This window comes from Silurus aristotelis, assembly GCF_946808225.1.
Source record: "Silurus aristotelis genome assembly, chromosome: 25".
NCBI classification, from domain to species: Eukaryota; Metazoa; Chordata; class Actinopteri; order Siluriformes; family Siluridae; genus Silurus; species Silurus aristotelis.
In genome coordinates, this window is record NC_139598.1 from 6249360 (window position 1) to 6321448 (window position 72089).

The following is a 72089-nucleotide window of genomic DNA, read 5'->3' on the forward strand; positions in this document are numbered from 1 at the left end:
AATAATGGCTGTATGTTTAGTAATATTAGTTGCTATCAATGAATGAGTTCTTTGTTCTGTAAAATCCAATATATAAATACCTGTTTCAGTATTATATCCTTGCTGTATGCATGTAGCCTAAGTTTAAATATAGCCTTAAGAACATCTATCTTCAGTCTATTAAATCTGTTCTATACATCAGTATCTGGAGTAATACCATTAAGCATTTGGGTGCAAGAAATTAGGTGCATTTGTGGACAAAGTACACAAGCCATGTACTTTAGTTAAAGTAAAAATACACTCTGTAAAATATTACCTCAGTAAAAGTGCTCCCTTTAAACTTTCACTTGTCAAACTACAAAAGTATTTGCTTTCAAATGTACTTAAGTATCCAAAGTACTATTATTCATTATGACTATAATGTTCCAATTATCATTTTTGACACAATATTCTTTATGTTGCCCAAATCATCTCAGTTTATGTGAAAAGACTTGAATGTTACTCTTAGCACACTAAACTATTAAAATAATGATATTAATGAGTCAACCACTGATTGATATCTATTATATTAAGAAGGAGCCCAAAATCTTCTTTTCAACTACTTAAAATAAAATTAACAAATGAGGCTACATGTGCTGTGGCAAGTTAAAGTAAGGAGATTCTTCCATCATGTATTACTCTCAAAATTTTCCCAAATGGAAATACTTTAGTAAAGTACAGATACGCAAAAAAGCTGCGTAAGCACAGTAATTATTTACTTTATTTTTATACACCACTGCAAGTAAAATAACAAAGACTGGCTAATCTTCTGAACAGGTGAGTGATAAAAAACCCCAGCAAAATGACAACGTATGGCATTGTCGGCCAGGTACCAGAACACTGAGAATATTATGTAGCAGGAAACTAGTAGTCTCTGGTAGAAAACTAGAGTTTTTTAATGAACTGGGTGAATCTGTGAGTGTAACTGAATACATCGTTGCTCAATCAGTAGCTTTGTGACTAAAAATGCTGTAGTGTGTGTGAACTGTAGTCTATGGAGGCCATATTTAAAAGTCTGGGAAATAGAGTTGCTGGCTAGCTGTGACTTGACAGTAAGTACAGTTCTGAATAGTAAGATGAAGGTAAGGACATGGTCTTCTTACATTGATTACAACTTTATTTGTATCTAATATATCTCATTTGTCTTTCCTTGTCAGAATTCTGCCCCCAAGATAACATGTCTTGAGTTTTTTGGATTTTGTTGTTGTTTTTTACAAATTGAAAAGACAAATACAGGCAGTTTATCCCCAACAGACTCTTCCTTAGTCCACAAACAATGTTTCTCTCCAGCAGTTTTCTCTCCAAATTCAAAATGAAGCCCTGGCAAATATATGCATGGTGCACTATATTTACATCGATAAGATGTTCACCTGAGATTTGAAGATGTGCACTCACGCTCGAACTGCAATATGGGTATTCTGCTGGGAAAACGCTATTGAAATAAGTGAAGGTTTTGTCAGGTTTATAGCTGCTGTGTGTCTGCGAAGAAAAAAACACACTTGTCTAAAGGGACTGGGCTGATATGAAGATTAATATACAGTGACGGGTTCGTCCAACTGGATTGCCAAGTTGAGGCCAGAGAGTGAGGTCCTCTTTCCCATTAATATGAAAGACAACTAATTTGCTTAAGCTTATTAGAAGTGATACAAATATTGCATGAGAACCAGCATGAGAACCATACCCAAAAGGAAAGGTTTGTGGGTTAATTCTCACAAACTGAAAAGTAAGCAAAAGTACCTTAGCATGACCCTAAGCACTAGCAAGTACACATGCAGTATTTGTACAATCCTAAATTCTTTATGGCCTGCATACAGGATAGAATTGCTAGATATTGATATTCTGCTGGGAACATGCCATTTTAAACAGCAAAGCTGGTGCCATCTTCATAAAAGAATATCAAGAACACAGATGGATCATACTGGTAGCATTGCAACTCCTTGCAGTATAATATAGTAACCTAGCATTATCATATGACCAGTTTTCTTTCTGCTTCTCTGGTGCTTAAAGTTAGGAATAGTTTATGTTGGGTATTGTGGTGTTTTTATTTTCATTTATGAGTATATATTGATACTTTGTATTATATATTTACACTACAGTGATAACACTGTATTACATTTACGGTATTTGACAGATGCTTTTATCCAGAGCTACTTACAATTATCTCATTTATAAAAATGAGCAGTTGAGGGTTAATAGTCTTGCTCAAGGACCCAGCAGTTGCCCCATGTTACTGTCAGAATTTGAACTCTCAACCTTCTAAACAAAAATCTAACATCTAACCACAGAGCTGCCACCTCCCTAAAATCACATTGCACTTTTACACTATGTCTGAGTTTCACAGTATATAATACAAATTATACTTACCGCTTTGAATACGCCATTATCCAGAGTGACTGACAATTATCTCAAATTAGCAATTAATTGTCAAATGCCCAGTGGTGACAGCATAATGGTCCCAGTCAGCATAATGGTTCCAATCAAAAATCCAGCATTTAATCTAGTGAGCTACCACTTCCTGTTAGTAATGAGTTTGCTTGATGGATGTTCTGTTTAAACTGGCTAGTCAAAATTATTATTAGTGACTTTTAGTGATTAGTGAGGTCTTGGGGTAACAGGACTTAGAAAATACAATATTTCCCACAGCCATAAATAAATAACAGTTATTTATGTTACTCATTAGAATGTGATGAACATAACATGTGGGCACTTTATGGACATTTAAAAATGAGAAATGTCCCATTTTGGGTAGATTCTAAGGTTTAGGTAGATTCTGATAAACACAATTGCAACTGTATATAAAAAATGACTTATGATGTGTTTATACTAATCCGGATAAATGTAAAAACAGCATTCTCCTCTAAAAACGCTACGGGTCCACACGATATGTTTTTGTGTTCCTTATTCACACAGAAACATTTTAAAACCCCTTTTTTCATGTGTATTATGTCCCTTTGACCTGCATGATTTCTGCTTGGTGTTTTATTTACTTTACGGCTCTTTGAAACATTGTGGCAATGACTAAAAATGCGTCATCATTTTCGAAAGCCTTTGTTTTCACAGTCCATTCTGAGAAATGAGAATAGCATTTTCAAATGTATCCACTTTAGAGAACATTTTTAAAAAGCTATGTTTTTGTTGACTGACAATGCCATCTCTGTGCGTGTACGGACAGCCAAAACGTAGAGAAAAATGCGTTTTTAAACAAAAACATATTAGTGTGGACATGGCCTCAAGCTCAGGGTCAAATCAAGCAATCAACATGTTCCAGGCGAAGAATCATTTTGCCAGGCAGAGAGGATATTAAGAGCTAGACAATAATTGTGAATGTGAGATAAAAACAGATTAACATCAAAACAAGACCATACAAAAAGGCTCAGTAGCTTAAGCAGCTAGTGCAGCTGACTGTATACTTCACAAAGTTTTCAACCAAACAAAGTTATTTCAAACAGTGGCTCTAAATGTGCATGCATTTGTGTGCACGAGTGTGCCCATGTGTCTATTTTTGTCTGAGTAATTGCAAACAGGATTGCCTATTTAACAGGAATAGTGCTTGTGCCATCGTATGTGTGGAATTGGATTTTGTAATACCCAAAATAAAAGACAGTGATGTGTGTTGGGAAATGGAGTCTGAGTTATGCGATTGTTGCTTGTCAAAATGTACGCACATGATCCCCATGTCACACTATAGGATCACAGTTGTCATAATTTAGACTGTACGACTGTACGATGTAAAAAATATTTACATCATCAATTTGGGACTCTTTCAGAACCGCATTCTCTCGCTAATGATAATGATGATTGTTTCGACATTTTCCCTGAGATGGTTTAAAGTTGTCACGTTAATTGTGTCATCAGGTTGTGCACTCCTATTGGTTCTTGGATTGACGATCATTGTAGGAAAAGTCAGACTACAGGAAAGTGTCTGAAATCTTCTGAATTATATTGGAGGATAAAACTAATTACAGCGGCCATTATTTAGCTGTGGGTAAACATGTCAAACCAACAGTCAAACACTACAGATTTTCACCAAGGATTATAGGCATATTTTAGCATTTTCTAAATTTGTCATAGATAATCAAATTGTCAAATCAGCTAAACCTTTTCAACCATCATAGTGGCTATGTTGTGTGATAAAGTAGCAATGAGTAGTCTAGTTTTGAAACTACATCATTGTAATTAAAACATATAATGCCTCGGATTTTGTATACAAAAGGTAAGAAAATGACACTTTGCATCCAATTAGATTCTCAAAGGATTTAATCAGTTATAAAATTACTTAATGCAATAAACAATGTACTTATTAGTGATTTGTTTTCCACATAGCCGGTCCCCAATTAGAAAGAAAAAAAACCTTGATGAATGGGCTTTAATGAAAAAAAAAAGAATAAAATATTAGTTGTACTCTTTAAAACAATTTGTTACCTAACTAACAAATAGAAAATGTTGTCCTGAAAGTCTTGTGTTAGAGGATATTTTTTATAAAACCTTGAGCTGAAAATACTGATTTGGAGAATGTTGTCATTCATATTGTCAAGGTCCCCTGGTGGTCTAGTGGTTAAGATGCAGCGCTCCCACCGCTGCGACCCGGGTTCGATTCCCGGTCAGGGAACCATCCCCAGCCACTCTCAGTGCCAGTCCCAAGCCCGGATAAATTGGGGAGGGTTGCGTTAGGAAGGGCATCCAGCGTAAAACATGTGCCAAATCAAAACGTGCGGAGGATCCGCTGTGGCGACCCCTAACGGGAGAAGCCGAAAGAAAGTTTTTGTCATTCATATTGTCACAGCATTTTGTTAAGGTGTAACTACCCAATATCCTTATTACGATATAAAACCACATCAGATTGCGCACAACTCTCTAATAACTAAACTACACACTATAAAGTGATTAGATGATTCTTCTTCTTCAGTATTTCCATGCCAGGGAAGTGAAATGAATTGCTATGTGTTTCTCCTTTGCATTCTCTGACTTAGTTTATGTGAATTTTGTCTTTCCTGGATGGTTCATGCAACCTGATCGTTTACCATACCCTGAGGTCCATGTTGCATCGGTGTTAGTTCTATTCACCCTCAGGCTTACGTCTTCTGACAAGTCATCTCATAACTATGCCATGTTATCTGATCGGAAGGCTTGTAGACAGCTTGTCACCGCAAATGCAGCAGCTTTATGCTTAGTAGCTTGTTGCTCTCTTTTGTGATGTATGGTCTTTCACTTGTGCTCAAATCATAATCTCAGTTTCATATGATTTCGTTTTTGAATACTTGTACATTTTGGTGATATTCCAATTTGCTTTGGGAACCGTTTGCCCTCTTTACCACTGGCAATAACCCAGATATTATCCACCCAGTCATATTGTGTTTTCACTGGTTGGAGAATGGAGCCATTATGAAAGTGTAAAAATATGAATGGTGCTGGAAACAATAAACTACTTTATTTATCTACGTTTAGATACCATCACCTTCAAAACAAAAATTTCTTGCACAGCATTACAATTCTCCCAGCGTTTCTCTTCTGGAATGTGTCCTGAAAGTGTTCTTTTTAAAGCGTGTCAAACACCTTCTGTGATTCGCGCTGGATCTCCACAGTGATGTCAAAACTCTGACCTTTGAGAATGACCTTCATATTCAGGAAGAGAAGGAAATCTGCAGGAGCAGATTCTGGATTCTGGTGAATAGGGTGGTTGCAGAAGTGAGATCATGTGGATTGTTCTACGACGATCATCATGCGCAAGTTGCAGAATGGTTTTGACTTTTTCCAGGGTTGAATTCATTGAAGGTCCTCCTGACATCGCCGTATGTCAAACGTATGTCATGTCAAATGTTTCAGTGATTCAGTGGCAGATTCGCCCAGTTTCACTCACAATTTCCAGTTTACTTTTTGTTCTAACTTGCTGTTCATGATAAAAGACGGGGCAATGCATGTGGTCAGAGTAGCATCAATTAGCACCAAAACCTTTTGATAGCACCTTATATGTGAAATAGAATATCTCTGAATTCTGATCTTGGCTGACAGGGGTAAATATATATGTGGTCTTTTGCTCCTGATGCCCACTTGCTTCAAGGTTGTGTTCTTAAATTCTTTTCTTCTCACTATAGTTGTAAAGAAAGGTTACAGGAGCCCTTCTATCAGTTTGAACCAGTCTGGTTATTTGTCGCTGATCTTGCTCATCAACAAAGCATTTCTAGCTAAATAATCGTCAGTGAGTGGATGTTGGTTCATTTATTTATTTTTAGTAATAATACATAGGCATTGAAGAAATATTCGAATCAGCCTGTTTGGTCAAGTGGCTTTATTGTTACTTTACCCATATTCAGTACAGTACACAGTGAAATTAATTGGCATTGGGCTGCGGTGATACCTAAAACAGCACAAATTAACACAAGCTTACACAAGAAATAAGCTTTATACTGTACTTGACTTGTCACATGTACCTTACAGGGTGGTAAAATTCTTCTTCACAGATTCCAGCAATGTGCAGAAGCTGGGGCCAGACCTCAGAGTCGTCGATGATACAACCCCTTGAGCACAGAGGGTTAAGGGCCCCAAGAGTGGCAGCTTGGCAATACTGGGGCTTAAACCCCTGACCTTGCAATCAGTAACCCAGAGCCTTAACCACTGAGCTCTTACTAGAGCAAACAGCTCTATGATATGGACATTGGCCAAAGGTCTTGGCCTGTATCTCCATGAACCTCAGCATTGATCTAAAGCTACAGGATTGGCTGATAAAATAATTATATGAATACTGCATACAGTATAGGTGTACACATGTTTCTAATAAATTGGAAAGTGGGTGCATGTATGCATGCAAACGTTTATATGTCTTTCTGTCTGTCTGTGTGACTGGTAAAAAATAAAACAAAACATATAAACTGTGCCGTCTGCAGTGAGTGTGAGTGTATTTGTTAGGAGAAAAATTAAGGAAAAGAAAGAGACAGAAGACAGTTCACTCTATTCCGAGTTCCCTCTGCCATTTTGATCATCCTGGCCAATCTGTGATGTGGTGTTTTCATTTGACTGGAGTCATTTCCTGTGCTAGATTGGCCTTCTAAATTCTTTTCAAACCTCCGAAGCAGGACTTGATGTTTAATTACAAGTCAGACGCTGCAAAGTAGCTGCAACAGATAGCAACTTTAAAAGTTCACGGCTTGTTCAGATTGGCTGCGTGACAGGAATTTGACAGCTGACATTATTTTTGGATATTGTGAAATGAAGGTCGTCAGATAGCACTTACATGTTATTAACACTCCATCTACTTATCCACTTAAGAATAGAAACATCAGAGCACTTAAATACATAATTACAGGCTTCATAAATATTGTCTCTAGCATGAGACACTAAACTGTCATGATAAATTAAAGTAACACCCATTAAATTTGAAGATGAGCGATGTAGGATATCTAGGTGTATGTCAATGATGTCATAAAAAGTAACCTGTTCATGCTAATTAGAAAACAAATAGTTAATGTGATGCTTTTGGGTTTTTAGACACATGTGGGAGGACTTTGGCATTCTATCCCTGTTATGCAATGACTGAAATTCATGTTGTTCCTCAGTTAGCATGTGTTGCACATTCATTTAATTTTATACAGGAATACAATTACGACTAACAAGTATAAATAACAAGAGCAAGGATGGCGCCGTTGAGGTCAAAAAAATTTTTAAAGTAGATATTGTGTATTATGGAGTGGAAGCTTGGTGTAGCTGGGATTTAAATCCAAAATCCAAGGCCTTAATCATTTAGCTACAATTACAGCAGATCAGATCATTCTGATGATACAAATGCGCCAAATTTCACCATACAAACCATTCAAATCAGTGGTGCCCAAACCTTTTTCTGTATAGGGCCAAAAACTTGATTGAGGGCCATAGAGCAAATGTTGCAATTAACCAAACTGTATTATATTAAAATGATAGCATAATATAAATTAAGGTTCCACTCAATTATGATTTCAAAAGATAGATAGATGTAACTTATATTACAATAAAAACATTGCAAGATAGAATTTAATGCTTTTTTACAACTATTTAGGCTATTAGCAATATAGCCATATGCTTGTAATATATGTGACGATTATATTTACTTATTTATTTTTTTATTTTTTTCAAAATGTGATGCAGGTGACAATGCTTAGTTACAAAATTATTTACATAGCTGAAAGTCAGTAAAACATTCTGCTCACAAAAAGGTTTTGCAGCTTAGAAAATTAACTAATAATGTTATGTCCAATGTTAAAATTAGAATTAAAAATCTGTCACTGGCACAGGCCCTATTGTTCATTTCTGGTTAAGATAAACAGAAATAGACACGTTACCAAGCTAAAAAAAGTCAGCCTGTAAATAGATGTGGTTTAGGTTGTTACATCCATTACATGTCAGATTGGTTATTAACACTATAAAGTATACTATAAATATAAGTTAACAAAAATGTTTCTGCTTCTGTTTAAAAATAATAATAATTATGAAAGCTGTTTCCGAAGATTTTTGACTCAATTTGAAATAAAATATTATTTAAATATTTAAACATTTCTCATTTATAGTTTTCATGCAATCTAATTTTTGACTTGGCTTTGTAGTCTTAAACAACCCATATGTAAAATAACTGATCAACCATCAGCATATATTCCATCAGTACCTTCATCCAACATTATGGCTTTAGAAATTAAAATGGATTACTACATGCTTTGCAAAAGCAACAAGAGATTAACAGATTAACAGGAAGTCATGTTCTTTTCTTACAATGATGCTGTGCACAAAAACGTTTGACACATATAGCAGACCAACCCCTAACAACTATGAGAAACCCCACCCCAGTGGACACTTCTTTCTAAGAAAGGACAGTCAATGAAATTTAGGAGCCTTAATCATATTTATTACTGTCAGATTTTAATTATTACACTTTGTATAATTAAATGAATAGAGAAAATTAATGAATAAGTCATTTAATTTATTTATTTATATTTATGCTCTAAATCCATTTGCTTCTTTTTTTGATTTGAATATTAAATCAACTCATCATTATTATAAAACAGATACTTGGAAGAAAAAAAAAACTGTTTAGTAATTATACTTTGCAGTTTTGGTGCAACTCTAACTGTTGGTAGATTACTACTGGAACAAGATAATTTCTGTAAATAAACATTATAAATAAGGCTAAATTAGCACATATAGTAAATGTAAAAACCCCAAAAAATACTTCTGCTATCATGCTAAACATGGCCTTACATTCTAAAAAAAAAATTGACTCAATTTTTACTTACTCTAGTAAACCTCTTGAAAGAAATACACGCGGTGCTGCAAAAGACGTGCAGTGTGGAATCAATGATACTCAACAATTCCTCCAGCCTGCATCCATTATTAAAGGCTTTTTAATATCGTCATAAACATATTGCTATGATACCACCTCGAGCCAAAAGCCCAAAATCTTGACTGAAATGTTTATTAGCCGACTATGTTAGACTGTGTAATTGCTAGCTCTGGTGAAAATTAATTTCTGATCACTTTAAACCCATTAGCTGTCTGCCCCAGTGTTTTTGCGACGTGTCTTGTGTGTGCATGTATTTTTGTGTGTTTGTGTGTGTGTGTGTGTGTGTGTGTGTGTGTGTGAGGATCTTTGTTCAAGCCTGGATGAGTCAGAATTACAGCTGCAGCTCTCATCAGGGAGGCGTGCACAGATTAATGACTAACCGCCACCGACACCAGTGTTGGAACCCTGAAAAACCCGGCGTTAAAACCCCACACGTGCCATTAATATGCAATTTCAGCCACAGATTCGTGAAGCATTACAGCACTGTCTCGCTGTGAAGTCACAGGGAGGTGGATGATCCTGCTGAGAGAGAAAAAAAACCTGCCCGCTCAAATTAGCCCACGATGGGAGTTTAACAAGAGTATTGTCTTTCAGGAGAGTGAGAAAAAAAAAAAACACACACATTAATGCGGGAAGTGTTTCTTGGATGTTGCTCCTTTTTCATAATTAAAAACACACAGTATTCAGCCATCTGTGCACTCATAAAAGTGTCGTTGAGAACATAGATTTATGGCACCTATGTGGGTTTTTACGGTTCAGAGTTTTTTAATGGAGAGCACATAACTTCTTTTTGAACACAGCGCTGTTTTATGGCACAAACAATGCCACTAGAAGGGCTGGATCGTTTTTTAACTTAAACCCTTCATTACATTTAATACTTGCCATTTAATGTCAAGCAGTGATTTCCAGCTTATTCCTATTTTTTCCTTGGGTCTAAATGAAAAGATTCCCACTGCCGTTACAAATTCTAATGTTCATATTAGCCTCAGTACAACCTTTTAGATATACCTTGCAGGAAATCCCTATCAAATATAGCTAAATGCAGCAGGCTCTCTGTAAAGCTGTTGTGGTACTGTATTCATTGTTAAAAGCAGTACAGTGGAACCTCGGAGCTCGCGAGGGTTAGGGACCAAGACCGGTCGCGAGTTCTGAATTTTCGCGACTTTTTGATACGTCCCTTCCAACCCAGTAAAAACCCAAAGAACACTATACGAAATCGATTTAAATGAGTAAATAACACTATTTCACTCCATAACACTTAATTATTAGACAATTTTAATGAGATAAACCTTGATTAGAAATGTTAAAACTAGCGTTTTGAGCAGCTCGCGGTTGCTCACGAGCCGATCTGAATGAGAGTCGCCGGTCGGAATGAAAGTCGCGAGCATGCGAGGTCGCGAGCGCTGAGGCCGCGAGCTCCGAGGTTCCACTGTATACAAATAAAATTCAATTGAATACATTTGTTGAGACCTAATGCTGCAATCACAAAAACAAGCACACATATCGTGTCCGAGCTAATTTTTCTTAGCATGAATGCTAAGTTTGTGATCAGCTCTTAAAATCTCAAATCTTGAATTTTCATCAGCCTCCAAATCCGAACGGTCACCAATTAAAGATAGAATCTGAAGCTTGTGTGGAGAATTTTCCGATAGAGTTGTTCGGTTCAAATACACATTTTATTTTGTATTATATGCGGTTGTTCTCACATCTCCAGGGTTCCGAGTTCCTTCCTGGGCTCAGCTTGATCTGTGTATTAAGTTTTTCCTGTTCCCTATGTTCATCTTCTTTCCTCTGAAATCCCAAAAAACACATCGCTGGTTGTATTTGGTAATTTAATTTACCTCTTCTTGTGTGAGTCTATGTCCCGGGGTAGCTTTTGTATCCGCTATGCTGACCTTGGTCTTGACCTTGACCATGATAAATTACTTACTGAAGATTGATGATTAATAATGAATGAAGAATAAAGGAATATCCAGTATATTAAATTCACTAGAAGACTCTTCCGCCCTTATTATTGGAAACTTTTTATATTAAAACTGAAAAAACGAATGGAAATGTCTCATTGTTTAGGCTATATGTGTATGAAAGTATACATGGGCCATTACTTTTCGTAAATAATTTCCAATCATCAGTCATTCTAGCATTCTAAATTTGAACACAAACTTTAATATATAGGTAAATAATATTAATAAATAGCCCAATACTGTTAATCTGTGCAATGCTAATCCTTTGCCGGGATCAAATGCTTCAACAAAATAATGCTATTTTTCTATTAACTCTGTGTATATTACGTTAAATATCGTCCATTTGACTAATTAATGAATTGAAATGTAATTAAATACTCCTAATGGACACTCAAGAATACTCTGAATGCACTTGGAGTATTCAAAGCTTAACACCATCCAGAGGTCATCGATTAGGTTTAAACAAAGCAGCGATATATTGTCAAATAGTAATTAGGTATATAAATTGCATGCCAACACTGAGTATGACATAACATTGAAATTTAATGGTTATTTGCTTTATCAAAAATATAGCATAACATGATTGCTCTGTACAACCCCATGTAATGCCAGTGGATTTTCCAGCACAGAATAAAACGTGTTTTTGTGTAGAAAAACAGAGCTGAGCATTTTTTGGTAAAACTGGTTAACATCTGTCACCACAGTTTTTGTTTTTTTCACATTTCCAAGCACATTTTTTTAAACCTATTTGCTGCTTAACTGCTTTTATAAAATAAAGTGCTAATATACTGTACATTAGATGTGTCCCAGTTTCAGTTCTTACTCACTTACACTCTCACTCCTGGCTGATATGTTTTTCTTTCCTCCACGATTTGGCATAACGACACACATCCTTTTCACACTAATTTTTAATGACAGCATTTTGGCTGTTCACATGAGTATGTTTGCTCTTTGTGCTGCAGAAATCCTGTGATTACGTCAAGTGCCTTCGCACACACAGAGACATACACTCACACACACACACACACACACACACACACACACACACACACACACACACACACACACACACACAATAATTTTACTACCTGACAGCACACTATCCACCCTACAGAGCATCATCCACCCAACAGAGCACCATCCACTGACAAGAAAATAAGAGACAAAAATAAAACATAACGATGAAATAAAATAATCTTTTACATAAAACTAACCCTAATTGTAACCATAGTAAACTACAAAAAATTTAAGAAATAATAAACACATCTATAGGGAAATATATATTGATTAAATGTATCTCCAGAATGTATGTATTCCTATAAAACTGTTTTGTGGTCTTTTCTATTGTTAAAAAGCTCCATACAAATAAATCTGAATCGAATTGAAGTGAAAGAGAAAACATTTGGCACTTTTATTCATTTATTTAATTTTTTATAAATAATCAAACCCTCAAGTCTGTTAAAAATAAATAAAATCCTTAAATAAAACCCTAAAATCATCTGGACTTGCCTAATATTCCCACATTGTCAAAAGTGTCAAATATTCCTATCCTTGTAACGACAATTGGCCACAAAGATCTAAAAATCATGCTTTAATATGATTCCAAAACGTGCGGAAGAACACGTAGTGAGAAAGAAACACTCTCATGACTGAACCCATTTTACTTTTATGAAGCTAGGCATACCTCTAGCTGTAAACAACCTTAACAAGCTAGCTAGAAATATAACACGGTAATGTTAGCCAAAAAAAATTGAGAGCTTGTCAAGCTTTTTGAAATGAGCTTACTATGATTTGACTTTGTTTAGCATATTTTCAGTCATTATTATCATTTCATAGATCAAATTAGGCCCATCTCTAAAACGTAGCAAAACAATTCGGCTAGTTTTGGGTCAAATTGTGGGTCATGCAGTAACTATTAGTAATCAAGCTACTGTGTGTTATCTGTAACACAAAGAAGCAAACAAACAGAAAATACACTATAAAAATGATTTAGCAATAGCCACAGAACAGTTTTGTCCCAGGGTCCTCAGTCCTGGTCAGCTATCCAACACTGGGCTCCCTGTAGTGTCCCATCACTAATTTCTAACACACAACGGTGTAATAATGAACATATCTCAGTATCTTCGAGTCTTAGAGGTGAAATCACAAAAGGAGACCATATCCCTGTGACTAAAAACATAATTAAAATCATTATGGCTTTGAATTTTATGTGGTGGGGTTAGCGTCAACATTCATGACTAATGTATGATACGTTTTTTTTATATTTGAGCTGCGTCACATTTCTAGATGGTCACAGTTCAGTACATTGAACTGTGTTTCCTGTTTGCAAACCTTTCTCCATGCAGGAATGCTAAAATTTTACAGCCAATATATCAATCAATAGCTTCTAATCACTGCATTATCATTCTGATGATATGTCTTTAATGATGGATGATATTTGGCTCAGTGTGTCGTTAATAATAATAATACCAATAATAATAATTAGACTGAATAAATACACATACAATACAATATTTTATTAGGCGGGACATCAGAAAGGGTTTTGTTTTTCCACAATGCACATGTTTGTGAGCAGGATCACGGAACAGCAAATCAGTTAAAGTTAACGCAGATCTGGAATGTAAAACACACCATGTGAATAATATGTACTTTATAAATTGAGATAGACCTTCAGCTTTGAAGTTGTCTCCATTGGCTGGTTATATGATATTTATATATAGATATTTCTTTCTGTTTCTTTTTTTTACTCTTTTAATATTCACTGTATATTAGGCAGCCTATGTGTGGCATAATGTTGAATATGTTCAGCGTCCGAAGGAAACACCATGAACACCACAGACAAACAGGATCTTCCATTCGTGCAGAGACAGATTCACTTTAGTAATGCTTCACTCGAATCGGGAAGGTCCGCAGCTCCACAGTCAACCTCACAAACGATCTTTAAGGCTCTACGAACACAAACGAAAAGCTTTGTTTCGATATAAATAGACGCAGTCCGGGATCCCAGTTATTCTTTTTTTTTTTTTTTTTGTTTTTTTTTTTTTTTTTTGTATACATATATAGTTGTCCGCTTTCATTCTCAGGCGAAAAAGGTATTTTTTTCCCCCAACGATAAAATCCAAATGGGCTCCTCTTGCTCAGGGTTATATTAAGATTAATACACAAACTCCAGGGTCCATATTCAGCAATATTATCAATACCCCCAAGCTCTCTTAAAAAAAAAAAAAAAAAAAGTCAGTTTCAGTAATTAGAGAGGAAAAACTAAAAATCCAGAAAAGGTGGAGTATTTCCATCCGCCCATGAGATTCCCTCGCTCCAGTTTGAGATAAACCCGGTCCTCCCTTTCCACCATCAGTAACACTCCGTTACTCGCCGCCTCTCTCGTGACATCCTGGTCTCCGGCGAATGCAGATATGATGGGGTATTCGTTGTGCATCAGGTTCACCTGAACCGGAACAGAAAAAAAAACATTATGTAGATGTACAGAGCTCAGATATTTTGTAACAGACAATGACATGAAAGTATTCACACTGTTTAGATAAGCAAAAATGTATGTCTGAAGCTAACATTATAACATTATATAATATATATATATATATATATATATATATATATATATATATATATATATATATATATATATATATATATTCAGATCACATTGATATTCCATTCCTTTACACATCCAGACAAGGTTAAATATTGTTTGTGTTGTTTTTCGCTTTAATTTGACTGCACATAAATCTAATTAAAGGCAAGTTAATCCCTAAATAACAGTAAAACCTGCACATCTCTGGAATCGGAGTGTTAAAGGGCCCCTGGGGTAAAACAAAAAAACAAACAAGCTAAAAAAAAATAAAAATAAAAAAATTACTGTTGATGTTCTTGAGAAACCTCATTTTGCCACAAATAGACACCGGGGTTGTAAACAATCTCTCCTGCCCTTAATAACTTGCACTCTTTCCACATCATTTTCCTTAAGGGGGCATTTAGAGCCAGGGGTAGCCTACAAAGCAAAAACAAACCCTTGTAATATTCTAAGGACATTATAGAAATTGACTCCATGAGTGAAACTAAGATTTAATACGGCATTGGCTTTTCGTGTAGAAGATGCAGTCGCAAACTTGCTGTGCTCCTGTTCTGAATTATACATTAAAGGTGAATAAATAAATAAAAAACCTTCAAACCTAAAAAAAAAAACTCTCCTTCTCTACATGGATTAAACAAAGCAAATCATTTTTTAATTTTATTCACACCAGGCATACAAATCAGTCTAGGTTAATTAGTGCTTTTTGTAAGAAGAAGGTTTTTTTTACTTCACACACTTTCCTATACAGCTTGATTATATAACACACGCACGTTACTCTCTTTGCCAATTTAAAGCGCTCAAGATCGTCAAAGCATCTCTAGCACCGCACCACGTTCATACGTCCCTTCTTAAGATTCTCACCTGGATGGTTTGTCTGTTGTAGACTTTCACCACATGGAAGCTGAAACTATAGATTCCCCTTCGCGGTGCCGTGAACACGCTGGCCTTCAAGTCAAAATGGTTGCCGATGTTCACCAGAACCTGGCGAAAAGCAGCAGCACAGGTATTTTAAAACTCTAACACCATTTCAGTCTTCATTATAAATCGCTTTGATCTGACTGACTTCCATATCATGCTTTTAGTTACAATACTGATCAGTATAAAAAATAAACGTCTTTCTATGAATTTTACAGAATAGCCACCAAACTTCACACTTCATGTTTTTCTCATGTCAAATAATAAAAATAATAATTGTGCAGTTTGATTTTTCAGCATGTTTCAGCATTGTTTTTCATGTTATTATTTTTCATACGTTGGACCTTTGAATTTCACTCTCATTTTTTTTACATGCAACGATTGTTTGAGGATTTTTCCACACATCATCACATAGTATTATTGAAACAATGTCACGTGTGTTCATTTCAATTAAAGTGCCGTCCGCAAAAAAAGCAAGGTTTAACATGCTGAAATGGAGCTTCATCAGAAACGTACAGTATTTCATATGTAATCCAACTGCGCTCACATAATCTGATCAAAATGCATGTATTTTTGTAAAATACATTTGCCTGGGCTTTTTTAACATGCACACGAAATGAGGGTTTTGACTGTGCAATGCAGTGCAATAAAGATTTTATCGCACATGTGTTCATTTCCTTCCAAGAATGTGCCACAAGGGAATATAAAAAGTTTGACAGTGAAAAAAAAAAGATCTGTATATACATCCGTATAAACAAAAAAAACCGAGTTAATACTTTGTGTTGACACTGAATTAACTGCAAACGAATTGAATACTAATTCTATACAGTACACCATACAGTGTTCACGTGTTTATTCTCTAACAGGCATTCATTCCATTTAAATCTTAAATATACAAGTTGAGCTGATTAAAACAAGACATTCAACATTGTAAAAGATGGATTATGCTGTGGATTATCTGTAAGTAAGTGTGCCACGGGTGGATTTATTTTTAGCATTAAGATTTTCCACCCTTTTAAAATAATAATAATAAAAAAAGATAGATGCAACAATAATGTGCCCAAATCCACAAATCATAAAACACACTGTACTCTCTTTCTGTTCTCCTCGGATGCATACAAGCCTATCAATGTCCATTAATTAGTAGTGTATATATAATATATATCCATTTAAGCACATGGACAAATTCATCAACATCTGCATTCTTTCAATGCAAATATAAAATCTACATTTCACTATTGAAAAGCTGAGACTTTCTGACACTGGAATAAATTCATTCCACCTGAACCTGAACAGTCCATGTGTGTCAGAGCAAAATTTCATTGCTCACAATTAAACACAGATAGTAAGCTTAGTTAAGACCTACATCACATTTCTGTGCAGTCGGAGCCTATAAGTTATTTAGCATTGCAGGTGCAGTGTATAGTAACTCCCACAATTTCATAAGCAATAAATAAGTTGTGGACCTGGTCAAAGTAGATGGTGGTGGAGGTGTTGCTCATGTCAGACGGCTCGTGATTGGTGCCCCTGATGGCCGAGAACGCTACCCTGGCACTCCCCGAGCGCACCGAGATGCCAAGCGCTGACGTCACGCCGCCGTCCGACGACGGGTTCGAGTCACACACCACGAGGCATTTCCCTTCCAGGACCACAGGCTCGGTGTCATTCTGACCCAGAGACAGGCCGACCCCAAGCACCAGGAGGAGAGTGAGGACAAGCCGTGACATCTGTACCACGTAGCGTCCCATCATAATCACACAGGGCGAGGTTACAAATCGGGTAAAATCCGACTCCTTGGAGGAATTCTTATGGTACTAATCACCTTCCCCAAGCTCTCTCACTCTCTCTCTCTTTCTCTTTTTCTTATTTTTGTTTGTCTTTCTTTGTTTCTTTCCTTCTTTTGTTCACGAACTCCAACCAATGTTCACCTTTTTCCCTCCTTCCTCTTGGCTGATGTTGAGATCTTTAGAGGACTTGTTTGATATATTCTAAGGACAAAAAAATGATAGTACATATTAAGTTTAAAGGCACTATTGCTCAATTGCTCAAAATGACATGCAGTTTCCTCTTATAAAGTTTGCAATGCATCTCTGATGTACTAATTAAACTGTCATTCATGCAACTTTTTTTTTTAAAACTACTCATTTTTACATTTTGCTTCAAACGTTCACCACACCATCAATTGTCTCCATCACAGACCTAAATAAACTGTATACATTTGACTTGTAATATAATAATTTCATGCAAATTCTCCTGCTCAATTATATGCACAATTTCTTTTTTCTAATCATTCTTCATTTGTATATTTTTTTCATCTTATGACCATAAAATCCATCTTTTTTTTTTTACCTGGTAAATCCATTGCTGTGTGGGACATCTGCGTCCTTCTGAGGCAGAGAGCAGAATGGGGAGAAATCGTCCTCCCCTTCATTCCTTTATAAGGACAATTCCCGCCCAGTTTCAGAATTATTCACACACACACACACACACACACACACAAACACACACACACACTTACTCACTCACGCACAGTACCTGAACGCTAGATTCCCTTGGTTTTCTTCTGTATAAAATCAACCGGTCAACTGAATGAACAAATAAATAATTCTTCCTTTTCCCCTTCTTCTTTTGCATGACTGTATATACTGCATTACATGAACAGTATAAATATATATAATACAATCTAGAAATCTGCTGGTAAAAAAAAATAATTAAAACCTATTCTTCGTATGAAGAGCAAAAACGAACGTGGCCAGTATTGATGTATCTCATAATAATTTGAGAACAGAATGAGGAGGAAATCATATTCTGTATATGACAAGTGCGTTCCTATGCTTCAGTATTTTCAGGGGCGGACAATTAAAGGTGCTTTAGCTCCACCCAGTGGAGGGGAACATGGTGTTCAGCTTTAGTTGCTGGACCTACTCATCAGCTTTTCTCAGTCTTTTTTATTTATAATTTTATTTTTTTTTAATAAATTTTTATAATGTGGGCCTTAAAATAGGCAGAATAGGCAGAGATTAAAAATACTATTTTGTCTATTTTGTGCGCTCCACCTAGTACTAGACCAATAGTTTTCAAAGATAAAATAAAGAGTCTATAATAAGCTTTTTTCCAGAAATACTCAAAATAGATAAACAGCAGTGAAATGCAATTTTAGCATCTATGAGAAATGCAAATAGTAGCAATTGTGCAAAATGAAAATGCTGATAAATAAATAAATAAATATGCAAAAAACTAAATTTCTCTTTATATATATATATATACACACACACACACACAAAACTAAAAATTAACCTTATGTTTGTCTTGCTGGGAGAAACTTTAAATTATGCACTTTGAATCCCACAAAAGAGGCTCTCAAAAATTAATGAGGATTCTAAATGAAATCCCTACAGATTTAAAAAGACATAGAAGTTATCCAGTTATGATCTTAGAGGACCCTTCTGTGTTCAAACCCACACTAAATTAATTCTCTAAACCATTTTGAGACGCATAGAATTCTTCTTTTAGAATTATAGAAAAAAGCTTTTAAAAGCAACTTTTTAAACTAAATAATTACTAAACAGTTTTCGGAGAGAGAGTTTTAAACAAAACTAAGCTTTCTTTAGTTTGGCCCTCTGGGAAATTCCTTAAATGATCTTCTATAAGAAAAGGATCCGAGTAAAACTTGTTTTATTGAGCTAAGCTGCTTATTTGTAAATGGGATCTTTAGAAATCAAAGGACTTTATCTCATAGATAGATAGATAGATAGATAGATAGATAGATAGATAGATAGATAGATAGATAGATAGATAGATAGATAGATAGATAGATGGACGGACGGACGGACGGACGGACGGACGGACGGACGGACGGACGGACGGACGGACGGACGGACGGACGGACGGACGGACGGACGGACGGACGGACGGACGGACGGACGGACGGACGGACGGACGGACGGACGGACGGACGGACGGACGGACAGACAGACAGACAGATAGATAGATAGATAGACTCCTTGTCAGAGATCCCTGAAGAAGCATTTTTAAAGAGATAAACAGTTGCAGGTTTTAGAGGTCCGTGCTACAACAACTATGAAAAAAAAAAAAATAAAAAAATTTTACATTTAGACAAATGATTTTATGAGAAGCTGTATCTGTGTACTAGTAAATGCAGAAAAAGTAGGGACAGCATCCTGGGCAAGGAGAGTAAGTCTGTGACTGTGTCCGTCATGTGTGTTCACTGATGGTAAACTGTGTAATAGTATAACACAAGAAACTATAATTCTAGAATTGCATGGTTTATCCACGGAGGAGTGTTCATTTATTCGACCCATATGGAAATACTTGATCATCTAAGCTCACTAATTAAAGAGAGTTGACAAACTAGTTGTAAGCTTCTTGACCCCCTTGTGTTATATAATGACATTTTAAAAAGGCTGGGCCAAAAGTTTTCGAAGAATGTGATTTTCAGTTCGACAGAGTGTGTTAAGACTGCTGAACCGTCACTTAACCTCTTTAATTAACTGTCACTCTGAAGTTACTAATTGGCAATATTACATAACTTGTGTCATACCAGTACGACCCGTTCTAGCAAAATTGGGGGATTGGGGGGAAGGGAGGGATCCGAGAATCTTTATATGCTGAGTTGAAGTATTCATTTAATTACTGACCCACTCATGCTTTATAATATCTTTATCTGCCACTTAGTTGTGTATAAGTGAAAGTGTTTTTCAGCTTATTGTGTTCCTCAAAGAAGGTTCCAGAATTATTTGCAAAGAAGAATACCAGTTAATTGAAAGCAATAGTAAGACCAACATTGTATAATTCTCAACTTTCATGAGTAATCTTTTATATGATTTTGAAATTTGTTCTGATGACGTGCAAAATCTTGTGTTGATTAGACAAAACTTGTAGGAATACTAAAAATAGTTTTTGACAAACCCAAGATGATCACATCATCGATTGTTTAAGTTTGTCTCTACTTAAAAACGTAAACGTAAATATCAAATTATCAACTTTCCAACCTAGTCTTGGCATTTTCCTCTAAATGTCTGTCCATCTATCCATCCATTCATCCGTCCATCCGTCCGTCCGTCCGTCCGTCCCTCCGTCCATTTTCTATATTGGTTATTTTATGTCAGACCACCACACAAGAGCCTGGAGCCTACACTTAGGAAGTTAGTGCAGAAAACACCTTGGACTTGGTACAATCACACACACATTCTAGACAATGCATGTCTTTGGACTGGGGAAGAAAACCGGAGTACCCAAAGGAAACCCTCCAACTCACAGGGGTACACACAGGGCAGAGGCTGGATTTGAACCCCCATCACTAGTGGTACAAGACAAACGTGCTAATCACCAAGCAACTGTATACTGCTTGTATGTTAAGCAAGGGGTTAATGAACAAAATGAGGAAAAAAAACCAAACTAAAACATAGCAAATTCATCAACCTAATCAATTCAGTATGTAATCTGGTGGCAATATTTCAAATTATGAAATGACCCAATAAAAATACATCTCTACCAAGTAACTAAGCTGATAGGAGCAAACTAAGTTTTATTTATTTTTATTGCATTTGGTAGGCACCCTTATCCAGAGCGACTTACAGCTGAACAGTTAATGTCCTTACCCAAGCGCCTAAAGTGACAACTTGGTGGTGCTGGGATTTAAACTCCTAACTTTCAGATTAAAAGTCCAATGCCTTAACCACTGAGGAACCACCTCTAAAAGAATAGTGACTATTTTTTTTTTATTACATTTTATTACAGTAGTACAGTATATTTGCATAAGAGCCATGTTCAAGGGACCAGTGGCAGCTTAGTGGTGCTGGAATTTGAACTTATGACCTCCTGATCTAAAGTCCAATATCTTCACCATTCAGCTATTCATTTGCTTTTTTCAAATAAATCATCAAATATTTCCCCACCAATGATAATGATACAAAATGTGAAAGGTTTTCCAGGTCTGCCACACAAATACTAGTCTCTTAGCAGTGTTTGGAAAACCAGTTTTCGTATGTACAATATATTTATTATTCACTTGGATGTCATCTTTTTTTTTTTTTTACAAAATATTTTAACATTTGTAAATGAAGCTGAAGGAAATACAACAGCAACTCTGTCAGCTGTCACGTGTTTGAATATGATTATGGAGATACTACAGGCATCCAAAGTAAAATTAATGTCTCTATTATAGATACATGTAAGTATGTATGTAATGAAACATATTTGTAGTGCATTTGTTTTATAGTATACTTTTATGAAACCTTAGCTGGAACTCTGATCAGACAGTATGTACACTTGTAGTGTAATGTAGCATTTTACAAAGAGATGTCAATAAAGGATCCAATTACAAAAACTCTGTCATTTATTTTCTTCTTCCCTAAACTGTTACCACAAATTTGGAGGCACACAATTGTATATGATGTCTTTAAATTTGGTAGCATTATATTTTCCCTTCCACTTAACCTCTGAGACCCAAACTGGTTCCAGCCTGACAGTTCACTAAGCCAGCTTTTTTACGATATGGTTTACAGGCAGCCCTGCTGTACATGCATGCTATGATCTTTTCTCATATATCGTACTGCATGACAGCATGGGCTCAAGCCACTCCTACTGCAACTGTATACAACAGAGCAATAAATATTATGGACAAAAAACCAATTCGACACCATCACTGTACCATTTTTAAGAAATATAATTTAATGAATTTTGAGAGTTTTAGCAATTTTTGCTTTCTTAAATTAATTTACAAGTGCATTAATCATTTAGTACCTGAGCCATTTAGTTCATTTATTGAGAGACAGAGCAGCATTCGAGTCACTAGGAGTTTTACAAATCATGACTGTAAAATCCCATACTGTAGGACCAGTTTTGGTCAAACTACCTTCTCTGTAAAGAGCTCCAAACTCTGGAACTCATTACCATCTGACATTAAGACTATACTGGACTTTAATGTGTTTACTTCCAGGCTAAAAAACTGGTTAAAGACAAACCAAAGGTGCACTCATTTTTAACTAGTAGGTAAGAGTTGTATATGATATATGTGTGTATGTAAACTTTATGGGTAAATCTCATGGGTAAATTTTATTGTGTATGACTAGGGACGGGAATTGTCCATATCATGTTATTTGTTTAAATTGAAGTAGTTTAGTATGTAAATTTTACTGTGTTTAGAGCCCAACCAGGGACAGGAGTTGAAAATTAGCATTTGCTATAAACTTTTTATGTAGCATTTCAGTGACAAGCTTGCTTTGACACTATGTATGTTGCATTGTCCCTGTCAAATAAATAAAATGAAATGAAATGAAACATAGGATGGAGTGGAAGATCTTGACTTGCCTGTTGCAGACCTCAACCCCAGTGAACACATTTGAGATTAATTGGAATACTGGCTGTACCACATACCTCCTCACCCTACATCAGCACCTGACGTTACTAATACCATTGACTTTACTAATGCCCCTGTGGCTGAATGAGCACAAATCTTCAAAACCACACTTGAAAATTTAGTGGAACATCTTCCCAGAAGAATGAAGGTTATGATAACGACAGAGCACTGCAGTGTCTATAGCAAAAACCTGCTGCAGCCAATCACATGCATTTATGTGACTTATTTAGCAAAATACAGATTATCAAGAAGAAAAAGAGATTTGTTATGAAAACTAAATTACTTCCAGTTTTCCTTTTCTATTTCTGCTTTTGCCACGCCCCTTTCCATTGTTAGCACCCTTGTCAGGTGTTATTAGCATGCGGTTTACTTTGGACTATAGATTTGCCTATGAACGATTTAGGGTTTGTTATTATCATGAATATTATGGAGGCTTATTTTTTCCATATCTTCAAGATATTGTTAATAATTAAAAACCTATATATATATATATTTTTTTTTTTTCCTTAACCTGAAAGTCTTACCATGTTTTTGCCTAATCTTACACAATATTCAGTTGTGTCATGCCCATGAAGTATTAATATTTATACCATTTTGGTCTAGGTAATGTAAGCCTATATGTCAAGCATCTTTTTAAAATGGCACACACGTCATATCTGTGGTTAGACAACTTCTTTGGTCTGGCCTATAAACAGATAAATTTTTCACTTGTGGAACTGAAGCAGTTGTCTCTACGGGCCTTGGCTACCTTTCTGACAGCCATCACGCAGCGTGTAGTGACAAGCGATGCAGAAACTGACATTAAAGCCCCGAGAGCACTCATTCACCCACGGTTAGGAGAAAGCAGAGAAAACATCAGAGAACATGAAAATGTCACGCTGAGAGGGCACAGGGACTCGTATTCACAAACCTCAGGGCATCTTACTGCATCGCAGATTGTCAGCCATGTGAAATTAAAGTCATGCGCTACTGTCTGTAACTATTCCCTCCAACAAGCAGAATTGTTGCTAACCTTCACAGTGTCTCTACCTGTTTATTCCGTTGCAGTCTGGAGAATGCCACAAGGCCTTTGCATAAAACACAAAGTGAATTATTGGATAATTGGTTGACTTAGCAGTCGGAAGAAGAGTTGAGTATTGGTGTTTATTCTGACAAGAACGTTGGTCACCTTCACAGTTCCAGAAATCCAAAGCTTGGGTTTCGTCTAATCTCCCATGCCAGATTGTGGATTGGCTAGACTAAATGCTCAGTCCACTGGTAATTGCCCCTGTCTGTGCAAATGTGTTCGTGAAGGAGTATTTGAATGGGGGTACATCTGTGCATGGTGGTCTTTAATGGACTGCCATCCAGGATTTATTACCTCACACTCAGCATTCTGGGAATAGGCTCTGGATCCTCCACAACCATAACAAAGGTGAAGCTGTTAATGACGATAAATCAACAAAAGAAAACATGCTGTTGATAAAGAAATCTCACAAAAGTGAGCACACAACTCTTCAGCAGCCATTTTATTAAATGTTTTTAAGGGACTATACTATAGAAATGAAACTTGGAAGTAGTTTAGAGTAGTCAATGTGCAGCTTGTACAGCTGTACACACTTACTGTCCACTAACAAAAACTTAACACCATTTTTATCTAAATAGCTGGCAACAAAAGCGAGTGAGCCCCAAACGATAACAGCTGTACGTTGTTTAACCATGCAAAGCCACATGTCCTATTCATCATGTTCATTTTTTTATCTGCTTGACAGAACCATACAAATTTGACTGAAGCTTGAGTGATATTAGAAACATTATGGCCACCAATTAGGCATAACGTTATGATCACCTGCCTAATATTGTGTTGGTCCCCATTTTTTTTTCGCTGCCAAAACAGTCCTGATCGTCGAGCATTAACAGCATTAACTTTTTCAGCAATTGGAGCTACAGGATTTTGTCTGTTGGATCGAACTACATGGACCGCTTCCCACGTGCATCAGAGAGCCTTGGCTATTAATAAACCCTGTCACCGGTTTACCACTGTTTTTTCCTTGGACCAATTTTTTTTATGGATAGATACTGAACACTGCAGACCAGTAACATCCCACAAGAGCTACAGTTTTGGAGATGCTCTGACCCAGTTGTCCAGCTATCACAATTTGGCCCTCGTCAAACTCGCTAAAATTCTTTCGCTAATTTTATGTTAAGTGGTAAAGTTATGATTAATATGATTAATAATTAATAGAGAAGGGGATGCAAGTGCCCATAATTTAATTGATCTGCAAAAACAGAGTATGGAAGCGTGTTTCCGCCACATAAAAAAAAAAATCTTGAATAATTTCCAATTTCTTTTTTGCATGTGTGACTTTATTTCTTGCAATTGCGATTTCATTTCTTTTAATAAAAAAAAAAGTCGGAATTAGGCAACCTTTTTAGTATGTAGTAAACAGGCTTCCATACGTACATCAGAGATAAACCTATAGGAACTAACTCCAAATGTATATTCGCAATATATTAATTTTTTTGTAAAGCTGCTTTTGGGACAGTTTTATTTGGTAAAAGTGGTACAGAAATAAAAATGTCTCGGATTGAACATTTTAATATGAACATGAACATAAATTGAACATAAAAGAATGTTACTTCGGGTATATTTGTACCATTGACGTGCGTTGGTTGAGAGTGGACCTCTTCAAAATGGCGGAAGTAAGCGCCTGCCTGTAAAGCTGCGTCTGTTGAATTTAGACCTCTCCAATATGGCGGGGGCGCTGACGTCAAATAGTATCTCTCACTAGCAATGGCGTCCTCGCGTTGCTATAGTTACCGGGCTGTTTATATTTCAGTGTCCGTTTATGGTGCAGGAGAAGGCCGGATTGAACTCGCAGAGGTACGTTTTGGAGAAATTAAGCTATTTATTAATATTTTTAATAGCATTTATGTGAACCAATATCATTTAACTTACAGTTAAACCGTAAACCTATAAAACATACTGTTTTAAAGCTAATATAGTGTTAATGTAAACGTTTTTAATATAACATGAATCTATATAGTCTTTAGTTAGACCTTAAAATATTCCATGCAGTTTTAAATTAAAGCCCTAAAGTGTTTCAAAACCCCAGTGTTCAAGTAACCTATGCAGTGTTACATTAACACAATCACTGTTACAGAATTCCATGCAGTGCTCAATTATCTCTGCGTTACAGAATCCGATGCAGTGTTCAATTATCTCTGTGTTACAGAACCCCATACAGTGGTAAATTAACCAATAATGTGTTACAGAATCTCATGCAGTGTTAAATTAGCCCCTCAAGTGTTACAGAACCCCATGCAATGTTACATTTCCCCATGCAGTGTCCCATAAATCCTATGCAGTGTTAAATTAACCCACTTAGTGTTACAGGAATCCATGCAGTGTTAAAATACCCCCCAAAAAATTGTAAATCAGCCAGTGTAAAGTCAAATTAATTCTAACCACAGTTAACACAGTGTATGTTGTATTGCATGTTACAGTTTTGGTCAAAGATTAAATTAAAATGGCAGATTATTGTTCAGCATAACGCATATAGGCCATCCAGTCAACACTTGTATAAAGAGTTAATGCTAATTGAACACATTGTTTATATCTAAAAAACATTGTATATCTGTTTTGTTTTGGTCCCACGACCATCTAATAAAGAAATAGATAAGTAGGTAAACAAACACACAAATTAATGAACGAACATACATGCAAAATTTTTTTTTACTTGAATTAAACTATGAAAAATTTGATTCCGTTTGAAATGAACCAATTTGGTGTTACAGACACACATGTATTGTTCAGATCGCAAATGCTGAGCTATTTTATGAGTTGCTCAGTAGCTCCTAGTTTTATAACCACAATGACTGCATAAGACTGTAGAAAGAACATTACTTATAATCTTACATCCCAGTGCTCATGTTAGTTCTCACTCTCCAGTGTTCTGTATTGCTTAAAGACTATGATCACACTCTTGGTTTTCCTCGCCACAGCTGCTTATCAGGGATAAATGCACACCATTCACCTTTAATGATGATTTTTGTAAAGCTGCTTTGAGACAACGTTTGTTGTGAAAAGTGCTATAAAAATAAACTTGACTTGACTTGCGTTAACCCTATTCAATGTTACAGAATCCCATGCAGTGTTTAAATAACCTATGTAATGTTACAAAAAGCCATGCAGTGTTCAATTAACCCATTCATTGTTAGAGAATCCGTATTGGCCACTTTTCAAAAAGAGTTAATGCTAATTTAACACATTGTATATCTTTCAAATATGAGGTATGTATTTTTATTTTTTTTTCCAGACTGAAATGCATTATGGCCCAACTATCATCCAAATGTCCCAGACGTCCACCTAAATCAGTCAGAGGCATTAACTACATAGAGAGGCAAGTCACAAGTGTATGCTAACACTGGCTGATGTATTGTGTGTAAAAATGGGTTTAGTCTTTTCTAGGTCATTTTAAAACATATAAAGCTGTAGAGCAACAGAATAAAAAAGTACATAAACTAATTAAAATGTAACATAGTATGTAAAAATTTCTGTGCCAGTGTTTTCAAATATGACTGGAAAGTGTTAATTTAGTTAGCATTAAGTACGTTTTGTTCCCCATTAGTCATTTTTTTAACAAATCAGATTTCAGTCATCGAATATGTCTTAGCAGATGAGCTACACAAGGTAAATAAATAGTTGAAGTAAAGTTAATCAGTATATGTCTTTTCTGTTTTAACTTGACTGGGATTAGGATGCCACCAGAGATCACTGAGATGATTTTTTCCTATTTGGATGAAGGATCTCTTTTTTGCCTTAGCTTCGTCAACAAGCATTTCCATGAACTGGCTGAAAACAGGTAAGTTGGAGTTTTTTCTGGGGAAAAAAAACATTTTGTTTCTGCATCAAGGCTCATATCCTGTGCTTATTTAAAAAATGTGCATTACAGTTCAACTTAGCATGCGAAAGGTATGCAAGGTAGATTAATAAGACCAAGAAACTTAATGCAAATTAGGTAAATTATGTAAGGATGACGTGACATATCCAAATATCGGGCTTCAGTGAATTACTCAGATCAGTCCTACAGCACAGATTGTCTGTTCTCCCCAAGACACATATGATCACATCTTCATTTCAGTTTCCACCTGCGCTTAGTCTATATTTAATCTCTGTTTGTGTGCAAACATGGAATTTTCTTGTCACTGTTGTTCCCTAGATTTAGCTAGTATATTAACCACGTTTTAATAAACGCTTTTCAATAGAACGTTAGCTAAATTTATAAATGCTGTGTAAACTGGTAGGAGCATTTGTTCTGCTCCCTTATGTGTTGCGTACTGCTTTTTAAAAATATATGAGCAACAGCTTTGTTATACTTTATATTTTCTTTCTTGAATATGTGATTTTGTAAGTGAGCAGCAATAGTTCACATTAAGTCACTGTTTAATGGCCTGGGAAGTCCTATATGTTTAGTAAAAAAAAATAAAAAACAGACATTTCTTTTACTTAAATAGGTTTCTCTTTTGCCCTGTAAAACAAAATTTCATTTGAGCTGCAGCTCAGGAACATAAAATACATCTTCACAGTTCGAATCTTACAAACTGAGTTTATTAAATTTGAGGCTTTTTCACTATGATATATACAACATGATCAAAGTGTAACATTTACTATCTAACCAGGCTGAGAATAATTTTTTTTTCTGCTAAATAGATTTTCTAAAACTGATCATCTGTGCCACATTGGAAATTCAATCACATTATATATATATATATAATGTAGCAGTTTTGAAAATGTTCACAAAGCAATGTAACAGAAATAAACCAATTGAAAATATACATTCTAAATCAATAAATGATCAATATAAAAAAAAAAAATTACATATCCTTAATATTTTTGTGAAATGTATTTTAACTTTAAACTTTAGTAGATGATGCAGAGGAGGAGATGGAAAGATACCAAACACAGCTAAAGAAGTGATTCCAGTTATTTAAGAAGGCTGCCTTCATAACGCTCATACTGTATCAAAACCTTACTAAAAAATCTAATACAGTTTGAAGCAGATACAATAGGAAAAAATGTAGACTGAGCCACTTGCACTCAGTCTTGCAGTTCTAGAACTAAAGAGGCGAATATCTGATACTAAACCATTGTTTTTCCCTTACTGACTCTATTTGGACCGAAGTGACCATTATTTAAATGTGATCCCCTCCAACCATTCACTTAGTATAGGCATGAAATCATTAAGTAAATGCATGCCAATTTTAGACACACAAAGGAGCTTTTAAATCAAATTATTTACCACTTTTAATTATGAACTGTCAATCCCCAGTGTCATGTGGTATCACTTTTACACCTGGTACCAAGCAAAATCGAAGACATCCAGGCTAATAAAGGAAGTGACAGATGGAATGGACATGGGCAGCATTCAGGAAATGCCAAATGGATACTGGAGGAGACTTTTCTTTAAAGAACTGATTGGTCATGACGGAAGTTGGAAATGGAAGAAAAAACTAAGATCCATTAATTTTTACACCGGACTGCCAAGTCGAACAGCTAAAGTTATCAGGTGAGCAACAAAAAAATGGACCTAAATTATGCGCTAATACGTGATTTGTTCCCTGTTTAAACATTATGTCTAGGTTAAATCAGAGCTAAGTGTACAGTGCAGTAGCTCATTATTTATACAATATTCCAGAGGTCATGTAAGAGAGTAAGGTAAAATAAAAGTCTGCAAGTAGTGTGTAAAATCTCACTCTCTCTGTCTTTCTCTTTTGCTCCCACTTTTGGAGATCACCAAACACGCAAAGAGACTCTAGAGCTTTTTGTCAATCATGATCATTCACTAGGTTAGCACTCACTGAGAAATATAGGTGCATTTCAAGGAAGATTTTCTGCTAAATCTTTAAATGAAAAGACGCCTAGAGGCGATCCCAGAAGGCATTGCTAAGTAGTAAACGCTGAAGGTTTGAGATATTAGCCAAACATGCCAGAGCCATCCAGCACATTTTGCTAATTGGGCTCAGTCTAATTAGGATAAATCTCAGGAGCGATCATGTGGCTCACACATGGCCGACTCTGTTTTGTTTTCTGACAGCAAAAATGCAGCCGCTCCAAAAGCCAGAGTCATGTTAAAAGTCTCTGAGGTTCAGCCTGTGGTTTCAACTCTCTGCTAATTAGTCTGAGATTTGTGTGTTTGTGAAGTATCAGAAGTATCATTCTGACAGTGGTTACAACTGGCTTTTCTGTCCTGTCTTTGTTTTAGTAAAGAGAATCCTAGCTGTAAAGCATAGTGAGATAGGTATAAGGAAAGGCAGTCATACTTGGACAGATAAACAAATATAGACAAATATGCTGACTATATAAGCGGTTATAAAATTGGTAATCCATGGCTAGGTGTGCATTACACAATTTTAATGCATGATACGGAACCTCGTAGAACCAGTTACCTCTACGGAGTGCATTAAAAGCGGTGCAACACACATCTAGCCATAGATTATTAGCATTGACAAGCAACGAAAATTGGGCTGAATGGATAAAAATAACGGGCGATCGTTAATTTATTTTTAGTTCATTAGTTCTTTTACTTACGTGTTATTAGAGTTAGAATTATTCCTGTTGCAGTTAAAACACAGAGATAAATAAAATCCTAAAACATATAAACATCCAGTAGTTGTATATACAAAATACAACTTTGTGCAATAAATAAATCTTAACAAAATATTCAGATAGACCATGGTATAAATATAGTATAGCTGTGAAATATATATATATATATATATATATATATATATATATATATATATATATATATATATATATATATATATATATATATATGACCAGTGTTAGGCAGTAACTAATACTGTAACGTGTTTTTTAAATAAAGTAACTCCGTTACCGTTACCGTGTGATGTGTTACCCGTTACTTTTTTTAAATGAATGAATTTCGGCTGAAGTGTAGCCTACAGTCTAACCTGTTTACAGCAGTGACGCATTGTAGGATTGGTGGATGAACCACTGTAAACACGAAGAAGACGCACTGTGGGCGTGTCTCCGTTTATTCAGGTCTGTGCGGCAGTAATGGCGAGTCGAGGCGAGAGCAAGACGAGTTTCTCAAAGTGGAAATATGCTCATTATTTCACTTTAGTTGAGCATTAAGACAAAAATGTTTTAGTCAAATGTAAGCTGTGTCTTTCTGGTTTGAAGATCGTATCTACTGCGATAAACAGCACCTCCAATCTGTCGAAGCTCCTCCAGAAGCTCCATGCCTCGACGAAGCTAGAAGCTAAAAGCTAACCCAGTGTTCTGTTGTACATTGTTGATAGTTTTCATACTTCAGCTGTGAAAGGAACATTTTTAAATGCTCAACACAACAGCTTTTATGATGCAGAAGCCACTTTAGTTTTTGATTGTGAATATATTATTTAACTTGTTTTGTTATTTATTTCAGAAATCCTTGTGATATATTCAGTTTGTGTTGGTCTGACTTAAATAAAATAGTGTTTAAAAATTACTTTGTGTTTAAGTCAGTTTGGTGTTTGTAGACCATAACACATAAAGGGGCATTAATGGGAACATTAAAGAACGTTCTTTAAAAAAGTAACTAAAAAGTTACTTTTAACTGTAACGCATTACTTTTTGATGTTAGTAATCAACAAAGTGACAGTTACTTTTTGAATGAAGTAACGAGTAACTGTAACTAGTTACTATTTTTTAGTAACGAGCACAACACTATCTGACAGATATATAACACAGTAATAGTAAAATAATCAAGGTCCATCCGACTCTAAATGTACTTGTGTTTTTATTAAAGTTTCATGAATGAGGCCCAATGCCTCAGACTCTTTTAAGGTTTTATTGAAGGCCACGTCTCGGATCCTCTCAACACTCGTTTGGGGAAACGAGGAACCCAAGCGCACCTGACTATCCTTGTTGCCGTTTTAACCTCTGATTAGTGCTGCTGAGTCACTCGATTTCTCAACCCCGAGGTCTTGTGCAGTGAAAGTAATTGTTCTACCGCTCTGAAGGTTTTGCCAAATCGTGGAAATAAATTGCTTGGCTCTGTCCTCGTGCCCAGACAAATCCCCGTCGACTCTTCGGGTTTACAGAGGCACAGAAGGATGAGATTTACCTCCGTAATAATAGTCTCCACACTCTCCGAGACACAAACAACAGCTATTAAACCTCGATGGGATTTCAGCACTTCTGCCTTGATTTTCTTTCACTCTGATTGATGTCACAGGGTGCCGCCGCATCGTGTTAGCTATTTCCTTAACTGTATGCTTCGATTCAGATCTCAAGTGGCTTTCTTCAGAGGTGGCTTTAATCTGTTAAATATATTATAAACATATAAATGGTCAGATTATTCAAAGGATATTTCAGACAACAATTAAATGTGCAGAGTTCTACCTTTAATTCAGCCAGAAAAATATAATATTACAAAAATCACATTTCTTTTTGTGTTGTCCTGGGTTGTCTTTCTTGTCACCAGGGATCTTGAGCTCATGTGGGAGATCACAGTGAGGGATGCGAGAGGACGTGAGAACAGAATTAAGCACAGTCACGTGTACTTCAACCGAGCTTCTCTGACTGTTGTCTGGAATTCAGGAAATTGGCCGATCCTGGATAAACCCACTCCACTAGAGATACATGGAGTGAGGCTTTTGCCTATTTACTGTCCATCCACATGGCGGTAAGGCCTTATTTTTTTCTTTTTTTTTTTTCGCAAAGCTCATTTTAATAATAACTAGGCAAAGCTTATAATTACATCTTATTCAAAGAGCATTGAGCAGATTGCATTTCTTTACTGCATTGCATTGAGTAGATTAATATCATGATCCTTATATCAAGCCAATAGTTTTTTATTTTTTTTATCACATACTTTATTATCCCAGCACATTGAAGGTATAAATAAATGGGATGATATTATAGCTCCACTTTTATTTTTACATGTGTTATCCATGATAGATAGATCACAAATTTGGTCATGTGATATAGGGGATCGAGGGAGCAGATTGGTCAGAAATGTTTCATTTTCATGAGCGCTCAAATATAGGTGGCTATAAATTATATAGAAGTCACTCTCCTTCCGGTTCATAAAGGGAATTTGATATCCTCTTATTTCCTTTTTAATTTATAAACCTTTTTGTACAAATTATGTTTAGTAAGCCAGTGTCTTTTAAGACTTCTCTAGTGATGTAGTCGAGCATGATAACTTGAATGCTTCAATGTTTGATTCATGTTTATATATTTTTTATTACTGTAGACCAGGGTGCAGATCCCTCTTAAAAACAGTGGTGGTGAAGAAGGAAGGTGGGAAAGTGCTTGCTTCAGACAGGATCATCTCTCTACTGTACATAGAGAAAGGTGTAACTATTGGAGTTTGGCAGGTATGTGCACACTTTACCTCTGACATCAGCTTACAGAGTTTATTGTTTTTTTTTTGCATTTCTAACACCAACACAGTAATATAAACTCAACTAGGCTTTATCAGGGACGGTTAGTTTCATATTTGTAAGATTTGCTCTCTTAAAATTAAAAGGGAATGTCATTTAAATGATTCCCACTAATGTTCCCAAAACCCCACCCCCAAGGATTGCAAAACACGTTTTCTGTTTAATGAGAAACCTTTAAGGTTATCACTTATTGTTTATTTATTCGTTTGTTTGTTTGAAACTTGAATTTTCTGTCAATTACAACCATGTAAAGAAAAAAACACACTACAAACACACACTACTATAAACTCCAGTCAATCTGAAGCAATCTGTGTATTTTTAATCAGATTAATTTAATTATTTTAAATAGTATGGAATGGAATCAGGAACACACTTTATTTCTCAGGTGACTCACTTTTCCCTTGTAAAAAAAAGAGAGATAATAAAAAGATAATAATTACAGTAGGTTTGATATAACCTACATATAGATAAGCCAAATACATGTAAATTTAAATTCTATGTTTATTATATGTGTATTTCTGTAAAGCTGCTTTGGACAATGTCCAATGTCCATTGTCAAGTCAAGTCAATAGGCTTTTATTGTCATTTCTACCATTAACAGTGGTGCACAGTATACACACACACACACACACACACACACACACACACACACACACACACACACACACACACACACACACACACACACACACACACACACACACACATATATATATATAGATAGATAGATAGATAGATAGATAGATAGATAGATAGATAGATAGATAGATAGATAGATAGATAGATAGATAGATAGATAGATAGATAGATAGATAGATAGATAGGCTCTGTCTAATGTGCCTATATAATTGACTCTTTTATTAATTAAATAGACGAATGTATGCACCATACTGGCAACCTACTTCATCCAGGACACCACAGGGCCGATCTCGCCAGAGATATCTCTTAAACCTCTCAGTGACTTAATTTTATTTCTGGCATGATAAAATCTAACAGATATTCTATTAAAGAACAATGTTAAATTCTGTGCTCTGTAAGAGTTTGGATATTTATTCTTTCTTTTTTATGCCAAGTACATGATTTTCACATAGTTTGTACAAGGACAAATAACCAGCTAACTTGCATGTTTGCACTGATGTGTTTATTTGTGTTTGCATGTACAGTATTGTGACTGAGAATGGATTTTAAACCAAAAAATATTCAGCCTTGGCTTGTTGACTTACTTTCTTGTGTCCATTAACTGGCTTTTTCATTTCCAGTGTATTATACTCTCTGGTAGCAAATACAATATTTGGAAATATTTATGTTGTGGAATTATCTTAGACATGATATAAGCACCATCTGTCACTTTTTGCCTAAAGTGATCTCTCTGAGCTTGTATCTAATACTAATTTAATAAAGTTTTACAGTTACATAAGTTCATGCACTTTTTTTATTGGTATTGGTTTCTATGTTTATTATTATTTTTTAGAAGGATCAGGAAATTGCATTTGTCCTAGTGAACCTACATTATCACAAACTTGTGGAAAGACATTTCCGGGGGTCATCCACCATGTATGTATTGTTTTATTATTATTATTATTATTATTATTATGTATGTATTATTATTATTATTATTATTATTATTATTATTATTATTATTATTATTATTATTATTATTTATTCTCACTGAGTGGAGCCTGAGTAGATTAGTTGCATGACACCTCCATCTTCTGGTGATTCAGAATATTCTCACTGCTCACACACACACACACACACACACACACACACACACACACACACACACACACATTCTAAATGAATAATTTTTCTTATAGAGTTTACCCAGATTATTGAATCCAAATGTTGGTTTTAGATTGTAATTTGATTTAAGATTGTAATTTGCCACAAATATAATTTTGTATTATTCCTTAAATTTAACCCAGTTTTGTATTTTGGATTGTCCCTATAATTTCCTACAGATATAATCTTTGGATTATGCCTCTTATTAAATTCAGATATAGTTTGGGGGTATAGTTACCCCTCTAATTTTCCAACAAATGTAATTTAACCCACATGGGGCTTCTGGGCTGTCCCTTGAATTGAACCCAATTGGAGTTTCAGATTATAAATTTTTTAATCTAGATGTAGTTTTAAATTGTCCCGCTAATTCGGGTTAAATTACACAGACAATCCAAAACCACATCTGTTTTAGAGTGTCTGTCTAATTTAACCTGGATTGAGTTTTTTAATTATTTCTCAAATTTTAGTCTTTATGTAGTTGTCCATAACTCGCATTTAATCCAGATGTGGGTTTTGGGTTAATATCAAATTTAATTTAAATTTAGGTTTTTGATTACCCTAACAATTTAAAGATTTGGATAATGTTATTTACGATAATGGAAAACCCATATCACGATTCAATTTGAGATTAAACCCCAAATTAATAATAATCTAGACAGATCATCCTAAACCCCCATTTGGATTACAATTTACATTTTGTATTATTGCATTCTTATTCAATACAGATTTAAGTTTGAATTATCCTAATTTAACAGGCCTGGGTTTAAAATAGTGAATGAATGCACTAATATATTAGATTAACACATTACTAAATGTAAATGTAAATATATGCATTGTTGTTTAGATTTAACCTTTTACCCCTAATTCTTCTCCCTTTCCCATTTTTGCTCTTTCCCAGTCCGTATGAGCCAATAGAAAGGCAAGCCAGTTACAATGACATTGATCCTGAATATGGCTTGCATGGATACACTTTGCACTTTGAGCTGCACAACGGAGAGGAAAGCATTGCATCAACGAAATTTGCTCAGCTATACTGCAGGAAAGGTGCTGTTGGAACTATTTAAATGATAAGGCTAAAATTAGTTTTTTATTTATTTATTTTTTTTGCAATACAGTTATATGGACTAATTTTGTGGACACCTGACCATAGAAATCAAATATGATTTTGTACACCCACATTTAGTCCCTATATGCTATTATATTGAGCCCAACTCTTCTGGAAAGATGTTTCTCTAGATTTTGGAAAGTGGTTGTGGACATTTGTGCTCATTCAACAACAAAGGCATGAATTCAACAAAAAAGTGCATTCCAATTCATCCAAAATGTGTTCAGTTGGGTTGTCAGAGCTCTATAGCAGGCCACTCAAGATGTTCCACTTCAAACCATGCAAACCATATTCATGGCACTGGCTTTGTATACATGGGATTTGTTATCCTGGAACTGGTTTGGGTCTCATAGTAATGTGAAGGGAAAATTTACAGTGCACCTGGAAGGTTTTAACAGCGCTTCTCTTCCAATTACAATGTGAAAAAAGGATTTTTGAATCATGTGTACATAAGTATTCACAGCCTTTGCTCAATACTTTGTTGAAACACCTTTGGTACCAATTACAGCTCCAAGTCTTTTTGAGTATGATGCTACAAGCTTGGCACACCTATTTTGGCGCTGTTCTCCCATTCTTCTTTGAATAACTGCTCAAGCTTCATCAGGTTGGATGAGAAGCATCAGTGCACAGCCATTTTCAGATCCCTCCAGAGATGTTCAGGTTCAAGCCTGGGCTCTGGCTGGGTCACTCATGGACATTTACAGAGTTGTCCAGTAGCCACTCCTTTGTTATTTTGGCTGTGTGCTTAGGGTCCTTGTCCTGTTGGAAGAGGAACCGTTGCCTCAGTCTGACATCTAGAGCTTTCTGGAACAGGTTTTTATAAAGGATGTCTCTGCATTCATTTTTTCCTGTATCCTGAGTAGTCTTTTAGTTCCTGCCACTGAAAAACATCCCCACAGCATGATGCTGCCACCACCATGCTTTACTGTAGAGATGGTATTGGCCAGGTGATGAGTGGTGCCTGGTTATCTCCAGACATGACGCTTGGCATTCAGGGAAAAGAGTTCAATCTTTGTGTCTCATGGCCTGAGAGTCCTTCAGGTGCCTTTTGGCAAACTCCAGGTGGGTTGTCATGTTCCTTTTACTGATGAGTGACTTCTTACTACCCACTCTACTATGCAGGGCTGATTGGTGGAGTGGTGCAGAGATAGTTGATCTTATGGAAGGTTCTCCTCACTCCACAGAAACATGACTTAGTCAGGGTCTTACAGAGTAACAATCGGGTTCTTGGTCACCTCCCTGACTAAGGCCCTTCTCCCCCGATCGCTCAGTTTGACGGGATGGCCAGCTCTAGGAAGAGTTCAAACCTTTTCCATTTACGGATGATGGAGGCCACTTAACTTTCCCCAGATCTGTGACTTGATACAAGCCTGTCTTGGAGGGCTACAGACAATTTCTGGGAATTCATAGTTGGTTTGTGCTCTGAAATACACTGATAACTGTGGGACCTTATAGACAGGTGTGTGCATTTCCAAATCATGTCCAATCAACTGAATTTACCACAGGTGGACTTCAATCAAGTTGTAGAAACATCTCAAGGATGATCAGTGGAAACAGGATTACACCTGAGCTCAATTTTGAATGTCATGGCAAAGGCTTTGAATACTTGTGAAAATGTGATTTTTTTTTTTTTTTTTAGTTTTTTTTAATAAATTTGCAAACATTTCAATCTTTTTTCATTATGGGGTGCTTGTAGAATTTTGAGAAAAATAATGAATTTAATTCATTTTGGAAAAAGGCTGTAACAAAACAAAATGTAAAACATCCAAAGACGTCCTATACAATTGTGTGCCTCCAGCTTTGTGGTAACAAATTAGTGAAAAACCACAAATGGCTGGAAAAACTAAGGTGTTCCAATATTTCTGTCCATATAGTGTATATTATAACTGCTGACCTACTTTGATACAGGATCAGTAGAGTGTGCTACAGAGCTATATTTTGCAAAACCCAAAGAACAACCCGAACATACTGTTTGATTAGTGATGCAAAATAATTGGAGGGGTATTCTTATTTCGTCAGCATTGCATGTAGGTTTTAAAGAGATGACAATAACGGACATTGTAGAGATTAAATTAATTATTCAGATTTACAAACATTTTTTATAGGGAGATTTCCCAAATGACTGATCATTTGGTTTACTTTTAAAAATAATGGATTCTCTTAAAAGAAATGGAACCTGGGTATTTTTTTTTTTATTTTTATGAAAACCGATTGAATTAAATCAGCTCTTAGGTTTGAGCATAGATTTTTGGACTTTACACTGTAACTTCTGAAGCCATATGTGAGTGTGTTACCCGCCCAAGTTCATTTTTAAATGTTTTAATTCTCAAACATGGCTCAGAGGAAAGAATGCATAAGAGGCAGGCTGCCATAATATATATTTTATTTTCATTTCTTTTTTCAGATAAGATTTATGGTGAATTCATCCGTTTGCATGTTATCAGTGCAGAAAACAGTTCAGGACATACCCCTCTGTGTGAAAAAATCCGCCTGCCTTGGCAGACCGAATCACTACAGGGACACATTGAGGTATCATATTAATTTAAACCTGTATTTTATTTATTTATTTATTTATTTGGATAATTATATAATTTTATCTAAATGTATTGTCAGATTACCTCCTTAGTTCTAAACAAATTTGGGATTAGATTGCAGTCACTTACATTTATCCATTATCTAGCCACATTTATTTTATCCAGATGCAAATTATACACATGCACATGACTATCAATCAGATCTGATGCAAACTTCATTATCTTAATCCAGATTTCTGTTTAAATTATTCTCAAACTGAATCTGTAATTCAGATGGGGCTATTTACACAAAATCCTTTTCAGATATACCAAAATGTTGAATTTTGTCTCCAATGTAAAATTGTATTTTGTTTTATTTTTCTCTCCTCAGCAATGTTGCATGTTCACTCTCACTGTTCTTACTGAAGCCCAAAAACCATTCTGGTGCGTTACTGCTCCTGTAGCCATTACTAAATCAAACCGCCAGGATGTATCATTTGACTATGATGCTGAGAGCTTCTTTATGGAATATCAGGACTCTGATGGAAAGCTAGAGATCCAGTTGGAGTGGATAGAGAACCAGAAACAGTTTGTCATGGTTAATATGCTTGTCTTTCTTTCCTTAAGAAAAGTTAACAGCCACTTTCGATGTAATTACATTCCCAGGGACATTTAAAATAAATGCAAAATAATACATACATGAGGTGCCTGCATATTTTTATATACAAAACTGTCTGGGAACCTTAATCATATTGACTGTGTTTTGAATTTTGAAAACAGTACGCCATTTTCTATTAGGGTTTGCCTGTTTCTAAATTCCCACAAGAAACCAGTTTGCGTTACGGCATTACTGTCGTTTAGCATTATCAGCATTCCACTTAGACGCTGATGTCTTAAGACAGTTGTTTAATGTAATAGCTCTCGGCTGGAGGAGGATTTTATCGCTGACGCCACGGCATGCACACACCGTTAAAACAACATTTGGCTGCGATTAGTGATGGAAAGCTGTTTTGAGGCATAAACAATCCCTCCGGTTTGGGGCGTAATGGGATTGCGTTTAGTCCTTAGAGGTCACTTCAACCCTAAAACCCCGGCTCTTTATCAAAGCATGCTGACATTTCCATTTTTTTCAGCACATTGTTAGGAGGTGTGCAGTCGTAAAAACAGCTTCTGTCGCAAACGTTAGGGCCAAAAAGAAAAAAACCCTAGTAATTAGATTGCTGCTCGTGAGAAAGTCGTACCTGAAGGTTAACTATCCTTTATCTTCGAAATGTATTTTTATTGAACCGTCGGACAGTTTATTAAACTTTTCTGCTAGATCATGATAATCCAAGGCCTCTTTCTAAAAATAAACAAACAAACAAGCACTCTCTGCTAGGGTTTTTACTTGCTATTAGTCACCCGGAGACCTCGAGTAATTTTTCATAGCCGCATATGAGTTATTTGGTCCTTCCGGCCTCTGTAATGCTGAACTACATAGAAAAAGAAGGTATAAAATACATGTGCTTTGGGATAGGTAACACAAAGTCACTTGATAAACAAACATCATTAGTATTGCATTAACATGTTGCATGTTCCTAGCTTATACAATAGCTAGCAAACAGCCTGCTGGATAATAGAGTAATTAGTGGTTGAAAACATAATAGAGCATTTTATGAAAAGCTAAGGAAAGGCTAAGTGTATACTAATACATAAGTAATAAATAAAATACGAAAGGGCGATGTCAGCGATTTCAATTGTTTAACTTGTTAACGAACCCCAGGTCATGCATTTCATCTGATTTGAATCCAAATGTATTGGAATGTCAATGAAATAAGATCGTTTCTGTTTGAAATTATGCTGTCATGGCTAAAAGCAGTTATGCTCTTATGGCTATAAGCAGTCTTTCCTTCTCCAGACTCCATATTTATAAGATAGAGGGAAAAAAACAAAGCTGCTTGTTTTACAGAACCCGAAAAGTGCACTTCACTCTCCTGAAGTCCCATGTTTTCCCCAAGTCCCAAAAGAAAATGTTACGATAAACATCTCCTTACAGAAAACCTCACCTCGGTTTTATTTGTTAAATAACAATAGGCTTTTAAATATGTCTATGATTAGACTTATACTATAGCACAAAATGTACTGTATGTGGACACCTGGTCAGGTATACCCAACATGTGCTTATTGCTTGTTCAGATTAAAATCCTTTTTGATGTTATAATAACCTCCACTTATCTGGGAAGATGTTACACATAGTCCACATACTTGTGTCTATTGTGGGCATATAGGGCAGCTTAACCTCCATAAATGTTTCTGTGAAACAGTTGGCAATAGAAAAAGAGCTGCTGTTCTTGAAAATGAAATAACTCCTGACAAGGCACATTTTTTTATATATAAAAATCTGGTTTAGGGCATCATGTTTTTTTTGTAGTAACATCTGAAGTCTAAATACCTATGTAGTAAATTTCAGTACTTCAGTAGTGAACATCATGTTGGTAGAGTGACATAGTGTTAAATGTGTTCAAGTGTTAAACCCGCACATTTTTGAGTCATAATTAATAATGTTGCATAAAGACACTGTAAATTGTAATCAACAGCTGTTTTTAACAGCTTTCATGAAGTCATGTTAAACAATGTTCTGAAAGTTCATAGTGTTTTTTTCTCGGTGCACTGCTGCTTGTAACTTCTGTTTACATTGGCGTTTCTATCCAATTAGATTTCATTCGTCACATCACAAGTTGTGATGTGACGAAGTTAAAATACATAATAATAAAGCTGTTGCTTTAACCAATCAGATTTCAAGTTCTAGCAGGCGTCCAAACATGTCGGTATTTCACCTCGAAATTAATTTGGTTGCAGATATATAAGGACATGAAATCAGCTTGAAATCTGATTGGTTAAAGCATTTCACTGCATGTCGTACTCATTATGAATGTGTACGTGATAAATAATATTTGTTTTGATCTGATTTCATTTGATGTTATTAGAAGGACATTTACAAGATGGACTTTTTAAGATAAGCTTGACATTGTTAAGAAAGATCAGCTAAAACAGTTCTAAACAGTTTATGTATGTGGGAGGTGCAGCTGTGGCTGCAGTGAAAGGAGACTCCTTTAGTCTTTAGGTTTCTTGAATTTTTAATGTTAAATAATTATTGTCATTTATGTTAAGTTACCTGTCTGTGATGCAGTGCTCTATTATACTGCGTTTCTGTATTATATTGATGTTTTCTATAACTGTGATGTCATTATGATGGTATTAGGAGGTTGATTGATTCAAGCAGGACACCTCTGAAGGCCAAGGTGTGAAATGTGGCTCGCCACTGTGTTTTACAGTATTCTGAAGTCTGTTAGACCCAGCAGCTACACAGCAATTTACATTCTTCATTTTGTCTCAATAAAAAATGTTCGTAAAATCATTTGTGAAAGCAAGAATGCGGTTCATTATTAGTTCCTTTCCTTTCCTTTCCTCTGGCTTTCCAGCAGACTCATTTAGGACAAGAATTGCGGCCATTATGCCATTTATATCATCTAATGCCATTTGTAATGACAGGCCAGCTCAGGTCTAACCTTGAAAAAAAAACATTGCTTATATTCTATTTAATGCTAATTGGTGTCAAAATATGCAGACATGGGTCAGTTAATGAATACACAATTTGGCCAGAATATGATTTTAATTATGCCATTTTCTCAGTATGTCCACACTGTTATTTCGGTCACTGTTTGTCTATGTTAAATTAAAAGTTAACTCCTATCTAGCAGGGCAGAAGCAAAGTAATTCATTCTCTGTTATTATAAATGGGAATTTAACACACTTGTAGCTGGGGGGGGGGGGTGTATTGCAAAAGATCTATTATAAATAAATAATAATAAAAAAAAAAACAATTGCAGCCTAATACTATTATTATGCATAGGATAATAAGCTAGGGATGTTTTTTTTAAAAAAATGATAAATAAAATATTATATACATACAATGTGTTTTACATATTTGTTGCACAAAATAAAATGAAGCAAATGGTAAAGAAAAGTGCAGTTTGTATTACACATTGTAATCAAACAAGGATGTTTTAATTTAAAGATACTTGTATATAAAGATAGACTTGTACAATATTACTTACAAAATGTCGAATTTAGAAGTTATTAGAATATAAACACACACCCAAGCATCTAGCCAATCAAGACTAACCACCTGATACAAGTGTACTCCTGCATACTTTATATATCATGGTCTGCTTAATATTATTAAATGTCAATCAAGTATGCTGTTTTCATAGTTACATAAAGTGTAAGCACCCTCAGAACCACCAATGGTATTGTACAGATACTGTACCTTCTTGTACCTCTGTAACTCTGTAACACAGCAGTTCTTCCTTCTTGTCCTTTTGCATATATGAACAGGATTTAACCAGTTTTGACCACAGATGAAACTACCAGAGGTGGGAAGTAACGGAGTACAAATAGGGAGTCAGTGATGTAAACATGACTGAGAACAGACACATTCCTGATCATCTGATCTTTTCTCTGCTTGTGTTCTATATGTGGATTTTCAGCCTGAATACATTCATTAGGTAACAACATTTTAAATTCGTTTTGTATTAATATATATATATATATATATATATATATATATATATATATATATATATATATATATATATATATATATATATATATATATATATATATATATATATATTTGTCTGTCAAAATTACAATTATCGTAAACGGCACTAGATGTTATCAATTCAGCGCACATTTCTGTTTTTACCATTTTTATGAAAAGTATAAATACATAAATAAATAACTAAATATAAAAGAGGCAAAATTAAAACCTCCAGCAAAACATACACTTATTCACGACATCCCTTCTTTACTTAGATATACAATAAATGAATAAACTCCACCGAAAAATAATTTTAATCAGTAAACATTTCTTTTATTTTTGCACAAAGTCTCAAATCAAACACCAAATCCGCCATGTTTTACACAATTAACCCTCTGGGTGGCGTTTTGTCGGTTTTTCCCTTATAATGGCGACACAAACATAAATTACTGTCTTTATTGATCGACAGATAAAAACAAAACATTATTCAAATCTGTAAAATGTCTATGATTATATATATATATATATATATATATATATATATATATATATATATATATATATATATATATATATATATATATATATATATATATATAAAAGCTTCTTGACTTGAAGAGGTGCACTTTCTCCGGTATCACCTCATAGCAAAGGCTCTTAATGATGTCCACACGTCTCTGCACTGTTATAGCCTTTATATTTAATCACTGTACATATGCTTACATATATATATATATATATATATATATATATATATATATATATATATATATATATATATCACATGCTGTACATATGATACATATTAATCTGCACTATTTGCACGATTGCTACTTTTTGCACTTCTGGTAGAAGTGCAGCTAAAACGGGTAGAAGTAATAACTACTTTTTACTTAAGTACATGTCAGAGCCAAGACTTCCTCACTTTCACTTAAGTAAAAAGGTATAATCAGTACTTCAACTTTTACCCGAGTATTTTAAAACATGAGTATCTGTACTTCTACTTAAGTAATGGATGTGTGTACTTTTGCCACCTCTGGAAACTACCAAAGCTGTCTTTCTGTTCTAAGTTTGAGAGTGTATTTTCTTCTTAATTTCTTCTTAACCTTATTGCTAACATTTTTAATGGGGGACTTAATATGTGTTTCAGCTCATGATGCTGCCTGTTCTGACTATCAACGCATTTGTTGTTACTGTCCGATTTGTGCTTAGGTACAGATGCTGTACTGTATGAAATAGTCTTACGATGTGGCAGTTTTGGCTTTTGTATATAGCTTAGAGTGCAGTCCCTAGATGATGACTCCTTTATAAGGTAACTAATTTATAAAGCAACATTCATTAACAAAATAGGTAAGAAATCAGTCTATCAAGCTGCCATCACTTCCACTTTGTTTCTGGGTTAAGGCACCACAATATTCATTGATTACTCCTTGATCTGGTACTCTGCACCCAATCTTCTATTACTGCTGCTTGGAACACAGCACCTAATAACATTCACAATAAAATTCACTTGTGACTTATTTAATGATATTACTTTCAAATTAAAAAAAAAATTTATACGCATGTATTTTGTGAACATTTATTCTAATTCAGTTTTCTCAGTTACAGCACATGACCATTTATTTAGGTACTTAATTGTAGTTATTCTGTCTTAGGTAATATAAACCATAATGCTTATTACTTCAGAAATGGTGGAATAAATGCACAGCCAGAAGTGATCCTTTTCCTCTGCGTTAGATCTTATTATTAGATTTCTTAAAGGTGTGTTTCTTACGCTGACTTGCTGATCTCCTGCTGTGATTGCTCTGAGATCAGCAGTAACATGGTTCTCTCCATGAGGCTGATAGATTGAATATCTGTTGCTTAGTTGCCCCGTCTATTTGTGTGTCTGCATCTCTTTGTGTGTGTGTGTGTGTGTGTGTGTGTGTGTGTGTGTGTGTGTGTGTGTGTGTGTGTGTGTGTGTGTGTGTGTGTGTGTGTGTGTGTGTTTTCCCCATTATTCAGTATGGTGTAGGATCTGTGTCATAAAGTGCTCTTTTTCCTTCCCAGTGCATTGAATCGTGTTAATACACATGGCATTATGGACTCCATGAAGTCAGAGAGAATATAAACAATGTGAAATAAATTAGACTACCACTGTCAGGAGGCAACACCTGGGTCATGGTTTGATCCGTCAACGGAATGGTTCAATAGTTCGAAAATGGTTTGGTGAACACAGAACCAAGCTTCTGGAAGGACCGTAGTAGAAGACCAAGAACCGTGAAGGAAATTCTATCTTGGGGAGTGCTCAAAGCTTCAGATTCAATTGTTGGCCAGCTTTTGAATAGGCAGAAAAATCAGTTTATAAAATACTCAAACCCTTAAAAGCGCATCAACCACCATGTCACAGTCAATTTCTATTTTTGATCCTATTTTTATCCAGTTCTTGATCTCTGTCTTCTACATTTTCTGCATCACAATGGTGCCATGTAATTGGCTCTACAGGTAATTGCATGAATGAACAAATATACAGGTTTGTTCTCAATTGTTCGGGTACATCACCACTGTGCAGCACCTGTTATTTTGCACTGTGTGACTATAGGACTGCAAGTGAGTCTCTACTGTGCTTTTAGAAATGACAAAAGAAAGAGATGAAGTCACATTGCAAACTGTATATTGTATAAGTACAAGGCATTTGTTTGATTACCAAAAAGAAACTGATTCAGATTTTGCAAGACTCGCTTTCAAAAAGAGCAAATGAAAATATTGTTTTGGTGCCTTCAGCAAAGCTTCACTGATCTGAGGGAATGCTAGGACAAAGCAAGGAGCTTGAAACACACACATACTCTTTCTCTCTATCTCTTTTTTTTCCCCCTCTCTCATTATCCCTGTTTTTCTGTGCAAAAGGGAACATCCTGAGCTTGTGGCGGATTCAGAGCTCTTTTCCAATAGTGGTGGGAAGCTTAATGGCTTGTTTGCAGTAGAAGTCTGACTTTATTGATGCTGAAAGGCTTCAAAATGCTCCTGTTGTGGCTTTATTCTCTTTACTGTGCCCTCTAAGGTTGTGTTTTATTCATGTCTATTTATTCTCACTGAGCCTATTTTGCTTATTCTTATTCTGGTCAAGCACTACAACATGTCCAGTACTTAAAACTGGTTTATAAGCAAAAGCTTGTCCTGTAAGTGGTAAGATCTTATTATTGGAATTGATTATTTAAGTTCATGTTTTCCCCAAAATCTGATATAATAATGAAATGGCATCTATGTAAATTGTCATGTTCTGGAAGGATAATTAAACCTAAACCAAAATGAAATTAATGACAACCCCAATTCCATGGTGGTGCTGGAATTTAAACGTATGACCTTTCTAGCAGAAATCTAACATCTTTACCTCTGAGCAAGTATTTCCAAAAGTTCAGAGCCCTAAACACTAGGAGTAACATTTACATGTATGGCATTTGGCAGAGTGACTTACAATTTATCTCATTCATACAACTGAGCAGCTATAGGGTTAAGGGCCTGGCTCAGGAGCCCAGAATTGGTAGCTTGGTGTGGCTAGGATTTTAACCTTTGGATTCAAAGTCCAATGCCTCAACCACTAACTTAGAACCTCCCCATAGCCAAGGTGTAGCACACTAATGACAATGTCTAATCTAAGATTTAAATAGGACTAACCAAAAATATGAACCCAAATACATAAACTAACCTAAATTCACATAGAGACATAAATTGGAGTACTTTTTCTAGAGATTCAATTAACTGTAAAATTAATCAAAAGTCAGAGCCAAAAACAATATGAGTAACAATTATTCAAAGCCCTAAACCGATGGTTAACTCAGCTGCCTAATGGTTTATGCACAGAAACGAATTTCACTCTTATGTAATGCATATGTGACAAATAAATGTTTTTTTTTATTATTAACTTAGACAAACAAAGACAAAGTCTTAAGAGTCTCAGTGGTTAACATGGCAATTGTTATTAATTGAAATTTCAAAGGCACTAACCTTGTTCACTGATACTTATTTTACCCATAAACTGGGTTAAGGCTTGTAAATTTATTCTGTGTCTTGACATATGTCCCTTTCAAACAGGAGATTAGGTCTGTTTCAAGATGCTTCATTTTCACACCAACCAACAGCATTCAAAATATGCCCCAACCTCACTAAACTCATACAAGATTGGATGACAAGGATAAAATCCTTAATGCCACTTTGGGGTGAAGCACACATAAATTTTTTTTTCTTTTTTTCACTGCTGAGCTGTGATTTTCTCAAGCACCCTGTGCATAATGAGGACTCATGCAAGATATGACAGTGATTTATACGAGGGCCGATGATAAGTGGGCGTTTAGATTAGCATGATAAACGACTCACACTCATTCTGCTCTAGTGCGACTCACACTCATTCCTCTTCTCTCCAGTCGTTTTAACCTTTTCACAGTTGCCATGCGCCGCAATTTAACGACTGTCACTGTGTATGGATCAGATTACAAAGCAGGTGAAAAGGTCATGATAAAACACTATGAAAAGTGTACAAAATAGTAATGATATAATGAAACACACTTAATGAGGAAGTGTGTGTTGTCACAATGGCAGCTGCATTGCATTTTATCTGTGCAATGTTGTCTTATCTCATTTAATTCAGTCCCCCAACTGGAAAAGGTGAGTAGGAAAAGTTAAATAAAAAAAAAGTTTATAAAAATGGCCACAGGTCGGCACTGTTTCATATTGAGTATTTTGTGTGTGTGTGTGTGTGTGTGTGTGTGTGTGTGTGTGTGTGTGTGTGTGTGTGTGCGCATGTGCGCGTGTGTACAGCATGTATACCAAAAGCGGGCCGTCAGAGCCGGCAAGGCCTTCTCTGCTGGCCTAAACCCTATTAAAATCGTCTTACAGTTTAATATATTTTTGTCCAAGAATATGTATTAAATTATTCCCTAAAGTCTATATTATTGATTTAACAGCGTTCCTCTCAGGTGTGCTGCTAAGTGTAATTTTTGGTTCAGATTTCAGCCATCACATTATGTTTTTTTTTATTAAGCTGTTGCCTTAATAATCAGACTGCAATTTTTCCACTCCAAGTCCTCCTTGTAGATGTCTAGTCACGTCGGGATTTTATAGTTTCTTTCCCATAGAATTTGCAAAAAACACACAATCTGCCTTAATTTGAAATGTACAGAAGAACATGGGGTCATTATTGATAATAATTAATATTGATGCGTAGAGATGATGTATGCGGGCGGTGAAGTATATGTATATACCCTCAAGAAAGTAGGAGTTCTTCAGGCCCTTCCTTCCTGGAGTTTACTTCAGGCCTGGCCAGTGCCTTTCTCTACCCTAGATTAGGGTATGTTCCTAAAGTACCTTTGGTCCCAGACCAACAGAAGCTTACTGACTGTGTCCAGTGCTTGCACTGGACATATACGTCCACAGATCAGAACTGTGGAGGAAGTCGGAGCAGCTGTTTGTCTGCTATGGCCTTCCAAAGAGAGCAGACGCTCAGCAGATGGATTGTGGATGCTATTTTCTCCTCTTATGAGTCCTCTTGTCTCCCAACTCCAATTCCACTTGAAGTGTGTCTGCTTCTAAGGCCTTGTCCTCTGGAGTTTTTCTCTACAACATTTGCAACGCTGCGGACTGGTCCACCACGCTGACCTTTGTCAGGTTCTATAGCCTTGACCTCAGTGCCACTCCTGGCACCTCAGTCCTTTACCCTATCTGTGCTATTCACACTAGGCAGGGATTGGTCAGTCTGGCTTGATTGGACTCTCGTTCCCAAAGCATTCCGAAGCAGCTCGAGTTCCTGAAGGGGAACGTCTCCAACTTATGTATGTAACCATGATTCCCAGAGGCAATGAGACACTGTGTCTCTATGCCACACTGGCTGCATCCCTGCAGCACTTTCTTCTCCTTTCAGAAGCTGCTACTGGTTTCACTCCATGTGCTTTTAAGCTTCATGGTCTGCGCTTTACATTTGGAATGATTATACATGTGATTTGGAGCGTGGACAACGCAGAGGCATTCCCAAAGCGTTCCAATGCAGCGTCTTGTTCCCCTTAGAAGAACCATGGTTACATACGTAACTTGGAGACATTAGGTTAGGCAATTTTTTATTATGGCAGGTGGAAGTCAAGATTTACTTTTACAACCTTAATATCAGTCTTCAGCACATTTATTGCTACAGCTAAGCCGCACTCCTGCTTTACACTCTAATGATTATATACTTCATCCCCAGGGTATCTGCACTCAAAATTTCCTCAACCTTAGAGAATGAGGCCCGGTCAGTCAAATATTTTCTTGGTCTTCCTTTGTATGTGAGATAGCTGTAGGCTATAAAGCTACCACAAGATTTGCAATTCAACAAATTATTGTATAGCCACTAACATCTTTTGCACTTGGCCTTCTAATCTGCTTTCCGAAGCAAGAAACGTTCCCACTCTCTTCAGTAAACAAGTACAGGAAGAAAGCTTCACATTTTCTTTACAGCATGGTCTGATGCTTGCATCATGCCTCATTGCACCAGCACAGGTGATAAACAGCAATATGCTGCTGTGCAGTATCTTTAATTGCCGGTCCGAAATTCTGCTTAATTCCCAAATGATTGAACTCCTTAACGACAACAACAACTCATCCTGATTTTTAAATATGCACATGGTTGGGTAAGGTGACAAAGTTTATACAATCCATTTGAGTCCTGACTTTATCAATAAATAGACAAATTGTTATTGTCATTGCGTAGTACAGGTAGACAGCAGCGAAATGCAGTTTTAGCATCTATCAGAAGTGCAAATAGTAGCAATTGTGCAACTGAAAATGCTGATAAATATGCAAATATATGTACTGCATGCACTATATCTTTATATATATATATATAGTGCCTGCTGCGGTTGCAGGGAGAAGAGGTGGTGAAGTTTGAGGAGTACCTAGGGTCAACTGTGCAAAGTAATTGAGAGTGTGTTCGAGAAGTGAAGAAAAGCGTGCAGGCAGGGTGGAGTGGGTGGAAAAGAGTGGCAGAAGTGATTTGTGATAGTAGGGTATCAGCAAGAGTGAAAGGGAAAGTTTATAGGACTGTGGTGAGACCTGGGATGTTGTCTAGTTTAGAGACAGTATATATTATTATATATTGTATACTATTATTATTATTAGAGAAACCGCACACTTTGGACGTATTGGAGACAAAGTGAGAGAGGCCCGATTGAGATGGTTTGGACATGTGCAGAGGAGGGACATGGGGTATACTAGAAAGAGAATATTGAGGATGGAGCCACCAGGAAGGAGGAAAAGAGGAAGGCTAAGGAGGAGGTTTATAGAGGTTTATGTGAGAGAAGACATGCAGGTAGTTGGTTTGAAAGAGGCAGATGTAGAGGACAGGGCAGAGTGGAGATGGTTGATCCGCTGTGGCGAACCCCTAACTGGAGCAATCGAAAGTAAAAGAAATTAAATTAAATAAATGGAATATTTACATGAAATAGTTTCCATTTGTTAGACCCTATTTAATAATACAGATGTGTATGTGTGTGTTTTACAATAAATGGTTATTTTTTTTAAAGATATAATCTACTTTAACAAATGTCTTCATTCCTTACACCCTTCATTCATTCACTCCCTCGATATGTGGACTTGTCATTCTTCAACTTTTGTTACAATTTATAGATAACCCTTATAGTTATAACAACTTATAGATAACTTTTCTGTAAAAAAGTAAGCACCATGTACTGTTTGTTGGCATAGTAAATCATGGTGGAAATAGTAATAAGTTAATAAGAATATTAAAACTGTGCATCAGTTTTAATAGTCCAAAAATCTAAGCATGCTCAGCAACTTTGATCCGTTTACTTAACTATAAGCAAGGAAACACATACAGTACACCGCTTAGACTTTCTACAAAGCATCAAGTGACGACTTTGCTATTGTTACTTGGAAATGAGCAAACTGTAATGATCCAATAATTTATTTTATAGTGGCAGGGCCACAGACTGGCTTTAGGTGAAATACGCTAACTTCATACAACAAGTTCCTTAAACGAACAGCTTTCTATTTCTCTAGATCTCACTTTTTCCAGTTTACAAAGGGCTCCAGAAAGGCCAAGGCACCACCAGACTTACAAAATTATTCCCTGCTATGGCTCTAATGCCCTTTTTACTATAAAGAAGCCTCCAGCATGAATTCACAAAAATGTTCTATTTCTCTTTCTCTTCCTCTCTCATAATGTATTGCCTTCTTTGTCTTAGACTTAACGTCTTCCTCACTATTTTGTTTCTTTTTAAAATTTGCAAAACACCACAAAATCAAAAACCAAAGAAAAAGTCATTTAATTCATAATCTGGGGTTATTTGAGGGTTGTTGTTCAGCCCTGGCAAGACTTTATTTATCAAATTTCACTTCAATTTCAGCTTTGCTTTCTGACATGTGAGCTATCAAGGATATTACATCATAATATTACATTTCACTACTTTTAGACTCATCTACAAACCAAAGATCACAAGTCATACTTTTTAATGTATATTGTACTTTCTTGTACATGAATCTCATGAAAACCATTGTCTTTTAATGTCTCTTTTTTGGTTTTCAAGAAGAACGACATTTCATGCCTTAGGGCAATGCAGTGGCAGTGCTATTCAATGACTAACACTGCTAAAGCAATTTTCTAAAGTCATATAAGTCTAAACGAACAATGGTGAACACTTTACAATCTCCATGGCTTTGAAAAACCTTATGCAGCCTTTAAATGCATTTGGCGATGTCCTTGAATAACGATGAGATTACTGTTATATACTGCACAGCCCAAAGTGAAAGTATTTTTAAATCCTGCAGAGCAAAAGGGCGTCCAGAACATCATTACTGTACACCTGTACACCGCTCTTGTTACGCTTGCACTGTATATCTAAACCCTGACCTTTAATGACACTGAACACACTAAATATAGGTGTCAGCAGCATACACACCATCAGACCCTGTACAACTAGAGCTATCTAATGAATATGAGCCTTAAGCAAAAAAACTGCATGGTAGTTACTTCTTTTAATTCTGAAACTGTAAATGTGACTGCACTTTATATGGTGCTATAAAAATACCAATTCTCAAGTGTTTAATTGTACTGTTTCCAATTTCTAAAGAAAGCTATTAAGCTAGTAATTGCCCGTCAGGTTAATGATGATATCTTAGGAATCGTGATACAGAGAAGTCATTATATAATTTATGTTTTACTTAATCCTATAAACTTCTCTGTGGAGACAGGGCTTAAACACATTAACAAATTTAACATTACTAATATCACAAAAGTGGTACTTTTCTGATAAGAGTCATTTATTTGCATTAAATTTTAACTAAGTTACTAAGGAAGCACCTAAACACCGTAAGAAAATACAGAATGTATATGGTTTATATACACCGTTCATGCATTACATTATGACCACCTGCTTAATATTGTGTAGGCCCCCTTTTGTTTTCAAAACAGTCCTGACCCATCGAGCATTAACAGCATTAACTTGGACACGTGCAGAGGAGGGACATGGGGTATATCGGTAGGAGAATGCTGAGGATGGAGACACCAGAAAGGAGGAAAAGAGAAAGGCCAAGAAGGAGGTTTATGGATGTGGTGAGGGAAGACATTTAGGTAGTTGGATTGAAAGAGGTAGATGTAGAGGACAGAGGGGTATGGAGACGGATGATCTGCTGTGGCGACCCCTAATGGGAGAGGCCGATAGAAAAAGAAGAAGAAGAAGAAGCTCTATGTTGAGTATGGTTTCACTATAAAGATACATTTGCATAAAGCATCCATATTTGTTTATGCCCATGTTGATTAGAGTATTAAACAACTTGTAAAATATTTATGGTAAATTTTTTTAAAAAGTGTGACTAAGTTGCGATTAATCATGAGTTAGCAGTACACATATCCATCCATCCATCCATTTTCTCCCGCCTATCCGTAATTCGGGTCGCGGGGGCAGCAGTCTAAGCAGGCCCCCGCCTTCGACTGCTGCCCAATCCTCACAGCACCGTCCCTCACGGTCCCTCCTGCAGGTGGTGAGCCCACGGGAAGGCGGCCCCACGTCACTCCGACGTCACGGACCTTGATATTTCCCTCGTAAGGGCAGTACACATATTTACTATGGTATTATCTGTTCAGTGTGGGTTTTTTTTTTCAGTCCTATTAGTGCATGATGAGCCAGTACTAAGATGTAGCAATAAGACAGACATCATGATAGATTCAGTGTAGTAAAACAATTGACTGTCAAGTAAAAATCCACACACAACTTGTTCTTCTTTTTGTTTTCCTTTCAACTAATAGAAGCTAAAACATAAGGCTTTGTTATTTACTCCTTTACACACATCAATTCATGGTTAACCAATTAAAATGATATCTACTCTGTTTTTTAGTACCTCAAAGAATATGCTTATGGTTTAACATTTTAACAAGGACCCAATTCAGTGCTGTTTAACTGAACAGGGTTACTTGTGAAACGTGTAAATGTTGCATGGGCTTTTTATGCCATTTCAATTCAAATTTTCTGACAGAAGTCCGAGAAACTCCACAAAAAAAGTTGAAAGGATGTTTATTATGAGCAAATTGAAAGTGAGGGTGCTGCCTTTTGATTACAGCAGCAGCTCTTGTGTACAAATCTATGGTGACCAGGTGTACATACTAAAACAAGGATAAGCTTAAGCAAAAATAAAGTTTAGGAAGTGAAAGGCTTTAAGGTATTAATGTTGGGCCATGTATAAAATGGCAGGTCTTGTTGCATTTTTCTGGTGTTCCCATTTACTCACCAGAAATTGTTCAAAGAAGGAAAACTGCTGAACTGGCAATAACAAGGCTGCTCAAGACTTTTTGATGAATGTAGTGAGTAAAGGGTAGCCCATCTGTCCTGATCCCACAGAAGCATTAACAGTAGCAAAAACTGCTGAAAAGGTTAAAACTGGTTATGATAGAAAGATATCAGAACAGAAAGTGCTTCTGCCAAAAGCACCTACAATAACCACCTGTGCAATATAATTATCCCATGAAGCCCTAAGAGGAGGTGGCCTGATCTGTTGAATCACATTTTTTGTCAACAGTCCAGTGTATATGTATAACTTGACTGGGAAGGAGATGGCACCAGGATGAAATATTTGAAGAAAGCAAGCCAGCAGCGGCATTGTTATGCTCGGGGCAATGTTCTGCTGGGAAACCTTGCACCCTAGCCTTCATATGAAAGAAACTTTGACACATTCCACCTACCTAAACCTTCATGGCAACATTATTCCCTAGTGGCATTTTTAGCGGGATAATGCACCACACTCACTGTTTTCAAAATAACTATCCCTAATTAAAAGGTATTACCCAAAAAAGGTATATTAAATTATTTTCAAAATACTAACCAAAAGTAAAGATTTTAAATGTATAAGGGCACAAAAAAAGACATTGCAGTGTGGCTACAGAAGTATTTTAAATTCCTGCAGGAAAGTGTGAATTACTTTTTGTATGTGTCAACAATATCTTATATGCTTTACGTACACAGGGATAGGTTGGCTAGACACAAGTGGAATAACATTGAACATGTACTAATCCATTTTATGCCAAACCATGTGGCAAAATGTGTTATTATGTGCAATTTAGAAATTTGTATGATAATTATTTTTTTGCAACAAAAGTATAAGTATTTGGTCACCTGAAAAAAGGAAGATTTCTGGCTCTCACAGACCTGTAACTTCTTCTTTAAAAGGCTCCTCTGTCCTTTACTTGTTACCTGTATTAATGGCACCTGTTTGAACTCGTTATCAGTATAAAAGACACCTGTCCACAACCTCAAACAGTCAGACTCCAAACTCCACTATGGCCAAGACCAAAGAGCTGTCAAAGGACACCAGAAGCAAAATTGTAGACCTTCACCAGGCTGGGAAGGCTGAATCTTTAATAGATAAGCAGCTTGGTGTGAAGAAATCAACTGTGGGAGCAATTATTAGAAAATGGAAGACATACAAGACCACTGATAATCTCCCTCGAACTGGGGCTCCACGCAAGATCTCACCCCGTGGGGTCAAAATGATCACAAGAACGGTGAGCAAAAATCCCAGAACCACATGGACCCAGTGAATGACCGGCAGAGAGCTGGGACCAAAGTAACAAATGCTACCATCAATAACACACTACGCCGCCAGGGACTCAAATCCTGCAGTGCCAGACGTGTCCCCCTGTTTAAGCCAGTACATGTCCAGGCCTATCTGAAGTTTGCTAGAGAGCATTTGGATGATCCAGAAGAGGATTGGGAGAATGTCATATGGTCAGATGAAACCAAAAAAGAACTTTTTGGTAATAACTGAACCTGCATGGAGGAATGAGCCAAACTACCAGCAACAGTGTGTATAAACCTTGTGGAGACTTACAGAAAACGTTTGATCTCTGTCATTGCCAACAAAGGGTATATAACAAAGTATTCAGATGAACTTTTGTTATTGACCAAATACTTATTTTCCACCATAATTTGCAAATAAGTTCTTTAAAAATCAATGTGATGAGGGATTTTTTTTTTCTCCCATAGTTGAAGTGTACCTATGATGAAAATTACAGGCATCTTTTTAAGTGGGAGAACTTGCACAATTGGTGGCTGACTAAATACTTTTTTACCCCACTGTATGTCTTTCTCTGGCTTTTAACAAGGTGGAAAAAGAGAAATGGTGTAGGGGGAAATCCTAAAGGAAGAGTAGAGTGATAGTGTATTGGAGGTGAAAAGAGTTTCTGAGTTATGGCCTTAAGGAGAGGAATGTGGAAGGTCAGATGGTGGTAGATTTTGCTAAAAGGATGAAATGCAGGAGTACAAGGAGATGCAGGTGAAGAAGGATGTGGTAAAAGCTAAGGAAAAGTCATATGAGGAGCTGTATGAGAACTTCTCTGTGGTAACCCCTAATTGGAGAAGCTAAAAAAAGAACTAGAAGAAGAATTTCATAATGATGGTAGAAATCATTATATTATAACATGATTAATATTATATTATATTATATTATATTATATTATATTATATTATATTATATTATATTATATTATATTATATTATATTATATTATATTATAACACGATTTACCTTTTACAACAAATTCAGACGTGTATAGATTTTTTGTACATCTTTATATGTCAATATATATAGTTTATGGTATTTAATGAAATGATAGTGTAGCCGTTATGAGCAGCAATACAATTCATTACCCAATTTCTTTCTGAAAATTTAGAACATTTAGAATTAAAGAAAATCAGTCTTTTACTGCCAAGTTTTTGTGTGTGTATGCTTGTGTTTTTTGTTATTGAATTGACAGCATTGGTTCCTATGTGATTGTCTTCTTTTACAGCCTGTCCACCAGAATTTAGATGTGTTGCAAATTCTGAGATTCTGAGTGCTTATTTGAGTTACTATAGACTTCCTGTCATCTCAGACCATTCTGGTCATTCTCTAATAATATTTCTTATCAACGAGGTGTTTGAGACTGCAAATTCTTTTTACACTCTTTTTTTTACACTATTGTGTGCAAACTCTAGAGAAGGTTGTTTATAAAAATCCCTAGCATTTTTTTAAAATACTCAAACTAACAAATAAGTCCATAACAGTTGCACTCTTTACCTTTACCTTTTCTTTCTTTACCTTTCTGGCTGACTGGTAACTGTATAAATGAACAGATGTTCCTATAGGTGTTTTTATTAATGATGTTTATATGTGCCTATAGTGACCATGTGAGATTATGGAGAACATGAGCCACATGTGGTTTAGCTTTGCAGGGCCCAGAGCAGTTTTGTGCTTTGAGGGCCATATGTTGCCTTTCTAGGGGTCTAACGAACAGTGGGAAAGCCCATGCAGGCCCCCTGTGGCATAGTCCAGTTAGGGTCTCACAGCAGTTTTGGGCCAAATTAGGGTTTTCTGAGGGCAAACTATCTTTGAACAAAACCCACAGAATGTCCATGGTGGGCCCTTGTGGCCTAGGACACTTAGGGCTCTCAGCAGTTTTGCATTTTCTGGGGGACTTATAAGGGTTTCATGTGGGCAATTCAACAATGAGCATGCCCACAAAAATTCCACATGGGTTCCAATGCCCCTGCCCCACTACTTACTGTCTCTTGGTGAGGTCATATTCTTAAATGGATTGCCATACCATTGTTATTGCTATGGAGACACTCAACTAATTTACCTGGACTACCTGGACTCAAATCTGGACTACTGCCCATCTCACCCCTGGCAGGTTTTTCCCTGAAAGACATGTTATTGTACTTTGCAGCTGATACAGTATGCAACGGCCCAACTTATCTTCAACCTTCCTACATTCGTCTACACCTCCCCATTGCTATGTTCCCTGCACTGACTTACTGGCTTCCAAAATGTGTGTGTAAGGTAATATCTAGCTCAGTGGTTAAGGCATTAGGCTTTTGAGTAGAAGGTTATGAGTTTAACTCCAGGCACCACTGCTCGCGTGCATAAATTGTATACTTTTAAGTTGCTCTGGGTAAGGATGTCTGCCAAAATGCTGTAAATGTGTGGGCTGGCCACACATTTTTAAAGTAGACAGGGACCCACTGCAAACACAAAAACCTGTGCATCAAATTAAATGTCTCTGATGCTGAGCATGACACTAATACTGTGTTTGATTTGATGTTTTATTTACTGTTTTCTTTCTGTTATCTTCCCTTAACATTTGGTCTGTGTCGAGCTGTGTTGAAAATGCTTTGGTAACACGCTCAAGTGTTCATCCTCTGAAATAATGTGTGTAATCATTAAAAAATTGGACGCTGGCCATCACCGGCGGAGTGACGTCACGAAAAGGAAGTATAAAACGCACATGTAGTGAAGCCGGTGCCTGCTTCTGTTTGTTCACAAATGGCTCTGTGGGTATGCGTTGTACTGTCCATCGTTTGTTTAAAAAAAAAAAAAAGAAGAAACAAGAAGGTTAAGCACACTTTCCGGCTTTGAGGTGGTCCCTTCATCAGAATGAGAGTTGGGGTTCTACAGCCGGTACTTCATAGTTTCCAAAAAGGACGGAGGGTTGCGTCCTATCTTGGATCTATGTAAGCTGAACCGCTCTCTCAAGCAGATCGTGTTTCAAATCAGATCCGAGGACTGGTTTGTCACGGTAAATCTAAAGTATGCATACTTCCATGTATTCAACCTGCCTTCTCACAGTAAAGTTTCTTAGGATTGCTTTCGGGGCCGAAGCTTAACAGTTTCGGGTTCTTCCGTTTGGCCTTGCCCTCTCGCCCCGTACCTTAAAAAAATGTGTGGATGCGGCTCTGGTTTCCCTGAGGTCTCACAGCATTCGCATCATTAAAGAATGCCTGATTTAACAAAGAAGAAACTTCAAGCAATGACACCATGGCAATAAGAGCTGATTCAATTCCCTTGATCTACTGTTGATATAGACTATATGGAGTTTTGTGGACACCTTGACATAAGATTTGTCTGTGCTTTCTGAACATCTTTATTTCCTGTTATAATTTGTGTAGGTAGTAATACCAGAAAGCAACCCCCCAGACCTTGACTTACATAAAGTGAATAAAATGGCATTTTTATGTTGGTTTGTCTTAGTTATGACCTGTGGTTGCATGCTTATGGTTATGCCAATAATCACTTTCTCTCCCTGTGCTCTGACTGCCACTGTGAAATCTGAGTTTTTCCGATTGCACCCAGATCATCAACATTCTCTCTACGCTGCATGTTTAAAGCAGACAAACAAGGTGATACACATAGTTTCAATAATGAAAAAAAGGTGTGAAGGACATCAAACACCAGGCACTGAGTCACTTCCTCCTAGTCAGATATAAAAATACCAAAGTGCTCTTACCTGGGAGGCAAGGGGGCTTTCTTTTTCTATCATAATGTATAAAGCCTAGCTCATTTGATGCTCCCTGAGAAAATATCATTAGGGTGGCTTTTATAGGTTTAAGAAACATGGCTGGAGCTAAGAAATATAAAGTTATGTTGAAATGTAATTGGGGAAAAAAATTTATATTCTGGACTACCCCTGTGTCCTGTCTTCTGAATGTATTATTAGTTGCCTAAACAACAGAACTGAAATGCTTTAACCATATTGCACCTTATTTTACTGATATTTCTTTGCCTACCAGTTAAAGTCTACATTTGTTATTAAATAATACTGTTGGGCTTAAAAGAAAATATAATCTCACCCATAAACAGGTGCTTTAACATGCTTGTTTTGATGTCCAGAGACAGTATTTCCTGCTAACATTTACAACTTAGTCACAGTCTTAATTTTTATGTCTAACTAAACAAATTATTTGCTTAGTCAGGTATTCCCCTATAAAGGTGCAAACATAGGGATTAATGTAGTGTATAAAGATTTGGTAGGCCCTAGCTCAGTTATATGTTCACTCAGGCTTGTTGCTCCTCTGGACCCAGGCTGCTCTCATGCCTGTGTTACATCCTGGCTCTCTGACACTTTTTAAAGCTTCTATCAAACAGTACCTAGCCATTCTGTCAACCTCCCTTTAAAGAACTCGAGCTGTGTCAACAACGCTTTGGGAACGCTTCTGCGAAACATGGAGGGTATACACATAGCTTGTATACACGTAGCTTGCTTAGGGGTGGAGCATGCTTGGTCAGCTCTTGAGAGAGCCGGTTGCCTGCATTGCGAGAATATGTTTATGTGGACCATGTCTTCAAGGAGAGCCTAGGCGAAGCGCCAATTCATGTCTTGGGGCTAGCAATTGGATTTGACAAAGGGTTTGGAGATGGGCCTGTCCCTTTCTTCTACCTCACCTGCCAGATCCAGCTCTTTCTCTCAGGGTTTAGATATATATAATATATAATATATAGATGGGCTATTAACCTGTCTATGTCTGCCCTGGTATCTACACAAATACACTTCTGGTTTGTCATGATAGATCTAAAGGACTTATTTTCTCCTATCCATTCTTCATTTACACAGGAAGTTCCTAAGGATTGCTTTTGGGGCCTAAGCTTATCAATATAGGGTCCTTTTGTTTGGCGTTGCACTCTCACCCCACACCATCACAAAGTGTGTGGATGCGGCTCTGGCTCCTCTGAGACTCTGGGGCATCCACATACTGAACTTTATCGACGAATGGTTGATATTAGCTTGATTGTTCTCGCCCATATGAAGGAATTGGGGTTAAGACTAAACGCCAAGAAAAGTGTTCTTTCTCTGGTACAGAGAACCACCTATCTAGGCATTGTGTGCGATTCGACCATTATGCAAGCACATCTGTCTTCTGCATGAGTCGAGTCTATCTTTACAGCCATCAAAAGAGTGAGAGAAGGCCAGCTACTCACTGTGAAGCAGTGTCCAAAGACTGCCGGGTCTGATGGCAGCTGCATCCAATGTGGTGCCACTTGGAATCCTATACATTCAACCCCTACAGTGGTGGCTCAGGGACAGAGGGTTTTCCCAAAAAAGGCAACCTACTACGCACAATGAAGGTCACTCAGCAAACCTTATGGGATTCAGACATGTAAAGAGATCTCGGGTTCCTGTAACAGGGCCCCGTGTTGGGGGCTCCTTGTCGACGATTACACACGTGATTCAGAGCACGTGATTCAAAGCGCGGAAACTTTCCCAAAGCATTGTTGATGCAGCGTCTCGTTCCCTCAGGGAAACAGAATTACATGCGTAGCCTAGAGACGGTACTCCTTTGGTCTGATATGATGCTGGTGCAAAGTCTTGATTGATTTATCCTACATTGGTTCCTTTTCCCCTCCAGACCTGCCTGCTACTGGAGTATGCATACCTCCTGCTTTTTTTATCATGGAGCTATTTGCATTTGAAACTCACTTTCAATAAATAATACCCTAGAAGATCCCTATTTTGAGTCTGGTTCCTTATGGCATTTCATGAAGTTTTGCCACTGTCTCATCTGGCTTGCTTTTTGGGGTTCTATCAGGATTTTTTCAACGTGCTTATAGTGGGGTCTGTTAGAAAAAAAGCACTGTCAGGAAAAATAGTGGAATACATGTTGAATTTGCATGAGGAATCTTCTAACTTATTAATAGAGAAGCACAAAAGATGTGGGCATTTCTCTCACATTTCTTTTAACTGGTGCTCATTGAGAGGTGCTGACAATGTTTGAGCTTTTCACAGCAAGCCATTGAATAATTTTTTAACACTTACCAGAACATGACATATTTACTATGATGTTTAAAATTATCATTTTAATTTGTTTGATTAAATAAGAACAAAATGTTTCCCCCTGAAAATGTAGGGAAATTTTTAAATGGCCCATTTTTAACCTGAGCATTATAGTTAAAATGAAGATATCATGAGTTAATGATAGCAGTTCAGCAGAGTACTATGACTCTGGGGAGGTGTAATTGTGTAGCATCCAGCTTTAGAAATCGTTTAAAAAGCCCATTTGGCTTATTCATGCATAATGACATCCTTGTGATCAATGAAATTACCTGCTGTAACTGCAATGAGATATACTCTGTAGTTTAAAAGCCCAAGAGCCCACTAATTGTTTTTATTTAATTTTATCTGATAGACCTTTCCATAGTGCATATAATACTTGTGTATTTAACTGAGATTTTAAAGTGGACCACTGTGTATTTCAAGTAGGATATCCATCCATCCATCCATCCATCCATCCATCCATCTCTCTCTCTCTCTCTCTCTCTCTCTCTCTCTCTCTCTCTCTCTCTCTCTCTCTCTCTCTCTCTCTCTCTCTCTCTCTCTCTCTCTCTCTCATACATTTCACTTCTAGTTGCCATGAAATGCACTGAGGTCAGTTACAGAGACGGAGAGAGCACCAGGTGTTCAGTCAAATGGCACTAAATGAAATACGAACTGGATGAAAACGGATCAGGTTGTCATTTGAAGGACACTCAATCTCTAAGCTACTTCTGTGATGAAGTACACTTAACACTGAAGGTGAAGCCAATGACGTCTTTTTCAGCCTGTGGCTGTTCCTTTATTTGCTGCACACTTTAGACAGACAGACAGACAGACAGACAGACAGATAGATCGATTGATAGACAGTCAACATTTCTAAAGCCAACTTGGCAACCAAATTAAAACTGACATCAGCACTTAATGAAGATGGAGCGCATTGTTCATAGTTTCAATTTCCTATTCAGGGAAGTCCACTGACCCAGGCAGACCTGCATGTTAGCAGGAGCTCATGGTGGAGTAATTTAAAGTGAGTAAGGTCAAACCTTCTGCTGTGTAATTAATTTCCCCAGCTGTCCTGGCCCACTAATACTGTTTTGTTCATGCCATATAACAGCATGGCTGCATGAGTCAGCAGCAGGGCATCCATTTACCTACCTATATTATCCTTTTTTTTCTGCTTACAAGAGATGTTAAAACTGGTGTATGACATCAGTGCTTAATCTTAAGTCAGCTGAACCTACAGTACACTGGGGAACCTGATGATGTAAATAGGATCAGTGATTTTTAACCACGCTATGCAGCAATTTAAAAAAAAAAAAAAAAGAAAATGTACCTTTTTTTTTTTTTTTTTATAGTGCAGTTGTAATTTTTAGCTAAAAACTTTAAAACATTATGTTCATAATTTAAAGCACATAGGCAATATTTCAGTCTAGAAATATATCTCTATAGTGGAGCATAGAAATAAACTTTGTGATCATACAGTATAATAGAGTGTAATAATAGTTGTTTTAAAATATTTTTGGATGTTTTAACATTAAATTTATTATTCCAGTTCAAGAAACCACAGAAATGCATGTTGTATATCCCTGTCCCTATGCTCTATATACTCTTGAAAATACTGTGAAATGTAACACATGACTGTCAAACTCGGCTATTTGCAAACATTAATTTACATGAAGTAGGGTTTAGTGCCTATGTGTATATCAAACCAAAAAGTAGTGATCCAGATCACCCTAGAGCTTAAATCTTTAAATACATTAAAAACGTCTCTGAATTTTGATCAGGCTGCTGTCTCGTGCTCTGTCTGCTGTAAGTTAACACATTCTAATGATTCATCATGTTTTTCTTACATATTTAAAAGCACATCAGCCTTTTTTTCTCCTTCCCTTTCACAATGTTGATTGCTCCACCATCATTTGGAACTGCAATCAAGGCCCATTTATCAAAGCCGTGATCTTTTTCATTTCGTCTCTCTTAAATAACTCTCGAGCGGTCGTTTTTACCTGCTTGTTCTAATTTCTAGCTGTTAGAGCTGCCATCGTGATTTATGCATTTACCTTTGCTTTGCCAATGGATTACGTTTTGCATTTACGCTGCTCTGCCAGTTTAATTTGACCCAGTCGCTCAAAATTAGAATGCTTTTATTTTTATTTTCCTAAAATAATGGTCAAACAAGATTTTGTTAAATAATGATTGCATTGAGTATTGAATGAACATTAAAAAAACACACCAATATTTAGCACATCCCAGATCAAAGCAGCAAGTTTTAACTAGGAAAAATATGATAAATGACAGCACATTCTTTTTTTTTTAGATTGTTGTGTGCATGTACATTTAGGGAGCATTTTAGTTTTTTTTTTGTTTGGCTGCCATCTATCATTTTATTTCATGTAACAATGTGTACATGTCCCCATCAAGCATATATTCCTACATCAAGAGCCCATGATATTTTCCAAATATTAATGTACATAGAATCTTGAAGTGGTTAGATGAATGCAGCTAAAGATCTATGGTTCTATTTAAAATTAGGGATGCAAACAGAAAGACAAATTAATGGACAAGATTTCTGTATATGTGACTAGAAAACTAGAAAACTAGAAAATTTGTAAATAATAAACAGTCTATAGTCAAAACTACAAGAATGCAGACATCCATTCTACATGCGGAAAACTTGACTTGAGCACTGGACCTTCTTTTGCTGGGTTAAAAATGAATTTTATTTTTGACTATACATACTAATAACAGTCCTAAATATGTTTTAGTGGGTTGGGGGTCAATATAGTTGATAAAAAAAGTAATAGATTATTTATTGAACATATTGATGCAGAAATTGTAGTTTATAGGTTTCTTCATTGGAGTAATAGATAATCTTGAATTATCCCAAACAAGTGGTTCTGAATAGTGAAAAGCTGAGGGTGTATATTCATATTTGCAATTGGCTGGTGTAGATGCAAGTTTTCATTGCAATGAAGCAGAACCCACACCTGATTCCACCCAGAATCAGGTTTTAGTAGCATATTATTCTATATGTGGCTACTGTTTGTTTGGAATGAGAACCTGCTCCAACACTAGCCCTTTTTGGATAAGATTTAGAACAACCATGTTCTAAAGTATTTAGCTTCTAGGCATTTTTGGTTCTCTGATAAGATGGTAGGCACTGAGTGACATCTCACAGCAAATTCCTTTTGTTATACAAATTTTCTTAATTTTCTGGTTTTTCTTGGATGCTCTTTTGATTTTTTGCATACTAATCATTTATAGCTGGATCTCATGTGGCCATTAACCTAGTTTTGAACAAATAAAAACATATCTCTTTCAAGTGATAGAAGAGGTGTTGGACATGTTTTTCATCTAGAGTAAATTTAACCAATCTTATGGGTGATCATTGCAAAAGGTAGAAAAAAAACGAGCTCCTGATTAGGTCTCTAATTTCCTGATTAGGCCCAAATTCTTTTGAGTGGCAACCAGGCATAAATTTGCAGGTAACCCTGGGATATCTGTAGTATGTAAAGTATGTAAAGTTGTATTGTTATAAAAGTGCAGTTGTGAGGCAGGTAAAAAAAAGGAGTAGTATATGGTCATTTTCAATGTAATCAATAGTAAAGTGGAATGATGGATGACTAGTAATAACTGGAGACTTCGGGAGAGGCAATGGGAAAGACCCTAGCCAGGTTGGAATTATTTTGTGTGGTTTGCCATAAATATTTGCTGGTAAACATTTGCAAGTTGAAAGCTGTTGGTGTTTTGACGTTCTCAAAATGATGCAAAGGCACTGTTTTAATTTTATTAAGACAATAGAAAAAGAAATAAAAGAGCCAATTAAACTTGACTTGAAAACAGTGTTTTTTTTTTTCCTTTTGCTGTGACAACTGGGCTTCTTCCCTCGGACACAACTTCTTTTGGATTCAAACTCGGTAATATTGCAGTAAAGCAATAGCAGGGTTCCTGTTGCTCAGCCAACAGCTTATTAATATGGTTACTTAGCAACCTTTCCACTCATATGATGAGCTTTAAATTATAGTAACCCTGTATAGTTTTCCCTGTGCAATAGGTGACACAGGGCTTTAGATAACTTCTGACGGTAACAAGGATTAGCATAAAGATTTCTGCTATAAAACAATTATTATGATCTCCAGTTCTCATATAATTATGATCTCCAGTTCCAACACTGCCTAATTTGCACATAATGAAAGTATTGTGTATAAAAATAAAAATCAAGGAATGTAAGCTGTGGTTTTTATTTTCACTTATATTCAGAGAAAGGTGCTGGAGCAGTTGAATTTAAGATCTGTTTATAATGTTGAATACAGTAGTGGACCTGCTGACTCCACTGGACCTTGAATTTTTTTCTGGCCATGTGAATAATGTAAATTATTAGTGCCTGGTAGGAGTTTCATGTAATTTGCTTTGTACTAATCACACCAGATCACACAAAATGGATGTAAATGCCAGTATGTGTGAATGGAAAAACACACCACACACATTTATTCCCACTATGAGAATATTTGAAGTAGGCAATCCACCTTTCCCTATCAGGAATGAGTCAAAACACTTTAAGAACGCGCCTGAGTGTTCACGCTCTTAAATAATGATGTGAATCAGACAAAAACCGTCACCGGCAATGTGACATCACAGCCAGGAAGTAAAAAAAACCCACATGGAGTGAGGCGAGCAAAAGCTTGTGTTTGTCCACGAAGCACTCTGTGTGTATATGTTGTATTGTCTGTCAATTATTTGTAAGATAAAAAAAAAAAAAAAAAAAACATTAAATAAATAAATCCCTGGGAGTGGAGCACGCTAAGTCAATTCTCTAGAGAGCCGGCTGCATGTGAATGCCATCGCAAGGTGTGGGAGCACTTCCTCGGAGAGTGCCGCTCGGGAGTGCTCCCACTCCTTGCGATTCTGGCCCCGCTCTCACTAAGGCAGAGGGGCGCCCAGTTCCTCATGGCAGCTGCACCAATGAGACACTTTCAGTGGTGGCTCAGGACCCAAAGTTCAATGCCTTCCATACGATCAAGGTCACATTGCGATGCCTACATGCCTTAGATGTTTGGAGAGATCCGGGGTTCCTGTCTCAAGGCCCTGTTTTGGGAGATCCTGGTCATTGCGTAACGCTAACGATGGATGCATCTCTCGTGGGGTGGGGAGCAGTCATGAGTGGTTGCTCTTCCCAAGATCTATGCCCATCAATTGCCTAGAGATGCTGCCTGTGCTTCTAGTGTTAAAGCATTTTTTTCCTGGACATCAGAGATCACTATGTTCTAATCCGTATGGACAACACCACGGTGGTTTCTTACATCAACCATCAAGAAGGTCTGCGCTTGTGCCCCCTGTACAGGCTGGTGCACCAGATGCTCCTGTGGGCCCAGGTAAAGCTACTTAGCTTAAATCCTGGGTCAGTTAAACGAAGCAGCAGACACCCTTTCGAGGCAGTGGTTAAGACACAGGAAATGGCAGCTCCAAGCAGATTTGGGAGAGATTCGGCAAAGCCCAGGGGGATCCATTCTCGTCTCAAGAGACTTTGCACTGTCCCCTCTTGTTTTTCCTTACTCCCCCAGCCCCACTGGGGTTGGAAGCCATGGTTTAGGTGTGACCTTCGCTGCATCTGTATGCCCCCCCCCCTCCCAAATTCAATTTCTGTTTGTGCTAGAACACTGCAGTTTATTTGCTATTAATATTTTAGTGTTTTGATCATGCAGATGTCATCTGGATGTATCTTTTGCTCTAGGAGCCTGAGCTTACATTTATGGCTGAATAGCTATCTCTGGTTAACTTACTAGAAAGGAAATGCCCTGAACTGCTAAATCATTGTTTCCTGAATCACTTTCTTTAATAATTTAAAGACCTGTATGGTATTTGAGAGAGAGGTGCATGGTTGTAACTGCATAGTCTTTTTGTTTAGCTGTTTTGCCTCAGTCTAAAGCACAGTCATCATTATATCAGCTACACCATTCATATAGGGGCAAAGCTGGTGTAGAATCGTAGATCCCATTTGTTACTATGCGGAAATTGTCCTCGATTTCATCTATCAATGGAGGCTGACCACCATATAATCACTGCTAACCAGATGATATATGCATGTGATGGATCATTCTCAGTTCATGAATACCAATGACCTGATAAGCATAGTAGTGTTATGTTGGAAATACACACCATGATCTGCTTTTATATTTAAAAAGTAATAATGTTTTTTCACCACTCTTTTGCTAATTATTTTATTAATTACATTTACATTAATCTTACTCTTCAAAAAGAATAAACTACTATCTTTCAGCTTCTCCTAATATGGGTCGCCACAGCGGATCATCTGTATTCATGACCCGCATGTTTGATTTGGTACATGTTTTTATGCTGGATGACCTTCCTAACGCAACCCTCCCCATTTATCCGGGCTTGGGACCAGCACTAAGAGTGCACTGGCTTGTGCAACCCTAATGGCTGGGGTTGGTTCCCTGACGGGGAATCAAACCCGGGCCTCAGCGGAGCGCCGCATCCTAACCCCTAGACCACCAGGGACTTTAAAAAGAATAAACATTTCCCCAAAATAAATTTCACAGGGTTGACTATATCTGGTAATGAAAGAAAGAGTTGTAATTGAGTGTCATTCAGGCCTAACTGGCACAAAGAGCTTTATAAGGTCACAGTGTTCTTCAGTACAGTGCAGCAAGCACATTCAATCCAGTCAAAGTTTCACTGTTTGTCTAGCTGACTGAAATAGAAATTGTCATTTTGCCTTCTTCTTGAATGACGCAATTTTCTGAACTTGCATTCTGAAGTCCTTGGAAACAATACAGCTCAAGGTGAAACACAAACATCAACTCTCTCCCTTTGTCTCACTTGATTTACAGATTATAACCTGCTTTCTGTTTTTTTTTTTTTTTTTTATGTTAAAGGTAACAATACAACTGCTGGGTTGAGAGCTGTAATCTGTTACTAAATATTCACTTATCTACAACATATAATGATTTAAACACACATACACACACACACACCACTATAGAAATTAAAATTGGATATATTTTATTCACTGTCCTTTAAAATTAACTCATGATACAGATATTATTGTCCAAATAACTGGCAACAAAAGTGAGTACACCCTAAGTGAACATTTTAAAACTGTGTCCAAAGTGTCAATATTTTGTGTGAGAACAGCCTTAATCCTTCTGGGCATGGATATACCAGAGCTGCAGAGATTGTTGCTGCGTCCTCTTCCACTTCTTCATGACATTCAATGACATCACGGAGCTGCTGTATGTTAGACACATGTCACTTCTCCACCTTCCCCTTAAGGATTCCACACAGGTGCTCAATAGGGTTCAGGTCTGGAGACATACTTGGCCACTCCATCACCTTCAGCTTTCTTAGTAAGGCAGTTGTCATCTTGGCGGTACGTTGTAAAACTTTCGTTCCGCCCAGTTTCTGAAGGAAGGGCATTGTGTTCTGCTTCAGAATGTCACAGTACATGTTGAAATCCATGTTTCCCTTTATGAACCACAGCTCCCCAGTACCAGGAGCACTCATGCAGCCCCAGACCATGATGCTATCACCACCATGCTTGACACAATTGTGGGCAAGACACAATTTTCTTGGTACTTCTCACGAGGGCATGACCACACATGCTTTACACCATCTGAGCCAAACGAGTTACCTTAGTCTCATCAGACCACCAGGCATGGTTCCAGTAATTCATGTTCTTGGAAAGGTTGTCTTCAGCAAACTGTTTGCGGGCTTCAGAAGAGGCTTCCAGCTTTAGAAGAGGCTTCCTTCTTGGACAAAAGCCAAGCAAACCACCTTGTTGCAGTGTGCGGCTTATGGTGTGAGCACTGACAAGCGGACCTTCCACTTTTGCAACCTTTAAAGCAATGCTGGCAGCACTCATGTGCCTGTTTTTTGAATCCAGCTTCTACACTTGATGCACAGAACAATTTTTTCTTTGCACAATAAATTATTTGATTGGCCTTGCAAGGTTTGTTCCGAGTGAAACCCATTTTGGCAAACCTCTGTATGATCCTGGACACTGTACTGTAACTCAGTTACAGGGTGTTACCGATCTTCTTATAGCCTATATCTTTGTGGAGAGCAACAATTCTATTTCTCAAATCCTCTCAGATGGGAATTGTACAAAAGAACTAAATTTGAACTGCACTAATACAAGATACTCAAATTTGGTCCTGTCAAGCAGACAAAAACATGAACATGATTAATAGGACATGTGGCTTTGCATGGTAAAACGACATACAGCTGTTATCAATTAGGGTGTACTCACTTTTGTTGCCAGGTATTTTGACAATAATGTCTGTATGTTGAATTATTTTTAGAGAACAGTAAATCTGTATTGCTATACAAGCTGCACATTAACTAAAATATATCCAAGTTTCATTTCTCTGGTATTGTAACTTCGTAGTAACACAAAGTTCTTTTCTCAGCTTCCTCACATTAGTGTTTAAGGTGTTACTGCGTGATGGATTGGTAAACCTTTAATGAGCATTTTAGCAAAGATTGGATTTCTAATCACACTCTAATCTCTCCCAAATGTTCTCTCAATCATTCAATGACTCAGCTTTTTTTAATTGCTTTTACATCAATTTTAGCTTGTAATTTACACAATGAAAGTTTCTCATTAACACAAAATGCATCATTTCTAAGCACAGTATAACTTGGCTCTGAATCAGTTGTGAAATGTTGTATATACACTATTATTGAGCTTTTTAAACCCAGTAATACTGTAAATCTGATGAAACCAAGCATTCAGCATAAGTAAAATACCATACTGTATGTCAGAGAAAGTCTTGATTGTATTCAGTGAAATGTCTTATAGACACATAAATAATATGCTCCCCATCAAATATGCTCCAGGCTCGCCTTTTTTTCTCAAAAGGCGAGTTCCCATGTCTTTGTAAAGATCTTAGGGCTCACATGTCGTGCTGGCTAAGTGGAAGAAGCGGGCACGTCCTTCTCTCGCTCTCTCACCAAATCACGATTTTCCCGTGCCCGTTGTCAAAGCGTAACCCACCACTTCCTCTAAGCGAGCCATAGACATGGTTTCTCTAGCATCCAGCAATAAGAAAAATCAGAGTGGGGCCTTTGAGTGCTCCTCAGGTAAGAGCATTTAAGATGTACTCAAGGTGGTGACTATTGCAATGGTCAGGCTTAAATTTAAGACTGGCTACAGGAGTAAGAGATCCCCAGACACACCAAGCTGGATGACAGATTTCTATCGGATGGCCAGGAGGAGGGACCCTAACTTTGCCCCCTCCCATTTTTTTTCTGATCTCTATAGTGAGCCATATCGATCATAGAGTAAGCCATATTCCTCTCATGTCTTCGTATCTGTGTCAAATTATTTGACTATCATGGGTGAGAGGGTGCAGTGGAGTATACAATAATGTCCCAGGTGAAAGAGATGCTTGAATGCGGTCTCTCTCCTGACAGTGCATTATGGTTTAGAAGCCACCCTCCCTACCAAGCCCTGCAGAGTTACATCTGCACTGGTGGGAAAGGTGTTTCAAGCAGTGGGTCACCTTGGACCTAAAGACCATAATTTTGTCCAAGAAGAAGCCCTGAGGGTGGCCATGGTGTGGCCATGGTCAGGGCCATGGTGTGTTCCTTTAAGGAGGGGCATAAGAAAAGGCTCCGCACACATACACAATATGTATGGATGCAGTACTGGCTCCTCTGTGGTCCCAGGGCACCTGCATTCTGAACTATATAGATAACTGGCTAATTTTGGTCCAGTTCTAAGAGCTAGCGCTACGACATTGAACATAAAAGGCAATTCCCAAGAGGCAGATAAGGGGTTACGTGCCAGACATTACTTACACTTTCTATGGGTTCAGACCCCACTCTTGACACATGTTGTTGTCGTAAGTTGTTAATTACAGACACTTCCATCACAAGGTAATCATAAATGGCCATCCAGCCCAAGGGATCTGGAGAGGTCATATTCTCAAATAGCATATCAATTGCCTTGAAATTATGCCTATACTTCAGGTCCTTAAATACCCCCTCCTGCACCAAAGAGGCTACCCTGTCCTAGTGTGAATAGACAACTACAGTAGCCCCTTACATAAATCTCCAAAGCGGACTATGTTCACGCTGCCTAAACAGGCTAGTGCAGCAGTTTCTGCTTTAGGCATGTTCCTGTCCCTCACAGTAATTTACATTCTGGAAGAAGAATGTGGAAGCAGACTTGCGATCCAGACAAGCTGTGAGACACAGAGAATGGAAACGCCACCTCAAAATAACCAGTCAGTTCTGGGAAAGACCTTTTGAGGCAGAGTCAGGCCTTGTCACTTCACAAAAGACATCACAATGCACCCTGAGGTTTTAAATGGCCCATACATAACACAGCCTGCATCTTCATGAATTTCCGCCAATTGTTCTGCTCTCGAAAGTCTTATGATACACCATGCAAAACCAGTTCACTG

General features: G+C 36.8%; 2 protein-coding genes across 3 annotated transcripts; one reads left to right on the forward strand and one right to left on the reverse strand.

The window, feature by feature from the left end:
- Window positions 1-13784: 13784 nt before the first annotated feature.
- cbln2b (cerebellin 2b precursor) lies at window positions 13785-18269 on the reverse strand. Its single transcript, XM_083530322.1, has 4 exons — window positions 18137-18269; window positions 17254-17775; window positions 15734-15853; window positions 13785-14728 (listed from the first exon to the last, which is right to left on the reverse strand). Exons 2-4 carry the CDS (start codon window positions 17536-17538, stop codon window positions 14531-14533), a joined length of 603 nt encoding a protein of 200 aa, XP_083386448.1. The 5' UTR covers window positions 17539-17775; window positions 18137-18269; the 3' UTR covers window positions 13785-14530.
- Window positions 18270-25945: 7676 nt separating this feature from the next.
- On the forward strand, window positions 25946-40937 carry fbxo15 (F-box protein 15). Of its 2 annotated transcripts, none has more exons than XM_083530303.1 (10): window positions 25946-26031; window positions 27467-27550; window positions 27908-28012; window positions 29480-29716; window positions 32642-32842; window positions 33416-33539; window positions 35077-35159; window positions 36286-36431; window positions 38897-39021; window positions 39397-40937. In XM_083530303.1, exons 1-10 carry the CDS (start codon window positions 25997-25999, stop codon window positions 39679-39681), a joined length of 1425 nt encoding a protein of 474 aa, XP_083386429.1. In that variant the 5' UTR covers window positions 25946-25996; the 3' UTR covers window positions 39682-40937. The 2 variants fall into 2 exon arrangements, with proteins under 2 accessions (XP_083386429.1, XP_083386430.1); XM_083530304.1 differs by having other exon boundaries at window positions 35080-35159.
- The last annotated feature ends 31152 nt before the right edge of the window (window positions 40938-72089 follow it).

Bases quoted from the DNA above. Each gene is read 5' to 3' on its own strand.
- cbln2b (XM_083530322.1), bottom strand. From the start codon at position 17,538: ATGATGGGACGCTACGTGGTACAGATGTCACGGCTTGTCCTCACTCTC. The intron at 15,854-17,253 runs GTCCACAACTTA...GCTTTTCGCCAG, and splicing joins CCACCATCTACTTTGACCAG to GTTCTGGTGAACATCGGCAA. The intron at 14,729-15,733 runs GTGAGAATCTTA...GTTCCGGTTCAG, and splicing joins ACAACAGACAAACCATCCAG to GTGAACCTGATGCACAACGA.
- fbxo15 (XM_083530303.1), top strand. From the start codon at position 25,997: ATGGTGCAGGAGAAGGCCGGATTGAACTCGCAGAG. The intron at 26,032-27,466 runs GTACGTTTTGGA...TTTTTTTTCCAG, and splicing joins GCCGGATTGAACTCGCAGAG to ACTGAAATGCATTATGGCCC. The intron at 28,013-29,479 runs GTAAGTTGGAGT...GTCAATCCCCAG, and splicing joins CATGAACTGGCTGAAAACAG to TGTCATGTGGTATCACTTTT.